This window comes from Cricetulus griseus, chromosome 5 (assembly GCF_003668045.3).
Source record: "Cricetulus griseus strain 17A/GY chromosome 5, alternate assembly CriGri-PICRH-1.0, whole genome shotgun sequence".
Taxonomy (NCBI): Eukaryota; Metazoa; Chordata; class Mammalia; order Rodentia; family Cricetidae; genus Cricetulus; species Cricetulus griseus.
The window spans coordinates 41361200-41433288 of record NC_048598.1 but is presented as its reverse complement, the minus strand read 5'-3'; the positions used below and the strand labels follow the sequence as shown (position 1 = coordinate 41433288).

At 41.2% G+C, this 72089-nt stretch overlaps 1 protein-coding gene and 1 long non-coding RNA gene across 3 annotated transcripts; one reads left to right on the top strand and one right to left on the bottom strand.

Annotated features, from left to right (window-relative positions):
• Window positions 1–15542: 15542 nt before the first annotated feature.
• Window positions 15543–23188, top strand: Ptgs2 (prostaglandin-endoperoxide synthase 2). 2 transcript variants are annotated; one of them, XM_035445254.1, is made up of 11 exons: window positions 15543–15646; window positions 15946–16121; window positions 16893–17009; window positions 17132–17275; window positions 17815–17958; window positions 18482–18663; window positions 19595–19678; window positions 19800–20046; window positions 20219–20505; window positions 20882–21029; window positions 21292–21701. In XM_035445254.1, exons 2-11 carry the CDS (start codon window positions 16070–16072, stop codon window positions 21699–21701), a joined length of 1815 nt encoding a protein of 604 aa, XP_035301145.1. In that variant the 5' UTR covers window positions 15543–15646; window positions 15946–16069. The 2 variants fall into 2 exon arrangements, with proteins under 2 accessions (XP_035301145.1, XP_027273214.1); XM_027417413.2 differs by lacking the exon at window positions 15543–15646 and having other exon boundaries at window positions 16070–16121; window positions 21292–23188.
• A 5950-nt stretch (window positions 23189–29138) lies between these two features.
• On the bottom strand, window positions 29139–29824 carry LOC118237880. The gene is made up of 2 exons (XR_004770129.1): window positions 29656–29824; window positions 29139–29406 (listed from the first exon to the last, which is right to left on the bottom strand). It is a non-coding gene; the product is annotated as an uncharacterized LOC118237880 (long non-coding RNA).
• Window positions 29825–72089: the final 42265 nt, after the last annotated feature.

Below are 72089 nucleotides of genomic sequence, written 5' to 3'. Positions count from 1 at the left end.
TGACAGGTCCAGACCCTTCTCCAATAAGATAAGACCACGTGGAAATACATAGGTTAATAGAAATGGGTTAATAATTAAGATAGAGCTAGCCAATAAGAAACCCTAGCCATCCACCAACATTTTTATAATTAATAAAAATTTTTATGTGTTCATTTGGGGTTGAAGGGTGGTGGGACAAGAATCTCTGCCTACATAGGGCAAAAAAAGGAAGATATTTGAAAGTAGATATTTGAAGAGAATGAAGGTACTCTGAGTTTTTGCCTGTGGGTCTTACTTGGGGCAATGCCATTTCCTGCCTTATAACCTGGATGTCCTTCTACTCATCTGCCTCATTTGGGGCCTGGATGTCTGTGTACTTTAGTATGGCAGTACAGACTGTTGTTCTTTGGTTTAAGTTTAAAAATTAGAAAGGCGAGAGATGGAGATGGAACATGAATCATAGAGAGTACATTAACCAGTTTATTACAGGCAGGAGAGGGAGAGCATGACAGGGAGAGAGAGAAAGAGGGTAAGAGTAAGAGACATGAAGGTGAAAGAGTGTGTGTAACAGTAAGAGGAGGGGAGCAAAGAGAGGAAGGGGAGAAGAGGAAGAGAGGAAGAGGAAGAGAGAGCTACCACGTGGAGGTACTCAATTAAAAGGGAGAGTTCGTGCATTCGTACTGAGACGAGTGACGTAGCGATGACGTGGCCACACCACTGTGCATGCCCTGCCCACTGTCAGGGAGAGGTACTTTGCACCTTTGAGTAGACTAGCTCTCATGGAAACCTGGGCTGACCAGGGTACTTACTGCCTGAGTGTATTCTGCCAGGAAAGCGGGAGAGGACAGCACTAATGCCTAAGCCTTTCACAGATGGCCAGTTACCACTCTATGAGGCAAGGCTCAGGCAAGTGGCATGGCCCTCAACATCGAGCAGGGCATGGCGGAGTACCTGAAGGATGTGGGCCTGTTGACAGCCACCATCCAGGTGCTCATTTGTTTCTCCCTTTACATTTGGTCCTTCCGGCTTCTGGTTCCAGGCTGAGCCCTTTACCTCCTGTCGGTGACTGTCCTGGATCTCCAGTTCACAGTGGCAGTAGAGTCCCAGCACCAAAGAAGGAGGAGAAAAAAGTCAACAGGAGCTGTGGCAGATGAAGAGGTAATACCCATCATTATTGTGGTCTCAGGCTGTTGGGTGATGGTTGGCATTATTAGGCTGTGTGACCTCATGCCGGGAACAAGTGAACTGGATTCAAGGGTCAAAAGCAGCCTAAAGTATCCTATTACTGAGTAAATTGTTTAGAATGTGGTTTAAAAAATAAAATAAAATTTAAAATATGATAACAGAGGAGCAGAAATGAAAAGATGAGTAAAATCTGCATAGCAAAATACAATGGTTTTCAGGCGCAGTGAAGGGTTGTGCCTGAAAGAACACACGTAGAAGTAGAGGCACACAGTATTTAGATTTCTCCGTACACTGCAAGGCAGTCCTCAGGAGTTCCTTATCTTTACAGTGATGTTGAACAAAGAGGAAACTGAGGCACCATGAACTTCCTTGTCCAAGGTCATAAGCGTGCTTCAGGTTAAATGCTGTCTTCTGTAAACCACACTCACCTAAACCTGGGTTCTTGATAGAAACAGAATTGAAATATTTTACGTAAAACCAAATTAAGGAAAATAAATGCAATGGCACGCCCCTGTAATCCCAGCACTTGGGAGGCTGAGGCAGGGGAATCAGGATTTCAAGCCCGTCTTGACTAACCAGACCCCATCATCAAACAAAACAACAAACAAATTAAGGTATGCTGGTAAGAAACCCCTGGTGTTCCATTTCACATATGAGAATTAGACATTCTTAGCAACTAAATTTCTTAATTTGTTTTACATTCATTATTTATTTGTGTGCATGGCTATGGGGGTGAGGGGATGTGCACTTGTGGAAGTTGCTTTTCAGCTTCCCCCAGGTGGGTTCCAGAATCAAACTCCAGTCACCAGGTTGGTGGAAAACACCTTCACCATCCCTATGGCCCATTGTTAGTGTGAACTAGAACTCACCCCTTGACACTTGGATGTATAGACTAATGTATTTATTTTTACTCATTTGCAAATGTTAATGTAGGCTACTGAACTATATAGTTAAGCTACCTCATAGAAGTATTTATAAGACTGAAACTATCTTGGCTAAAACCGGTCTCTGGGCCAGCCCTAAATTCCTATACAATGTGATCGTGACTTACAGTCTGACCCTTTAACTTTTATCTCTCCACGTCTGTAAGCAAGACTTGAATGTTGCAGACTTCCGGCACTGCCTTTCTGTAGATGTCACAACTGCATTTTTTTTTTTCCCTTAAAAAATCCAGCTGGAGGTTGGGCTGTTTCTGGCTAATCTGTTTGGGACAGTTCTGCCAGCAGTTAATACAGATTCCATCTGACTTATTCAGGCCTCTTGGGAATTTTTCTTTTTGGGTACCCAATAACATCATTTAATTACCCCCTAGTTTAATTTGTCTTTTGATTATGTTTATTGTGTGCACAAAAAGTATGGAAGTGTTTAACATTCCCCTTACACCTCACTCAGGAAGATGAGACCCTGTCCAACTTCCACATCCTACAAATCTCCAGGGTCTTTACAGTGGACATATATTCCGTCAATTACTTTTGTTGAGACAGGTTGCTTTAATGAGGGTTTCCTGTAACCTAGACTCGCCTTGAACTTACTTTGTAGCTGAGGATATCCTTAAACTTCTGATCTTGCCTCCAACTCTCAAGTGCTGGGATTACAGATAAATGCCACCCAGTGGGATTGTTTGTGTGTGTAGCATTTTTTTAGATGTGTTAAACAAGAAATTGATAGTGAGACAAGTTCCAAGGGAAATGGTTAAGGACTCCGTCTGAAGAGTACTGTCAAAGATTTTGAACATTCCATGTCTTATATCCCCCAGCACAAGATGTCAGCCAAAGTTCCAGCCACCACAAGATAACTACAACAGCTTCTGCAACAACTACCAGTGGCATTTAGGGGGAAAAAAAAGACATTTTAATAATGTTGACGCATTGGGTTTGAAACTACTGTATGATAAAATGAATACATTCTATTTTTATAGTTGATTTCACAGAAAATAGACCACATCCACTCAACAAATATTTACTGTGACCCAAATACCAGGCATTTGGAACATAACACTAAGCAAAGCCGGCTAAAATCCTTTCTTCATGGAATTTATTATGTCTGTAGGAAAGAGAGATGGGAAACATATATACCCAGGAACAAAGGAGAAATGCAGTTAAATCTGTCCCATTCCATGCTGATAAACACTAACCATGGCTTGGCATGGGTCACAAGATTATTCATCCCCATAAAGAACAGTGAAAGGTCTCAGTGTGTAGATCAGGCAGACCTCAGACTCAGAGAGATCCACTTGCCTCTGCCTCCCAAGCTCTGGGATTAAAGGTGTTAATTTTGACTGGCAATATTTTTGACTCGTTTTTTTTTTCTTTTTTTTTTTTTTTTTTTTTTGGTGAAGAGGATAAGTTGAGTTTTTAGTGTGGTGATATGAAAAGACCCAGGGGGGACAATCAGACTGTGGCAATTCATGTGAGAGGACAGACATGGCTGGGTTCCTGGAGTCATGAGAGGATTGTGGGACAGGTGGGCTGCTTATCAAAAAAGGGAGAAGGTGACTTCACTGGTAAGTTCTTTGTGGATGTGCAAAGCAGACTGGGAGGGACAAATTCCTCAACTGTTTGCCCTTAGGTAGAGTGAGGGTCTAGTGGAAAAGGAAATAGACTTCCTATCTGGACTCAAAGCAAGAGTATCTGTGCTATTTAAAAACCACTGCATTCAAGCTTGAAGATTTTCTCCAGCGATTATGAAGAGCCAGCCAACAAGCACGCAATGCCTTTAGCAAAGGCTGCTTCCTTACAGCAATACAGATGCAGAGGGGGATAGATAACAAAGAACAGCCAAACTCAGAAGCCATTATTTAAAGGTTAATTTTATTAAAGTTAATTTTAAAACAAAGCTATTTGGAGTCTAGAAATAAAGAGTGTCTATATAGTCCCATTACCCACATGCCCACAATAGCTTCCACTGAGTTATACTAGTATTGCAGTCAATGAACACACACATTAGTTCTCAAATCCATAGTGCACACTAGGGTTTACTCTACAGTTGAAGGTACCATTTGACACATGTGTGATGGCATCTCCCCACCAACTTGGTGAAATCCTGTAGTATACTGCCTCTTCATATTGGTGTCTGAAGTTCTCAGAAAAAGAAAGCACACTGTAGTTCTAGATTCGACAAGGTTGAATGGAGATTAGAACTTCCCAAGTCTAAGCAGAATTCTGCAGTCAGAATCCTGCAAGTTATTTGTTTGAGCTACTTTCAGTCCCTTTAATAGCCATTCATTATCCACACCAGTGGAGACAACTCCCTAGCATCCTTTTGAGTATCACGTAAAACCCTTTAAAATGTTTTCTTGGCAGACCACCAGATTCCACCAACCCAAAAGCTAAGACTGACATCAGATAACATCTAAAACTCATAACTAGAATTGGCCTTGCTTTGCTTTAAGCCCCCTACTTTTGCCCCTCAAAATATGACTTTCTTTTTTCTGGAAGTAAGTTTCATGTAACTGTCCCTATAGAACAGGATATTAAGAATCCCTGTTCCTTTAGGGCCAGGTGACTCATATTGGGCTCAGAATAAACCATCTTCTTTCCCCTTTGAGATAAGCGCTATTTTACATCCGCATTCACTTACTAATATGCATTTGAATTCCTCATTCTCTTTCCATAGATAGAGACCTCATTTCCTATTAGATCTGAATAATACCTCAGTACCATAGTCTATTGGTTGTGTTTCTCAAAAATATCTTGGCTGTTGAATTGGGGTGGGAAGTAGCAGGTGTAGCACAGAATTGTCAAAAAGCAAGATGAAAGCAGTTATCATAATGGGCAGCATAGACAAAGCAATGTCCATAGTGGCCTGACTATAATGATCAGCACAGGCCAAGTGATTTTTATGGTGGCATGACTTGTATAGACTTTTGGGAAATGGCTAATCAATCATGGTGTTTTCAGGCATGAAACAGATGAGAAGCCTACTGCATTTTTGCTTAATCTGTATAAGAGGAAAAAATCTCAAACAAATGAAAGAAAGGCTCCATTGGACTGTGGCAAAAAGGAATCTCACCCCAGGAATCAATTTCAAGACTAGAGTCAGTTTGTATACCCAGAACCCTTTGAATGAAGGGCAGGTTCATCCTGCAGATGTGGGCAGGTTCCCCTAAGCAAGGACCTTGGTAAAATACCTAAGAGATATTACTGTTAACCCTTCGCCAGCCCTTCCCCAGGGAGACATTTTACAAGAGTAACTGTACACTGGGTGAAAAAATCCAATCAGACTTTCTGGGATCTGCTGGATAATGATTCTGAATTGACACTGATTTCAGGAGACCCAAAGAAACTTGTGGCCCTCTAGTTAGAATAGGGGCTTCTGAAGAAGGTCACGGTTAATAAATTAATAAAGGTTTGGATGATGTCTGCCTCGGAGTAGGTTCAGTGGGTCCCTGACCTCGTCCAGTGGTTACTTCCCCAGTCCAGAGTATATAATTGGGATAGGTATATTTAGAAGTTGGCAGAATTCTCACATTGTTTCCTTGACTTGGAGTGAGGGTTATTATGGTTGGAAAGGCCAAATGGAAGCCTTTAGAGTTGTTGCTGCCAGAGAAAATAGTGAAAACATTATTGAATCCCTGGAGGAGATACAGAATAGGTAGCAGAGGAAAAGTATATATAAATACCTAAGGTCATGTGACCAATTGCAGAAACAAGGGTTATAATTGGCACGAGTGTTTCTGTCATATTTTGTTTAGAATGTTGTTTGTACAGATGCTTCTATTTTCTTTCCTTGTTGTTTTTATTTCATAATATAGCATGAATTAAGGGGTTGGGATTGGTTTATGGTAGGATACTGGGTAGGCAAAATGGAAGCAAGCTAGATGCAAGCTGGGTCTGGCCCCCAGGTAAGCATTCCCTTCCCTACAGAGGTAAACACTTTATATAATGTCCAAATTTGCTTCAAAGTTAATACAGAAAAAGAAACAGATGTAGAGTATACATATTATGGGTGAAACTGAATTGGACTTTGAGCTATGAGATAAATAAACAGATGACTAATTGTTTAAAAAGACAATATCAGTGGTTATCCTATTTTAGTTTTGAGATACTTCAAGAATACAACCTATTCTAAAACTTATAATGTCTTTTCAGTTAGTTGTACATGGTATAGTTACATTGTTAGGCTTAATTATGCCCTGGTTAAATATAAAATGTGTTTGCAATTGTACATGGGCTAGCTATATTGTGTTAGGCATAATTATGGCATAATTATTATTTTCATGTGGCAATTAAGCATGACATAAAGATACGATTGTGTGTCAAGCTGACAAGGGGTAGACTTGCTCTGGCTATACTTGGTTTTCAACTTGTTTATATCTGGAATTAACGAAAACATAAGTGACATGGTATAATTGCAAGGAATTTTTATTCTGAATTAAATCATTTGAAGTAGGAGGACCCACTTTTAATCCAGATCTTTTGAAGTGGGAAGATACACCTTTAATCTGGGCCACACCTTTTGGTGGTAGTCTATATAAAAGGACATGGAAGAAGGAAGCTCTCTCTCAGCCTGCTTATGGTTACTCTGGCCTACTTCTTTGGGATTCCTGCATATACTGAACACCAGCCAAGACATTCAGTTTTGTAGACTCAACAACTGCTGAATTCTTGGGCTTCCCATATATTCCCAGAATATATATATATATACATATATATATATATATATATATGTATATATATATATATATATATATATTTCTGTTCTGTTCCTCTAGAGAATCCTGACTAGTACAATACTCTTACAATGTCAACTAGGACTATTATGGTTTGACATATTGTATTTAATACTGTAAGCAAACTGTTGTCTGTTCATTTACTGTAACATCATTTGTTTAAGATTATATTTATGATCCAGCAAGATGGCTAATTGGGTAAAGGTGTTGGCTTCATAAGCCTGGAAATCTGTGTTCCATTACCAGAACCACATAAAGCTGGAAGAAAAGAACTGACTCCACAGTGTTCTCCTCTGACCTCCACGCTTGCACTCCATGGTGAACTCATCCTTCACAATAGCCACAAATAATATAAAATGTCTTGGGGTAACTCCAACCAAGAAAGCCTTGTATAATAAGAACTTGAAGTCTTTGAAGAAAGAAATTGAAGAAGATATCAGAAGATGGAAAGATCTCCTATGCTCATGGATCTGTAAAATCATCATCCCACCAAAAACAATCTACAATTCAGCAAAATTTCAGCACAATTCTTTACAGATCTTGAAAGGATAATATCCAAATTCAGATGGAAAAACAAAAACCCCAGGATAGTTAAAACAATTCTATACAATAAAAGAACTCCTGGAGGTCTCCCCAACCCTTATTTCAAGCTGTACTACAGAGCTATAGTTATAAAAACTTCATGGCATTGGCATAAAACCAGACAGGTTGATCAGAAGAATCAAAGTTAAGGCCCAAACATCAATCTACAGACATAAGGACACCTGTTTTTGTTTTTTTTGTTTGCTTGTTTGTTTTTAATGATTCCATAAATACACTGGAAATAAGATAGCATCTTCAACAAATGGTGCTGGTCAAACTAGATGTCAGCATGTAAAACAATGCAAGTAGACCCATTATGCTTCACAAAATTCAAGTCTAAGTGGATCAAAAATCTCATCCTAAAACCAGGTACACTGAACCTAATAGAAGAAAAGGTAGGGAATAGCCTAGAACACATAGGCACAGGAGACAACTTCCTTAACAGAACACCAATAACACAGACACTAAGATTGACAATAAATGGGACCTCATGAAACTGGAAAGCTTCTGTAAGGCAAAGACACTGTCAATAGGACAGAATGGAAGCCTACAGAATAGGAAAGGCTCTAACTCCACATCTGGTAGAGGGCTGATTTCCAAAGTACATTAAGAACTTAAGAAACTGGGCATCAACAAACCAAATAATCCAATTTTTTAAAAGATGGAATACAGATCTAAACAGAGAATTCTCAACAGAAGAATCTCAAATGGCTGGGAAACATTCAAAGAAATGTTCAATATCCTTAGCTATCAGGGCAATGCACATCAAAACAGATGAGATTCCATCTTCTACCTGTCAGAATGGCTAAACTCAAAAACACAAGGGACAGCTCATGCTGGTGAGGGTGTGGAGTAAGAGGACCACTCCTCCATTTCTGGTGGGAGTGCTAACTTGTACAGCCACTATGGAAGTCAATATGGAAATTCCTCAGAAAGTTAGAAACACCTACCTAAACAGCTATACCATTCTTGGACATATTCCCAAAGGATACTCCATCCTACCACAAGGGCATTTGCTCAAACTTGTTCATAGTGGCTTTATCCATAATAGACGGAAACTAGAAACAACCTAGATGTTCTTCAACTGAAGAATGGATAAACAAAATGTGGTACATTTACAATGACATCATGAAATTTTCAGGCAAATTGGTGGAATTAGAAAAAAAAATCATTCTGAGCGAGGTAACCCAGACCCAGAAAGATGAACCTGATATGTACTCACTCATAAGTGGACACTGGCTGTTAAGTACAATCCACAGACCCAGGAAGGCTAAGTGACAAGGGGAACTAAAAGTGGGATAAAAGGATCTCCCTGGGAAGGGGAAACAGAATAGGCTTTGTGTCTGGACAGGGGGCAGGTGGGCATGGGAACCAAAGGGATCAGGTGGAGGTGAGAGAGTTGGAAGGAGAGTTGACTGGGAGAGATGACCAGAATGGAGAAGCATTTGGGAGCCAATGTGGAAATCTAGCACAGTGGAAACTCCCTGGAATCTTCAAGAGTGACCCTATCGACAATAATGGCAATAATGGGGATATGAAGCATGAACCAGCCATCTTCTATAACCAGGCAAGGTTTCCAGGAGTGGGACTGGGATCCAACCAAGCCACAGTCTGCTCTGCCTCCAAGATATGCTGAAGTCATGGTGGAGCAGAATTTGTTGGGGTAGCCAACCAATGAAATGGCCATCTCCTGTAACCAGGCAAGACTTCCAGTGGAGGGATTGGGGCACCAACCTAGCCACATAGCCTTCGACCTACAATCTGTCCTGCCTACAAAATGTGCTGTGGGTAAAGGTGGCAAAGAAATTATGGGAGTGGCCAACCAGTGACTAGGACAGCTTGAGACCCTGGCCATGAGAGGAAGCCCATGCCTTCCACTGCCTGCAGTGCCAGAATCCAAAGCCCAGAGACCTAGGATAAAACCAAACATGACTGGGAGGAAAAATGAAAAACTTCAACAATATGATTACTGATATTGTGCTATACTCATAGATCAGTGCCTAGACCAATTGTCATTGGAGATGCATCACCCAGCATCTTATGAGAACAGATGCAGATCCACAGCCAAACACTAGGCAGATCCAGGAGAACTTCATAGAAGAGGAGGGGGAAGGATTGAAGGAACCAGCGGGTCGAGGACACCATGAGAACATAGCCCACAGAATCAACTAAGCCAGGGTCACAGGGGCTCATTGAAACTGAGGCAACAAACAAGGATCCTGTATGGGTGGAGTTGGGTCCTCTGCATATACCTTATGGTTGTATAGCTGGGTGTTCTTGTGGGACTGCCAACAATGGGAGTGGGGGGAGGGGGTGTCTCTGGCTCTTGTCTGAACTTGGGACCCTCTTCCTCCTATTGGGTTGCCATGTCCAGCCTTGACATGAGATATGAGCCTTGACATGAGTAGTCGTATTGCAACTGTGTTCAGTTGATATCCCTGGGAGGCATGCTCTTTTATTTTTTTAAGGGAAACAGAAGATGAGTGGATATGGGGAGAGGGGAGGTATGGAGAGGACTGGGAAGAGTGGAAGGAGAGGAAACTGCAGCCAGGATGTAATGTATAAGAGAAGAATAAAAGAAATATATATATATATATCTTCTATATGTTATATGAAAACATTATTAAATAAAAAAGATATAAAAATTCCACTTGGTCACAATATATAATCAATTATATTTGCAATTGCTTGACTTGAATTTTTAATGTTTGTGTTTAAAGTTTATTCATTTAATGCATATCGGTGTTTTGACTGCATTTTGTTTCTTCCTGTGTTTTGTTTGTGTACCATGTGAATGCCTGGTGTCCTCAGAGATGAGAAGAGGATGCCAAAGCCCTGGAGCTGGAGTTACAGATAGCTGTAAGAGGTCATATAGGTACTGGAAACCAAAGTTAGGTCATCTGGAAGACCAGTCAGTGCTCTTAACCATCATTTAAGCCATCTCCCTGTGTTTAATTGTCTTGCTTGAATATTAATGCTGTAGTTGTCTTTGTAATGTCTTTGTTGACTTCAGTGTGAAGGTCACAACTAGCCTTATAGACTGAGCTAGTAGCACCTCTATTTCCACTTTTTAACAGAGATTATTCTTCAAGTGTTTGGCAGAGTTCACCAGCAAGCCCGTGAAGCCCTGATTCTTTCTGTTTGGCAGGGCTATTATTGATTCAGCAACTGTTCTCTTCTTACATGATGTTTTATAGAATTTACTTTCAAAAAGTTGGTACATGGGGCTACAGAAATGGCTCAGTGTTTTAAAAAGTACTGACTGCTCTCCCAGTGGTCCCTAGTTCAATTCCCTGCACACACACAGAATGTCTCACAACCTTCTGTAACTCCAGTTCTAGGGCATATGATGCCTTCTTCTGGTCTCCACCGGCAGTAATCTTGCACATAGAACACAGGGATACACATTAAACAAATAAATAAACTGTATGTGTGTGTCTGCCTGCTGTCTGTCTGTCTGTCTGTCTGTCTCTCTCTCTCTCTCTCTCTCTCTCTCTCTCTGTGTGTGTGTGTGTGTGTGTGTGTGTGTGTGTGTGTGTGTGTGTGTGTGTATGTGTGTGTGTGTGTATGTGTGTGTGTGTCAAAGGAAAGTTGGTACAGAGGCTAGGAAGGTGGCTCAGTGGATAAGAACACTTGATTTGCAAACATGGGAACCTAAATCTGAATCTCCAGCACCTACATTTAAAAAAAAAAAAAGCTGGAATGGAGGGCTACAAGTATCAGTAACTGGCTGGCAGAGAAAGGAGGACCCAAGAACTCATTGGCCAGGCAGCCTAGCCCTAAAAGCATGTTTTTGTTTTGTTTTGTTTTTTCAGTAAAATACCCTATTTCAAGGAAACAAGGGGAAGAGCAATAGAGGAAGGCATTGATATCCTGCTCTGACCTCCAAAAGAGGAAGACAAATGTAACGTGCTCTGATGTCCAAATGCATTCAGGAGGCATCTGCACACTCATCTTTGGGCACTACATCCATATACCATATACCATATACTCAGAGGAAGGGAGGCCAGGGAAAGAATAGATTGGTACATTTCCATTCAAAGCATAAAGGCTGTCAATATAATTTTTAATATTGCTGTTGATTGTTTGAGACAAGGTCTTGCCATATAACCTTGGCTGGCCTGAACTCCCTATACAGACAAGGCTGGCCTCTAACTTGCAGCAACCCTCCGTCTCAGACTCTCTTGTTTATAGTATACTTTTATTATTTTCCTAATGTCCATGTTTTCTGACAGCTTCCTCTTCCTGAGGTCTTTGTGATTAGGTTCCTTTCTGGTATTTTTTTTTCTTAGTTGGGTTGGCTAGAGACATCAATTTTATCGGCCTTTTGAAATATGTTGAGTCTCTCTATTAATTTCCTGGCTTTACTCTTATTGATATTCTTTCAGATTTCTGTTGTTTCTGTTCTTTGGACTTAACTGCTCCTTTTTTCTATTCTGATAAAGTTTTGATTTTCAGTCTTCTTTTTTCACCTGCGCATTTAGCGCTAGAACTTTCAGTGTTGCTTTTCCTGAATTTTAAACATTTCAAGTTGTACTTTCACTTGACTCAAAATATTTTTTAATATCCTTTGAGCTTCCACTCTGAAGCCTACGTTATTAAAATGTATCTTGTGATCTGCAACTACTTGGGGATTTTCCAGATATTAGTGATTCATTTTGCTTTTTTCTTCCCCCTCACCCTCCTTTTTCTTTACTTTTTTAAAGGCGGGGTCTCATAGTTAAGACCCAAACTCTCTATGTAGTCAAGAATGACCTTGAAGTCCTCATCCTCCTGTCTCTACCTCCTAAATACTGGGATAATAGGCATGCATTATTTTGCCTGTTTTATTGTTCTTGGTGATTCATATTTTAATTTAATTTATCCTTAGCCTGAGATACACATTGTATGATTACTATTTTTAAGTGTGTTAAGGTGTTTATAGCCTAGAATGTGGTTTATTTTATTGAATGTTCCATGTAACTTAGAAGAATGTTTATATTGCTATCCTTCACAAAACTGCCTTAGATGTTAATAATGTCTAGTTGATTTATAGTTCTTCTGACTTCGGCTATCTCCTTTATATTATCTGCCAAACAAACCTGTCGATTTCTGATAAAGGAGTACTTCAGTGCCCAGCATGTCTTTCTCCCTGCAGTTTTATTCATTTTGGCCTCATGTATATCGATGTCCTTTTTTTTTAGTGTATATAAGGATTATTATACCTTCTTGAAGAATATCCTATCCTATCAAATTTACTATCCTATCAAATATAATACTCTTGTAGTGGCATCTTGTTCCACCAGTAGACTTGGGGTGGTGTCCTAATCCTAAGGGCGTGGCTTCAGGTGTGCCAATGTGACCCCATATAAGGAAGAGGAGGAGCTGGTTCGCTGTTTTGGGCTGTGGTTGGAGCATCTGGAAGGGCAGAACCTGTATTTTCAGGAGTGGGAAGACCTTGGCAGTTATTTACCATCATTTGTGTGAGTGCTCCCCTCATATATACCTGTTAATCACTCATCTGGGTTTTGTGGACTTCCTTAAACCCACCACCATACTCTTCCTTATTCCTCCTAATTTTTCCTTGCTTTAGAGAGTACTCAATATAAAAATAAAAGGAACTATTTTATATTTTCTTGATTAATATTAAGATGATGTATCTTCCCTTTTTGCTTTCAATCTATATAATTCTTTGACTTATTATGAGTAGGCTACTGCTTGAATTAAGAAGTATGTCATTTATTAGCCAGGTGGTGGTGGTGCATGTCTTTAGTATCAGCATTTGGGAGGCAGAGACAGTCAAATCTCTGAGTTTGAGACCATCCTGGTCTACAGAGTGAGTTCCAGGACGACCAGGGCTACACAGAGAGACCCTATCTCAAACAACAACAACAAAAATGTCACTTATTTTCAGTACATGCATGAACTTTAAATCTAACATGAACACTGTGTGTGTGATTATATAAAAACATTATACCAGCATCTTAAGGGGGGGAATGTTGCTGAAAATTCAAGTAGCAGAAGAGGGCAGTAAAACTCAACAGATTTCTCTGGAAGAAGTAAATATACTTTCTTATTTTCCTTTAGAGTTTCCCCCCAAAAAATTCAGACACTAACAAAATATATTTTGTATAACAGACACATACATGTACCCAAATGTACAGATAAACACTAAATTTCTGCACAATTAACAGCTATAGCTGCCATACAATAAAAAATTTTACTGAAGTACATCATTACCACTGTTCTTTGCTATAGAAAACAGGCTAAACCTTCTTGATTTGGGGACATTTTATATCCTCCTGTAATCAGTATTCAAAATGTACCTATGTATTTCATTCTAGCGTACCAGATGTGTTTAAAGCAAACAATTACAAAATATTTTCCCTTGCATCCTTATTTGGACTTCCTTTCAAGATTGCTCTTATCCTCAAGGTCCAAGTTTCTTCCTGAATTCTTGTGTGACTCAATAGCTACACAGATCTCTCTTTACCTTTTATTTGAAATTACAGACTAAATCAACTAATTGAAACATACAGCTTTTTAAATCAAATTTCCGCTATGATTGTGTTCCAATGTCTTTACATTTCAAATAGTCTTAATGTGACTATTCTCTATCCTGTTTTCTCCTCACTTTTGAATTCATAATCTTTTTTTATTTTTTAGGGACAGCATTTCTCTGTGTAGAACTGGCTACCCTGAAACTTGCTCTGTAGACCAGGCAGGCCTCAGGATCATCCTCACTGTGGCTCCTGAGTGCTGGGAATAAAGGCCAGCACCACCGTGCACTGCTTTTTCCCATGTCATAATCTTCTTAAGAGCATCAGAATATACTTCTCTACATAGCAGCTATACAACTAACATCAGAAGAGGATGGGATTGTTCGAAATCATTTCAAGATTACACTGTGAGATTTGACTACACTGTCAAGAGTTAGAATTGAACTCGGTAGTTCTAATAAACTTAGCTTTAGCACATGCAATCCACTCAAAAGAAAACAGAAACCAAGAACTACTTAAAGGAACTACCTAAAATGAAAATGATCTGTGCATTTAGTTGAAATTTCACACAGGAATCGGTGTAAAAGGTTGGGAGTGCCAGAAATGGAGTGATTAAACATGACTAGAACAAAGGGCTGGATGAGATGGAATTTTAGTCACTATGTCTCATGTAGAATCAAATTAGCACACACATGAAGCAAATAGTTGAAAAAAATTCCATGAGTATTTTTAATTTCTCCAAGACTTCCTCAGATTGAGATATTTGGTATAGTTTTCTAATTGTTGTTTTCGTGGGTTTTTCCCTCATTGCTTTTCCTTTCTCTCTATAAATTTTTGTTTGGTTTGTTTGAGCCTAGGTCTTGTGTTGCCCAGTCTGCCTCAAACCATTTTCCTGAGGAAATAGTTTAATTTCAGACTCCATCCATGCTAAGAACAACAAAATTTTAATTGATTTCTTTAGTTTCCTAACTTCCTTATTTTTGCTTGTTTTTCACTATTCCATCCTCATATATCCTTTCCTGGCCACCACCAAACAGCAGAATGACATTCAAAACTGTCAAAAATCACCTTTCTATGCAATTAATTTCTTAACAATGTTTCAGAATGAATTGGGGTTTGAAGGTTAGCCAGAATAAGGCCAGTTATAGAAACATAGGTATTATCTTTTGACCCATGGCCATAACACACCTTCTTGGAAAAAAAAAAAAATGTGGACAGAAAAAGTCAAAAAAGTACATGTTTAAAAAAAAGAAGAAGAAAGAAAGAATTCCTTTTTAGTGATATATCCTGTAAAAAGAGTTGTTGATCGAAATAATAAAAGCACAGCAGCAGGGAGAGGAAAAAATACCTTATAGCAATGCCGTGGGCACTTAGCATTCCTATGAAGTGAAGCTCAGACTCTGTCCCTTGGAAACACCGGTGCTATGGGCGGGCTACGACCTAGGAGCCTGGGTGCTGTTCTGTGACAGACTTCACCCTACCCCCACCAGTACGGTGTGACCCTGACAGCAGACCCCTCACTTCATCAAAAATAGAATAAATTAAATAAATAAATAAAAAAAAAAAAAACGGTGGCTGTGTGTGCGCTCTGGGCAGCACGCACGTCAGACCGCCCCAGCGGGGGGCGGCGCGGGGATTCCCTGCGTTCCCACTTCGGATCTGGGAGAGGAACGTGACATCCCAGCGCTCCTTGGTCCCCGCCAGGAGCACTGGATGCGGGACAGGGAGGAAGCCGGGGACCCCAAAGAGAGTGAGCGTGGGCGCGGGCACAGGAACCGCTCGGGGCGCCAGGAGGGATGCGGGAGGGCGGCGCAGTTCTCTTGGCACCACCTGGGGCAGCCGAGGGCAGCTTCCCGGCTTCCCTCGTCTCCGTTTGCGTGGGTAAGAGCCCTGCCCCCACCCGCCTTGCGCAACTCTCCGAAGCGGAGGGGGTGGGGAAAGGCTATTGGGGGTAGGGGAAAGACTGGGCGGAAAGAACCAGTCACCGCAGCGTCACGTGGGGGAGGGGGGCCACTTTTTCAGGCATAAAAGCAAGGTTCTCCCCGTTAGCAGCCAGTTGTCAAACTGCGAGCGGAGAGCTCCAGGAGTGTCAGAAGACTGCCCACGAAGGAACTCAGCGCTGCGTCCCGCCAGCTCAACCACCTCCGCCACCACCGCCGCCGCCACCTCCGAGATGCTCTTCCGAGCTGTGCTGCTCTGTGCCGCTCTGGCGCTCACCCATGCAGGTAAGTGGCCCCGCACCCAAAGGTGCTGAAGGACTTCCAGCGCAGACCTCCTTTTTCTAGTGCGGGGACTGCGCAGTGGCAAACAGCCTGGACCACTTGGGTCAGGAGGAACGCAAGGATGGCTTGCTTTTGTCACTGGCTCTCAGGTTATGGGCCAATTACTTAGGGGAGCAGAGAGCTACTCTCATTTGCTTTAAAAAGCCAATAGCCAATAGTTTTCGGGTTGTCTTCATGGTAAGATATGATCTATACATGTGAATTGCAGGTGTGGGGCGACTGATTAGAAATGACTACTCTAAATACCCGCCAGTGCTTTTCTGCCCCCAAGAAAATCCAGAATACATTTTTAAAAAGATATTCAAAACGTTAAAAGTAAACTGTTTGACTTTGGTTTTCTTCACACTAAATTTTGACTAATGTACTAGATCGATCCATTTTAATTTCGAAAGTGCTACTTAACCGTTCTAATCTGAACATTTAAGAAGTTATTGTGAAAATGTTAATAATGTGAGCTATGATGTTAGGTCCTCTGCTTCTCTTGCTTAGAAAAAAGAAACTGCTAAGTCTATATTACAGCCATTTGATAAGACAGACTTAATTAAAATAGTCTCTCCCCCCAACTCCCCCTCCCGACTACCTGTGTATTTCTAACTTACCATTGTAAACTTGACCTATAGTAACACAATTAAATCTTTAAGTTAAGATGAGGATGACCAAGAGTGACTTACAGGCTGTCTTATTTTTATTCTTATGTTTTTTTTCTTAATGTAGCAAATCCTTGCTGTTCCAACCCCTGTCAAAACCGAGGTGAATGTATGAGCATAGGATTTGACCAGTATAAATGTGATTGTACCCGGACAGGATTCTACGGGGAAAACTGCACTATACGTAAGTTTCTCCTGGGGTTTCCTCCTTTGGAATGGGGCCACATGCAGTTACCATCATTTTGTACATTAGTGCCATGTGGGAAGTGTCTACTAATTTCTCCCTCCTGCTCTTTCTCTCTCCAGCTGAGTTTCTGACGAGGATTAAGTTGCTGCTGAAGCCCACCCCAAACACAGTACACTACATCCTGACACACTTCAAGGGAGTCTGGAACATTGTCAATAACATTCCCTTCCTTCGAAGTTCAATCATGAGATATGTGTTGACATGTAAGTACAAACCTCCCTTGCTTCTAGCATTCTCTGGCAAAAATATGCACTAGAAACCCAACACAAAGAAATATTCCCAACCTTTTCAAAATGGCTTGATATATACCTTTTCAACCCTCCATACTCCCCTTCCAAATGCCCACAACACTGACAAGTGATCCTGTAGCCAGGAAATGAACCCAACCTTCATTCCTGTGGAGGAAATATGCTTGTCTTGTTTGTTGAGTACCTATGGCTCCCAGAATTGTTCTGAACATGCAGCACCCTTTAAAGCAAATGGTTGAATGCCCAGCTGCTTCAGTCATTGGGATACAGGAACAGGGAGTAGGTGGTACCTGAAAACTCAAAGACTACTGGAGCATAAGGTCCTGTGTAAGGCTTGAGCTTATTGAAGACACATTTTCAGTTGCCTTTTAAAGCAGGGTATCTTTGTCTGAATTAAAGCCCATCTCTGTGCCTTCTATGTCGTACAATGATAAATAACATTCACTTGTTCTTTTCATATCAGGGACAATAAATTTTTTTCTTTAAAATTCCAGCCAGATCACATTTGATTGACAGTCCACCAACTTACAATGTGCACTATGGTTATAAAAGCTGGGAAGCCTTCTCCAATCTCTCCTACTATACCAGAGCCCTTCCTCCTGTGGCTGATGACTGCCCGACTCCCATGGGTGTGAAAGGTGAGTGGGAAGAAATAGAGCTGTAACAATTGCAGTGATGGTTGGGTGTGCACTTAGAAAGGGCACCTTAGTTTTTCATTCATTTAAAACTGTAACTTATATGGCTATCCACAGAGGATTTTTAAAGTGCCTATTCCATAAAAGTAAATCTTCACTTTGATATAATGTCTTATCATTATTATGTTGTGCTAAATAGAATTGGCATTGGTTAAAATAGGTAAAACTGTTCAATAAGTTGTTCCCCCAAAATTCTTGTACTCTTGGCAAGGTAACTCATTGCCTGTAATCTCAGCATTAGATGGACTTCAGGCAAAGGTTCATCAGTAAGCTCCAGGCCAACCTGGCATAGAGAGGGAGTTTGAGTCAGCATGGGGTATAAGCATAAGACTGTGCATCAAAGCAAAACAACTCCATTGGTGAGACTATGTTTAGAAGTGACGAATGCTCTCATGAATTAGACAGCCATCTGTTTGCTTCAACAAATATGTGAATGGGTTTTTACTTTTGAGTTTTTATGTTTCAGGAAATAAGGAGCTTCCTGATTCAAAAGAAGTTCTGGAAAAAGTTCTTCTAAGGAGAAAGTTCATCCCTGATCCCCAAGGCTCAAATATGATGTTTGCATTCTTTGCCCAGCACTTCACTCATCAGTTTTTCAAGACAGATCAGAAACGAGGACCTGGCTTCACCCGAGGACTGGGCCATGGGGTAAGACAGGCTTAACTCAGAATTAACGAAAATCCTTAGGAAAAGCTGACATCTTGCCATGCCAAACAAATCACACCCATTTTTTTATACAAATGTCATGTCTACTAAAGCCATAATAGAGTGTTCCATTTTCATTCACTAGTTGAGTAAAAATAAACAGACATACACAGAGATATTTTAATGTAAGCTATCCTTACATATTTAGTTTAAAATTTTGATCTACAAAAAATGCTACATCTTCTAAAACTTAATTAATTAATTATTGGTAACACTGGGAAGTGGCCTTAGGACTTGGTGATTGTTAAGCACTGTGCTCTATCATTGAGGTAGAGGCCCAACCCTCCAAAAAATAGCTGCACCCTGACTATGCTGCTTAAAATAATATAAAAATAACTATCATGGTTATAATGAGGCATGTACTGTATTTAATATAAAGTACTAATACCATTCAACATAAAGAGACTTACAGGAGTGAGTTGAGGGGAGACGGGGGGGGGGGTAGGAAAAGAGAATGGGAGGAGAGGAGGGAGGGATGTAAAATAAACTAATAAAAAAAGAGGAGTACAGGCTTGTAGCGCTGGAAGACATTATTTTAGTATTTTGTGACTATGAAGAAGTCATTTGTTGGACTTGATAACTCAGTGTTTAAGAACACTTAGCGCTTTTGCTGAGGAGCCAGCTTAAGTTCCCAACACCCACTTGGTAGTTAAACCATCTATCTCTAGAACCATCAGTTCTAGGGGATTTAATGCCTCCTTCTGACCTGGTTGGGCGCCTGGCATATACCTGATGTATATACATACATATAGGCAAGCACTCATACATATAAAAATAATCACTTGTTGAATTTTAAAGAAAGCTAAGTCATCAAAATTTAATAACAAATGATAGTAAGGCATCAATAAATTGAAATTTCTCCATAATTTTCTAGGTGGATTTAAACCACATTTACGGTGAAACTCTAGACAGGCAACATAAACTGCGCCTTTTCAAGGATGGAAAATTGAAATATCAGGTATTTTCCTTGCATTTTTAGGAATTGTCACCTGCCATTTACATTTACATTTTGAAACTGCTGCTTGTGTGTGTGTGTGTGTATTTGTTTTGACTCTGCTATTTTTACTGTTGTGGCTTAGGTCATTGGTGGAGAGGTGTATCCTCCTACAGTCAAAGACACCGAGGCGGAGATGATGTACCCTCCTCACACCCCTGAGCACCTACGGTTTGCTGTGGGGCAGGAGGTCTTTGGGCTGGTGCCTGGTCTGATGATGTATGCTACCATCTGGCTTCGGGAGCACAACAGAGTGTGTGATGTGCTTAAACAGGAGCATCCTGAGTGGGACGATGAGCAGCTATTCCAGACGAGCAGGCTCATTCTGATAGGTGAGTAAGAGAAAACCAGTAAGACCATCTCCCCAAGGAGAAAGAAAAACTCATTCACATGTTACGGTTGCTATGTTTGGACGCTCTGTTGTGAATAGCGAGAATGAACATGACTGGTAGCATGCCTACTGTTTGATGGCAAGGGAAACAAACTCTCTGTGTTGTCCAACAGGAGAGACTATCAAGATTGTGATAGAAGACTATGTGCAGCACCTGAGTGGCTACCACTTCAAACTCAAGTTCGACCCGGAGCTGCTTTTCAACCAGCAGTTCCAGTATCAGAACCGCATTGCAGCTGAATTCAACACACTGTACCACTGGCACCCCTTGCTACCCGACACCTTTCAAATCGAGGACCAGGAGTACAACTTTAAACAGTTCCTCTACAACAACTCCATCCTCATCGAGCATGGACTCACCCAGTTTGTTGAATCATTCACCAGACAGATTGCTGGCCGGGTAAGCATTATTCCTGAAAAGCAAGAGCAAGGGGGTCAGTTACTTTAGGATTTCTGTCATAGAGATAATTTTTCCTTTTACTGTAAGGATAACTAGATGTTTTATCTTGAAACACGAAGCCTGGGTGGTTTTTGAAAGGCTATAGTTTTAGTCTACAGCTATCAAGCAAATTACAAAAACGTTATCTTAAAACTAGTACTTTAAAAAGCTTGCAATCATCTGACAGATTATAAAAGTAAATATGCAGACTTGTCTGTCAGCTTATTTTTTTGTAATTGTAAAAGACAAGTTCATTACAGGCTACAGGTGTTGACATCAAGACATAGGACAACAGGAATATGCCTAAGAATCACATTTTATTATGCCCTTTCCTCAGGTTGCTGGGGGTAGGAATGTTCCAGTTGCAGTAAAAGCAGTGGCCAAGGCCTCCATTGACCAGAGCAGAGAGATGAAATACCAGTCCCTCAATGAGTATCGCAAACGCTTCTCCCTGAAGCCTTATACATCATTTGAAGAACTTACAGGTAAGAGATTGATTCTAAAATTCTTAAAAGGATCAAGGATTAAATGGGAAAAGAGAAAGTGAGAGAGAATTTGATAAGGGATGAACCTCCTCCTCTTCCTTCTCCTTCTTTCTCCTTTTTAAGGACTCAGTTTATTGAGAAGGAGGGGTGGGAATGGGAGTGAGCTAGTGAGCAGGGGGAAAGCCTATGCCTGAAAGCCAGAACTATTTTCTTCTTTTCCTAGTTTGACATTGCCTATATCTCTGTCTTCTTTACCTTCCAGGAGAGAAGGAAATGGCTGCAGAGTTGAAAGCCCTCTACAGTGACATCGATGCCATGGAGCTGTACCCTGCCCTGCTGGTGGAAAAGCCTCGTCCAGATGCTATCTTTGGGGAGACCATGGTAGAACTCGGAGCACCATTCTCCCTGAAAGGACTTATGGGTAATCCCATCTGTTCTCCTCAATACTGGAAGCCAAGCACTTTTGGAGGAGAAGTGGGTTTTAAGATCATCAACACTGCCTCAATTCAGTCTCTCATCTGTAATAATGTGCAGGGCTGCCCTTTCACCTCCTTCAATGTGCAAGATCCACAGCCTACCAAAGCAGCCACCATCAATGCAAGTGCCTCCCATTCCAGACTAGACGACATCAACCCCACAGTGCTAATCAAAGGGCGTTCAACTGAACTGTAGAAGTCTATTGGTTATATTTATTTATTTATATAAACAATTTAATTTAATTATTTAATATTTATACCGAATGCTCTTTTCACTTAACATCTTCTATAACAGAAGGCCATGTGTCCTGAGCAATGTTAGATTTGTGAAGATTCCTGTGTTTGTACTTTGGGTATGTGTTGCCCTCAAGTGAAAGAGAAAAACAGCTTTCACTCTTTTACATAAACCAGTGGAAATGAATTTTGATAATTTTTTTACTTGAATTTCAGCTCATGGTATATCTTTATAAGAGCAAAGGAAAGATGTTTGACTACTTAAATGCTGTTACAAGATGACAGATGCTGCAAGTGTCTACACTGTTGACTATGACTGTATCTTCCTTGCTACATACATTAGGAGCAGCTAATATGGAGATTTAAAGAAGTCTTGCTTATCTTATCTCATCAAACAAAAGGGTCCAAGTCCAGTTTTCAATGAACATTTTTGGCAGATACTGTCAATGAGTTCATTTAAAAAGCAGTCTTGAAATGAATGGTTTGAAATTTCTAAATTGAGAGCTTGAATCCCCTTTGAATGCTCTCACTTTCTTAAGCTGTTAATTTTGGACCCATACCAATAAATCAGCTATCATAAACATAAATCTCTAAAACTAGTAGAAATTACATTATGATTACTGGTTAAAAAAAAAAAACTATGTCAGGGATTTTCTTTTCTCAGTAGGAGTGGAATGCTACTTACTGTGATTGGTAAGACCTTCCTTGTAATTCAAGATGCCAGTACAGGAAGGGGGTGGAGCTCTTGCTGTTCTAGCTTAAGAGTATGATCTTTAAAGAGTTGGGTTACATGAGTAGTACCAAGCAAATCTTCAACAACGAAAGATTTACAAATAAAATAACCAAGGACAAAGAAGGATTCCCAATTAAAGATCACATTTGGGGTTATGCTTCTGAAAGAGATGTTTTGATCCTTGTGTGATGCTGGCATGGTACTCAAGAGGTTTTTGCTCTGAGGTCAATGACTTAGCAAGCTGGACTTAACCCGTTTTTCTCTTGCACAGTATGATGTAACAGTCTGTCTCACAATGTCAAACGTGTAAGTGGCTCTGTGAGCTTCTTCCAAGTGTTGAAATTTATTCCTGCTCATGTTACCTGAAGTGCAGTGGGCCCTGTGCACTGTGTGAGTCCAGCTTGCTGCTCCTCTTATTTCTTTTTCTTGTCCCTATTTACTATGAGAAACTGCTGATCAATTTTTTTCTTTGCTGTTTTCCAGATTTTGGATTTTTCTTTGCTGTTTTCCAGGCTTTTAATATCAGGTCTATTCTCTCTTTAGCCTCTATTAACATTTTCTCTACTTGAAATTTTACATTCAGGAAGACCTCAGCTCAGGACTACTAGGTACTCCCGTTTGGAGGAGTAAGTTCATTTTAGGTGAAAGGCAGGATTTTTTTTTTTTTACTTATAATTAATTATACTGAAGGACCCTATCAAGATATGAGTGCCTTATACTGAAATGTAGGGGGTTTGTGACAAGAAAGTTGCATTCTTGTTGTGAAGCATGGCTTTCTTACAAACAAAGTCAGTTAGTGAGTAGTTCTGGGCAATAGTAGTAAACATAAAAAAATACTGAAGATAATTCTACATCTCATTATCAGCTGAGGTACTGTATATTACTGAATTTATTGAGGATAATTATGTCTTTTAGACATTATTGTTATAAACTATGTTTAAGCCTACAAGTGTTTGTTTTTGCATTGTGTCAAAAATCAATGTACACTTTTTTGTGATTACCTCTCTGAATTCCTGTGTAAACAATCAAACAAAATTATGAGATTCATGTTCTTAGATAAATTTTAAGAAAACTAGTCTGCTATATTGAGAAGTTTAAAGATGGAATTTACCCATATAGCAGACTTCAGAGAACATTGTTTCATGAAACATGTTATAAAGACTGACATCTTAAACATTTTGAAGGCCCTGTAGGTGCTTTGTTAATTAGTTAAAACTTACCTTATTAAGAAATTGTCTTCAAAGCACTATAGGCATTAGTATTCACAGATCAAGAACTGATTACAGATAATATTTATGTAAATAACTGAAAAATGTGTCTTATTAAGAGAAAGGAGAGATTTATTTTTAAAAATTACAAAATATTTTAAAGATTACACGATTAAAATAATTAGGATGGAAAAATAATTAACTTTAGGAAAAACTGTATATTTTTTCTTAAATCAAGCCAACTTGATTGTTGTAAACATGAACCTGCTGACAGAACCTGAAAATTCAGGTTAAGTGTGTGTCTGTTACAGTGCCTGAGAGAAATGTGTATTTAAATTAACTTATGTAAAAAAAGAAGTCTTAGAACAAATGCTTGTTTATTTTTATACTATTTAAGAATTGAAAACTTCTGAAAATAAAATTTGATTGTTTCCTTACATTTTTGCAGGCATTGATTTCTGAGTGATGATCCTTAAACCATTATTTTGTGCTCTTTTATCTATGATAGGAAAGAAAAGTAACGTTAGTGTAGAGTGATTGCCTGGCATTTAGGAAGCCCTGGGTTCTATTTTCCATACTGAAGAAGAAAAATCAAGGCTGCCCCTTAATGAAATGACTCTGGCTTTGGTCCCATGAACTCATCTGAGAGTCACTACTTAGTATCTCAGTTGCTGAAGAACTGTTAAAAGATATGTTTTATGCTATAGGAGACACCAGCAGGCTTGCTTTCATTGCCTAATCTAGAAATGAATACAATATACAAAAGGCAGAACAGGCAAGGTGAGATGGCTCAGTGTGTAAAGGTGTTTGCCCCCAACCCTGATGACCTGAATTTGATCCCTGAAGTCCACATGGTGGTAGGAGACAACTGACTCTCATGAGTTGTTCTCTGACCTACACACACACACACACACACACACACACACACGCACGCACGCACGCACGCACGCACGCACGCACGCACGCACGCACACACATACACGCATTGTAGCACACAGTTTGCTGTTCTCTGGGTCTTTCTCATTTGCAAAGAGTACCCCTGTTCCTCTGCTGTATCTGTACGTTGACATACTATATATGACTTTCATGTTAATTGCACTGAAATTCTTAAGTTCAAACAATAATCACTCACAGGTTTTATATTTCCAGAATTCAGTTTTAATCAGCAATTAACAACATCCACTCAAATTTACAAATGTAATCATTTATTTTTTCATCTCTGCCTAAACAACACATGCACCATATAGTCCAAACAATAATTGTCTAAAGTTAATTAGATAATTACCATCTTCTAGTTTTAAGGAAAACCCTTTTCTTCTCTCTCACACTTGCTCTAGTGGCAATCCTGTTGATGGCATTCCACAAATAAATAAGAATTATGTCACTTACCTCCCCAGCCCTGCCAATATCAACCTAGTCAGTCCCTCTTTAATCTTCCTTTTGTCTAAAACACTCTTCTTATGGTGATGAGAGTATGTGTTTTCAAAAATCAACCTAACCATGGCTCTCCTACGTCTGAAATCATCCAGCGACTTCTTACTATGCAATGAATATGAGCTTCTTATCCCCTTATATATTGGAACCTCAATCACCCATCCTCTGCCTATCTATCTGAACTCATCCACTGTGCATCCTTTACTTGTATTTCATTTTCTGTTGTTGTGGCAGAATGCTTGAGACTGGCTAATTTGCTCCTGGCCCTGGAAGCTAGGGTCCAAGGCTGTGATGCTTCTGGTAGAGTGCTTCTGCCCCATATGCATCAACTGATGCAGGAAGACTGGGCAAACAGGCTGTGCAACAAGGAGGGTTGTGGCTAAGTCTCCCTAACTCATGGAGTGGGGAGGTACATTAATCCCTTTTGATGATAGAGCCCCGGTGATCCAGAGGCCTCATAAGCACTCAACCACCTTGCAATAATGTTTATAGCCAGTTATATTTCAACATGAGTTTTGATAACAAGCAACATCTATCTGAACCACAGGAATACCCATGTTTCCTATACCTGTTATATCACCTTCTCCCCCCCCCATTTTTTAATTTAAATTAGATTTAAATTAAAACAAACAAGATTGTTTTACATGTCAACCCCAGTTCTCTCTCCCTCTCCTCCTCCCCTGCCCCCCCCCACTAACACCCTACCTATCCCACACACACCCCAGGGTGACCCTTTCCGCCCCCTCCCCCCAGGGGGAGGCCTTCCATAGGGGATCTTCTGAGACTGTCATATCCTTTGGGATAGGGCCTAGGCCCTCCCCTGTGTGTCTAGGCTGAGGGAGTATCCCTCTATGTGGAATGGGCTCCCAAAGTCTATTCCTACACTAGGGATAAGTACTGATCTACTACCAGAGGCCCCATAGATATCCGAGGTCTCCTCACTGACAGCCACATTCATGGGGTTATATCAGCTTCTTATGGTTTGTTTATTAGCAATAATTATTAAGATGTTGTCTCTCTTCAGATTTTTGTTTTTTGAAGATTTTCATGTGACTCTGCCTTTTCATACTTCAATCTCAGCTCAAATTTCCCATCCTCAGGAAGGCTACTTGGTGTTCTACATAACATTCATTGCTGTCTTGTCTGATGTTACTTTGTTTTGTGTCTTTCCTGTGTTCTCCCTCTAGACATTTATGCCCATGAAGAAAACAACCTTGTTTGAGTTGTTCATAGCTTTCAGAATTCTAAATGGGTTTAAAAGCCATTAAAAAAATACATGAAAGACAAATAGAGACTTTATTAAAAACAGATTGTGTAGTGATTCTTAAAGAAATAGTAATATCTTTGCAAGCCCAGATATCCTCTCTGGAAAGGTCTGCCATTTTCTTCTATAACAAAAAAAAAATGCATTAACATAATACTTTCTGACTAACATGTGTGAAAGTGGTAAACTCTGAGTAAGCTCGGTGGGTGGTGCCGTCAGTTTCTTGGGTTTGATATTGTACTATAATTATAAAGATGTCAGTATTCTGGGAGGTGTGAAATTCAGTTTCTCTCTACTCACGTCTTTGTAACTTCCTGTGAAGGCAGTTGGTTTGTTTTTTTTTCAATATTGTAAGTAGCTTTGTTTGTTTGTTTAAGAAGGGGTCTTTTGGTATAGCCTTGGCTTGCCTGGTACTCATGTAGCCCAGGCTGGCCTCAGAATCACAGAAATCCTCATGGCTTAACCTGTCCCTCCTGATCGCAGGGATTACCACTATGTCCATTTTTATTTTCAGGGGAGGGGGTATTTATTTATTTATTTAAAATATTTTTATTGTTTTGTTTATGTGTTTGTATGTGTATCTCTATGAGCAAATGCCAAAAAGGTGCAGATGTCCATGGAGGCCAGAACAGGGTATCAGATCGCTTGGAACTGGAGTTATATATACCATCTAACATGGATGCTAAGAAGTAAACGCAGGTGCTCTGAAAGAGTGAAAAGCACTCTTAACCACACAGCCGTCTTTCCAGACACATTTTCTAATTTTTTTTTAATATGTGTGAGTGCTTTGCTAGCCTGTATGTCTTATAAACACCGAGCCATTTGTCCAGCCCCTCTTTTATGTTTTGCTTTGTTTTGTTTGAGGAAGGGTCTTACTATGATCCCCTGCCAGATAGACTGCAACTCCCAGTGTCCATCAGGTTGGGCTCTGATGTGTTCTGTTCCTCCTGCCTCTGTGTTAAAGCACTGGGGTTACAGGTATCCACCACCAATACAAAGGGGTCTTTTCTAATATTTATTTTTAATATTTTTAATTATGTGTATATGTGTGCTTGTCTACATGAGTGTATGTGCCCCAGATTTGTTAGACCCCCTGGAACTGGAGTTACAGGCAGTCATGGGTGCAGAGAACTGAGTTCAGATCCTCTGTAGGAGCAGTACATGCTCTTAACCACTGAGCCATCTCTCCAGCCCTGAAGGCTTTTCTTTTGTTTTGTTTTTTAGATTTATTTTATTCCATTTGTGTGTGTGTAGTTGTATATGCACATGTGTGTACAGATGTAGGTATATATGCATACGTGTGTGCAGGTGCCCTCAAAGGCCAAAAGAAAGTGTCAGCTCCCTGTAGCTGGCAAAACAACCACATATGGGAATTCAGATCTGAGCTCCAGTCCTCATGATTGAGCAGCAAGCACCCTTAACTGCTGAACCATGTCTTCAGCCCACTGAAGCAAAGTGAATTCAAATATACTGTTAAGGACTCAGAGTTAGTTTCTTCCTCCTCCTCTTCCTCTCTCTTTTTGGAATGGGATATCATGGAACCAGGCTGGCCTCAATCCACTCTGTAGACAGGATCATCTTGAAATTCTGATCTACCTGTCTTCATCTCCTGAGTGCTGGGATTACAGGCACGCATCATTTTGAATGGTTTATTGAATAGCAAGGATCAAACCCAGTGCTTACGCATGCCTGGCTAGAGACCTACCAACTGAGCTACATTGCCCAGTGTCTCTTTCTTTTTAAGTTAGCATACAAAGCAAGGAGTTTCACTATTGTATTTTCACACATGTGTTGCTATACTTTGTTTTAGCTCATTTCCTCCTATACTTCCTTCTCCCATTCCTATCCATCTCTCTTTCTAGTCCCTTCCTCCCCCCATAAACAATTCTTTCTTTTGCTGTCAGGTCTCGAAGACCCATGGCTCCTCTCTGGCCCTGCTTAAAGATCTTTTCCTGCCTCTCCTGGAAAGACTGACTTTTGCAGAACTCAGCCAAAGAGCAAAGATACAGGAAAAGGAATGAGCTTAAGATAAATAGTGAAAGTTCTGTAAGTTACTCTGCTATTATCTACAAAATAAGAATAACTTTAGTAATTAGTAATTTAGACCCACCCCTCATTAAACTCAATCAGAAGCCAGGAGAGATCAGATTGGTTTTTCATATAGTTACCATTACTCTTTTAATTTTACTTTTTATATTAATTTTTTGTGTTTGCCTTTAATTCCTCTCTCTCTCTCTCTCTCTCTCTCTCTCTCTCTCTCTCTCTCTCTCTCTCTGTGTGTTTGTGTGTGTGTGTGTGTGTGTGTGTGTGTGTGTGTGTGTGTGTGTGTGTGTGTGTGAGAGAGAGAGAGAGAGAGAGAGAGAGAGAGAGAGAGAGAGAGATGTAACTTGCCAGAGCAGATTCTCTTTCTCTTTCCCTTGTATCATATGGATTCTAGAAATTGGATACAGGTTGTCAGCTTGGTGACAAGTACCCATATCTGGTTTCTTAATTAGGGCTTATTGCTGTGAAAAGACACCATGACCACAGCAATTCTTATAAAGGAAAACATTTCATTGGGGCTGGTTTACAGTTTCAGAGGTTTAGTCCATTATCGTCTTGGGAAGAAACTTGCCCTGGCACAGGCCGCAATGGTGTTGAAGAAAATAAGAGTTCTGCATCAGCATCAGCAGGCAGCAGGAAGACAGAGACATTGGGCCTGGCTTTACCATCTAAAACCCCATAGCCCACCCCAGTGACACACTTTCTCTAACAAGGCCATACCTCCTAACAGTGAGCCTGTGGGTGCCATTTTTATTCAAACCACCACACCCTCAGAGCCACCTTAACAGATCTTGTGGTTGGTCATGTAAGATAGGTTTTTGGTAGCACAGGCTGTCCTGAAACTCATTATGTAGCTAGGCTGGCCTTGACTTCAAATCTTCCTGCTTCATCCTCCCAAGTGCTCGGATTCAAGTTGTGAGTTACCATACCCAGGCAATACTTTCAACCAAGTACAACTCATTGCAGAGTTCCATGTGCATTTACTCTGAAAAAGAAATGCTCAAATTACATAAAAGCCAAATCCCCAAGGGGAAAAAAAAACCTCAAGAAATAGATCATTATTTCACAAAATAAAGAACACAGAACAAGCCATCTCTCGTTCACATTCCAGTTGATTTCTTAGATTATCACAAATGAAAGCAGTCGGTGTTTGGCTACCCTTACACACTGGCCTCCGCCCCTCTATCTCTGGACCTCCCGTCACGTGGCCTCTGTGGGGATGGAGTTCCCTTACCTTTCATGTTCCCTATTGTTCCTGGTAGGTGATGTGGTAGCATTATTGCGTGACTTTTCCCTGGCTATTGACCAAAACACTGTTCATGATGACGACATTCACAAACATGGGGTGGGACACTGCATGCTCTCGAGGGAGTGCCGTGCACTGACTTAGTATTCTGAAAGAAGCTAAGAAAGGGGGCCAATGGGTAAACACTCTGGCTCCTTAAGCAGAAAAAAAAAAGGTGGCGATGATGAATGGTACAAGAATGTTCCTTTCGCCCACACCCTGAAACCTCCCCGGTAAAATGCAAAATTTCTCTAACATTAGCATGCTATATTTTATTTAGGCTTGATTTATCTATATTAATAATACTCTCAACTGCTGAGCTTTTTGAAATGCTCATCAATTTGGAGGAAACTCTGCTTGAAAGACAGAGCTTGAACAATCCTGTCTGGTGCAGGTGGTGCTAGCAGGGTCAGGAGACTTGGGGGGGTTGGGGGTTAAAGCCAGCCTGTACTCTGACTCAAAAAAAGCATGCTTGTATCAAAATTCCAATTTGGGGGAGTTTTGATCCAGATCAATTGACATGTTTTTTTTTCTCATTTTAATTACTCTTCATTCACATACAAAGTGATAACATTTCATTAATATTCTTAAAATGAATTATTATAAATAGGTTAGTTTAGAGCAGGATTTTTATTTATGTTTAGCAATTTGAAGTACTGTTTGAAATCACCAGAGAGTAATGTAATAATGAAGCAATCATGGGTCTCTGGGCCAGTTCAGACACCATAAATCAAACACATTCCCTGTCAGTAACACTCAGATTATCAAGGCATGGCAGTGCACTAGGCACCCAGCTCTTCCGTTTGCCCTAGCTCTATCCATTTCCAGCCTTGTAGCAAATAAAACACATACATTCCTCGGCTTTAAAAGGTAAAATAGGGAATGGGGATGTAACTCAGTTAGTGGTGTCTGCCTGGCACACAGGGAGCCCTAGGTTACATCCTCAACATAGCCTGAGGTGCAGACCTGTAATCCAAGACCCACTCCAAGTGGAAGGAGCCTCAGAGTTCTGTTCAAGGGCGTCCTCAGCTACATAGCTCATTCAGGGCCAGTGTAGGGTAGAAGATGTGCCAAAAAACAAACAAACAAAACCAAAAAAGGCAAACAAAAAAATCCAAAACAACAACAACAACAAAACCCACAAGTTCTTTTCCTGTGGTTAGAGAAATGAGTTTTGGTCCAGAAGTACAGACAACTTTCAAAAATCTTTGTTTCAATTCAGTTTCTTAAGTGACTTGACTGTTTCTCTAATATTAGATCACACCAAAAAAAAAAAAAAAAAGTAAATAATAGCAGAGTGCAAATGGTGATGTTGACTATAATCCTAAGGACTTTATTCAGTTAAAGGCAGCTGTTTATTTAATTTTTCTCTTTCAAACTTTACTAAAGGCAAATTAATGTTTTTTAAGAAAAAAAATTACTATTTCATGTGTATTCGAGAACATGATACTGCACTTGTGCAAGACAGAGGACAGACAACTTGTAGAAGTTGGTCCTCAACCTAGGCCCTCTGCATATGTGTGACAGTTGTATAGCTTTGTCTGTTTGTGGGAGTCCTGGCAATGGGGGCAGGGTTATCCCTGGTGCTTTGGTTGGCTCGTGGGAACCTATTCCTCATGCCCAGGGGGAGGTGTGTGGTCTTATGGCAGCTTGATATGCTATGCTTTGCTGATGCCCATGAGAAGGTTGGAAGGTTGCCCCTTTCTTAGTGAATATGGAGGAGGGGTGGATACAGGAGGCGGGTGTGTGGAGGGGAGATGAGGGGAAGGAGTGGGAAGAGAGGTGGGCAGGGAGGCTTCAGCTTCAATATAAAATCAATAAATAAATTAAATTATAAATAAATAAATAAGTTGTTGGTCCTCCCTTCCCAACCCAGGACTAGGTCCCAGGGATCAAACTCAGGTCATCAGGCTGCCAGCAGGTGCCTTTATTACCTACTCACAAAGCCATTCCACCAGGCTTGCTTTTGCTTTTCTTTTCTTTTTTCTTTCTTTCTTTCTTTCTTCCTCTCTTTCTTTCTTTCTTTCTTTCTTTCCTTTTACTTTTGAGATAGGATCTCTTTATGTGGCCCTGGATGTCCTTGCCTTTTCAGAGAGTCTCCTGCCTCTGTTTTCTATAATTGATAATACAGGAAAGAGCCTCAACATCCCACCAAACTCTTACTGTTATAGGCTATGCAAATCTGCTAGAAGATACATATCTGGCCAAACGATTCAAATATTGTCATGAAACTTCATGCAGGGACCCTTAATATGGTCCACATTATTCAGCTATGGCAGCATGGTTGCTCAGCACTGAAAGGGGTAACAAGAAAATTATATACAGACAGAGATTAAGAATGTCATAGGAAGAGTTTTCCATCAAAAAGTCACCGAAATATAATTTCAGTGTAAACCCCCATTTTCAAGTCACCTAAAAGGTTCTAGTAAAAATGTGTCAGAGGAATGAAAAACCAAGATCATCTCTAGTTTTCTTCTGCTGCTGGTGTTGGTACCTTGGTGGGTGGGCGGGGGCAGCGGGGGTGGGGGTGGGGGTGGGGGGGGGCTGGGGGGTATTTTGTTTTGTTTTCCTTTTCTTGTTTTTGTCTTTGTCTGTCTTTTTGGTTGTTTGTTGTTTTGAGACATGCCATGTAATCTTGTCTTCTCCAGTCTCTGCCTTCTCCAGTCACAGGCCTGTGCTGCTACACTGGGCCACCATTCTGCCTCAGTCTGTTTTTATTTTATAAAGCTCAAAGTGTTCTAGTTAGATGGACTGGATGCTTATGTCCTCCCAAAATTTATGTGTGAATTCTAATCTGTGTTGTGACTATTTGGACATCTAAGGAAATAATTGACCTAATCAGAAGAGTCCCAGGAGACTCTAGGGAGCACTGGTCCATTCATTCTCTCTCCTAGCCCCCTGTCTAGGAAACACCCAGAGAGAAGCGTGATGAGAACACACAGGGAGAGCACAAAGTTGCTCAACCTGGGGAGAGAGACTGTAATGGATGGGCCTTTGTTAGTGGAATCCCTTGGTATGTAGCATACCCTTGCTGAGCTTTCTAGCTTCAGGGCCTTTACTATTAGTCTGCTCTACCAGGAGGAAGAGGCCTGCAATCAGCTGGGTTAAAGAGCCAAAGAAAGGAAGGAGGTGACATGGTTTTAAATGCCTTTCGAGGTACTGCTATCACACAGTGTTCTAAACACAGTCTTGTGAGTCACTGTGATTCCTGGGCATTTGTGACTAAAAGCTGAAATGCGGGAGTGTTCTTACGTTAGGGCTGGAATAAGATACCCAATATCTTAAAATGTCAGAAAAAATGTCTGATAGCCTGAAAAACCTTTATTATTTTTTTTTTACAGAAAATGCATGAACAAGATGAAATGGATAAGTTTAGCAAACTTTTTTTTTGGAATGACTTCTAGACACACAGATGCGGATCTTAAAATTCTTCCCCCACCCCCACCCCCACCCCCACCCCCAAGCTGGGCCTGATGATTCATGCCCTCAATCTTAGCACTTAGAAAGCAGAAACAGGCAGATCTCTGTGAGTTCTAGGACTACAGAAAGCTTCTCTTTTCCCTCTGTTTGCATTGTGAGATAATACACATGAAAACAATAGATATTTTTAAGTTGTCTAGCTTTCTGAGACCAACAGTAATTATGCCTGAAGTGTATCTGTATGACCTATATTAACCGTACCACTCAAGCTAAATCTCTCTCTCTCTCTTCCTTTCTCCCTCCCTCTCTCTCACATACACAGAAAGAGTGAGTGGGAGGGAAAGAGAAAGAGAGAGAGAGAGAGAGAGAGAGAGAGAGAGAGTCACACAGTAGCCCATAATGGCCTAGAACAGGAAATCCTCTAGCTTTAGCCCCCTAAGTGTTGAGATTTTAAACACAGACTATTATTGCCATTGCTTTGTTTTGTTTGGTTTGGTTTGGTTTTGAGACAGAGTCCTACTATGTGATAACCCTCACTGTCTTGGAACTCACTATATAGATCACAATGCCTGCTTCTGACTCCTGAATACTAGGACTAAAGGCATGTGCCACCAGGACTCGTGACTCTTTTTGCTTTTGTATAGGGTAAGACATGGATGATTTTGTATCTGATTTCATAAAAGAATATAATTTTCACAATGATAATTGCAAATAGAGTCATAAATATAAATTATATGGCTGGTTCTCTAGTTAGAACTACAAACTGATTTTTTTTTGAAAGTCATAAAAGGAGTTAGGCATAGTAGCATATTCTTATAAGCCCAGCACTTGGAACTGAATCAGGACTGCACAAATTCTGTACAGTCAGACAGTACAACTCTTATTGACTCCTAGTTTAGTTGAGGAATGAACAAAATGTTAACCATGGATGCAAATACAAGTTTTCTCACACAAGCACAATGTATTTACTTTAACACAATACCATGAGATATTATCAGCTCTCTAGGATTCTGGCTGATACGGTAAGTATAAAGTCCAAGCCAGCAACAGCTGAGCATTTTAGCTGTGAGTCTGTATTTACTTTATAACACTTTTTGGTGGCTTTCTTTCCTTGCTGTATAATTTTTGCATTATTGTGTTGTTATGAAGCAAAGGCGGAGTGGATTCTCCATCTGTGGCAAGGAATCAGCAATAACAGTGTAGAGCTCTGCCTCAAACTCACTCACTATGTAGATAAAGATGACCTGGAGCTCCTGATAATTCCTGCCAGTACCTGCCAAATGCTGGGATTCTGGGTATGCATAGCCAGCTATTTTGTTACTTCTCACTCAGGAAACACAGAATGGATTTTCTTGTTGTTGCCCTGGAAGCTTAAGTGGGAGGCACTGAGCCCTCTACACTACTGCAGCATGTATAAGGTGACTTGGTTGTGGAAGGACACGGGGGGGGGGAGGGGGGGGGGAGGGGTGGCAGCTCTGTTCTGTCAGCTGTTAGGCCTTCCTTTTTCTTTCACTCTTCTTGTGATCAACAGCCATGCTATATCTCTGCATGCAGGCATAAAGGTAAGAGCTCTAAGAATAATCATTCTGAGATTGGAGCTGTAGCTCAGTTGGTACAAGGCTTGTCTACCATGCACAAAGCACTGAGGTTGATCCTTAATATTTCATAAACCAGTTATGGTGGCCCATGTCTATAATTCCAGCTTTTGGGAAGTAAAACCAAGAGGACCAGAAGTTCAAGGTTGTTCTCAGCCATACAGTGAGTTCGAGACCAATTTGTCCTCACATTTTGAGAAAGTACAAGTAATGAACAAAGATATTACTATTAGGGCTGGGATATGGCTCAGTGGTAGAGCACTACCCCAGAATGCACAGACCTCTGGGTTTTATCCTGGCACGTGCACACACACACACACACACACACAGAGAGAGAGAGAGAGAGAGAGAGAGAGAGAGAGAGAAAGAGAGAGAGAGAGAGAGAGAGAATTCAGGTGTTATTAACAAAGGCTATTTCCTAATATCTACTTTGTTTTATAGAACTTGAGGTCCAGGACCATATTCTCTAAAGGACAAAAATGATGTTACGTTATTGAGGAGACAGCAGAGTACCATGTCTAATCTGCAGAGGCTAAACTTTGCTATTGAAATAAATGTCCAGCAACTCAACCCTGGGTGGAAGAATCAGAAGAATCATGAGTTCAAGGTCAGCCTAGGCTTCCTCTTAAGATGCTGTCCATAGAAGATTGTAATTTAAAAAAAAAAAAAAAAGATTGTGTGTGTGTGTGTGTGTATGTGTGCGTGCGCGCACGCGCGCGCGCGTGCACGCATGCATGCATGCATGTAACATGTTACTTATATGAAAAACAGTCTCCACAGTCATTCACATAAGGCACAAGAAGTCAGCAGATCCGAAAGACTACCGTGAGCCTAGTGTTTCCTTGGTTTTGAGCAGTTAATCTAATTCACTTAAACCATGTGGACTCCCAGATCCCATCAGAGAAGTTAGTATCTGTACAAGCTTGAGTGAAGGCTGGAGAGATGGTTCAATGGTCAAGAGCACTGGCTGCTCTTCCAGAGGATCTGGGTTCAATTCCCAAGGTCCATATGGTGGCTCATGTCTAACTCCAGTCCCCAAGGATCTAACACCCTCTTCTGGCCATTTCAGTTAACAGGCATATAAGAGAAAGCCTGAATGAATATAAGAAGGCTGTGGGGTCCAGAAAACAACTGGATTTCAGAACTGGAGGGAAATATTTTTTGTTACTTTTGTGCAGTTATAAAAGGAAAAGAAATCCTGTCCTGGGATCTTTAGTAATTGTTGACTGGCACTGATCACAATCCAAGCCACCCAAGGAGAGCCAAGAGTATGTTTGTTTTTACAGGAACTCTTTTTAGGAGGTGGCAGGGGTGTGAGCAATTAAGGTAAAGAGTAGGAGTGAAAATGTTTATAAAGGATCATAAATAAAATGAATTCTGAAGTAACTCACTCTAAATGAGTTTGATTAATCCTAACGGGGCTTTCTTGCCTTCCAAGCAAACTTTACTAAACCAGGAAATGTGTCAGCAAGACCTGGCATAGACATGACAATGGATGGTGTGTAAATAATTGTAAGCCTTCTCCTGTAAGTCAGCAGGAGATTGCTCAAACTTCCCTAAGGTTAAAAGGTTGTTTGTCACATCTCAGAGGCTCTCCCCACAGGGTCCTCTTCTCCCACCTTAAATTTATTGATCCAATTAGTTGTCTATATGACTTAAGTCATAGAAATATTAAGGAAGTCAGCTTAATAAGAAAGTGGAGTGGATCAGAGCGAGACCTGGCCTCAAAGGAATAGACGGAGCTTTAGAAAAGGACACTAGGAACAGGAGGAAAAGGAGAGGAACAAAACAGATTATAAAAAAAAAAAAAACTGGAGAAACTTAAGAAGTCAATCTTTAACAGAGAGATAATGAAGAAAAACAGAACAACAAAGACTTAAGGACATTTTGTTGAATTTAAATTTCTTTTGAATTAAAAATGTCACATAGTGAAAAATGTTAACACATTTCAGCCTTAAAAAATCAAAACAAAAATAAACCATGATGTTACAGACTGTTGGGATAAAGAAGAGAACCCAACTGTTTCCAGAGCAAAGATGGGGAGAGAGATATCAAAAGAATGAAAACCCACTCTCAGGAGCAGCAGGAGAATTTAGGGAAGCATGCATCTAGACTCTGAGAAAGCACTTCCTGTCAATATGGAAATAGTCTACAGCTCATCAAGTTCTCAACTGTAAGCCTGTAACAGCTTTTTCAGGTTGGACAAGAATTAAATCTGAAAGAAAGCTCAAGAAACCTTTGAGGGGATTGCTACAGAAACATAATGACATAAAACAAAAGCAAAGAGTTCTCCTGTTAAACCATTTGTTCCATAGAGCGGAGTGAAGGATTTTCATGTTGATGATGAGGATGAAAGCCCCCAAAAGAGTGACTCAGCAAATCCCATCCAGGATGACTAAATTGAAACAAGTCACCTGATACCTTGAAAATGAGGCCTCCAGATTAAAAAAAAAGGAATATCTCGTGGTGTGTGTGTGTGTGTGTGTGTGTGTGTAATTGAGGAATAATTGCATGATAGAGATTTAGAAAGATAATATTAATGTTTATTAATATTTAGTTTATTAATAATGTTTTAACATTAATAATTTATTAGACCCATTAGAATGTTTGTCAGGAATTATAGCTCTTGAAGGAACCAGCTTCCCTTTCGGCAGCCATAATGGTCGAACATGTGCTTCTATGACCTTGCCCTAGACACTAGAAAGTCAGATGCCTGTCTCGTGACAAGGAGCCAATCAGAAGTTAGCTGGTGGCGCTATGCTTTACAACCCTGGGTGTGCTTTATGGACAAGCGCACAGCAATGACATAGAGAGCATAGCAACCACCCTGGGAGGGCCTATGGGCCATAACAACCAGTTGACCAACAGGGCAAGCCCTCCAAGCCTGGAGGCACACCAATCATGAGCCTGTGCATACCCCTGGACACTCCCCTTACGCTGCCCTATAAGATCTTTTGGGAGCCCCTAGGAGCCGTCTTTTCTGGCCATCCGCCATGGCGGGTGGATGAAAGACCCGAGCTAACATAGGGTTAGCTCGTTAAATTACAATAAAGCCTCGTGCAGTTTGCAGCAAGCTCTCGAATCCGCCTGGTGATTGGGGTGACCGCGAACGTGGCCTGGGACCCCAGATACTTGAGTTTTCGGGGGTCTAACACTCTAAAATACTAAACAAATGAAAACATAATTCTAGCTTTAGAGAAAAGTTGGGTTAAATATAAAAGCTATTTACTCTTTCCACATTACTTAGTTCCTGCATGTATAAAATGATAATGTGAGTACTTTATTTAAAACAAAAATCTTGGTTAAGACAGGTTGATAGGATGTACAGCATAAGCATAAAATCAATTGGATAATCAAATTTTGTGCACTTTTCAGAAACATTCTATTAAATTTTGAAGCGTTAACTCAATCTTTCTACTGAAGGATGGAGAAGCATGATGATACCATCACAGAAGTAATGCCAAAGGAGGACTGGGGACACCAAGGCTGTTTCTTTGTGGACAGTGAAGGTTTGATTTGCAGTCATGTTTACAGATTTGGGCCACATGTGGGAAAGCATGACTCTGAGGATCATGTCTTCAACCCTCATCAGCCAGTTGTCTACACAGATAGTCCCAACTCAATGGCGATTATCTTTCTGTCATTGTCTATCAACAATGGTTTTGTTACCAACTATTCACCCCACACTAGAAATATGGAGTTACTTTGTCAGTTTCTTCTTACCAATTCCCAACCTTTCCTGGTTTCTTCTGGTACTGATATCTAAATATTTATAGGTTTTTACTTGTTCCTACTTGCCTAGGCAGTCTTTTCTAATTCAGATTCTGAATTACAGACAGGCATAGCATATGTCTTTGACCTTAGAGGTGGAGGAAGGAAGACTGGAGTTCATGATCACCTCAGGTACATAACAAGTTTAAGTTCAACATGGACTTAGGAGTGAGATTTTATAAGACAAACAAAAACTAAAACAATAAAAACCCCTTAATCCTCTTTCTACATGTTCTTTCAATTCTATCTTCGCTTAGGCACTGAAGAGATCTTACAAAATTTACATCTCTACCAATCAATAGTTATAGTACTTCGTACATATATGTGTGTGTGTGTGTGTGTGTGTGTGTGAGAGAGAGAGAGAGAGAGAGAGAGAGAGACTTTAGAAAATGGAAATGTTTAATGATGCTAATATAAATGCTAAAGGATTCAAAGGGGGCTGGACAAATGACTCAGTGGTTAAGAGCACTTGCTGCTCTTCTAGAGGACCTGGGCTTAATTCCCAAAACACCGTGACAGCTCACAACAAGCTGTAACTCCAGTTCCAGGCAATCTGATGGCCTTTTCTGACCTCTGCAGGCACCAGGCACTATGTATGTATGTATGTATGTATATGTATATGTATTTGCAAAACATTCATACACATAGAATGAAAAGACTAAAATAAAATACTAAAACGAACTCTAATTTGGGAATTAAGATCAATTTTTTGTAAAACATTATGGTTGTATTACTCCACCCAAAATCAAGCAGTAATTTATTAATACTCATTACCATTCATCAAGGTTGCTAGGTGTCTGCTAAGGCATGTGCACATGGTTTCATATAGTTTACATTCCAACGGGGAGAGACAGACACGTCCTAAATGAATAATAGATGTTGCTAAGTGCTTTACAGAGACCATCATAGATATTTGTGTAGGAAATTTTCTTTATAGAGAACAATGTAGTCCTGAAAGGTTGGATGACAATTTGAGCAGCAGAAACCTGAAAGGAATGAGAATTATGTGGTCACTTAAAAGAAATGTGTGCCAGTACAAATCAAAATGGAGCTGAGGGTGTAGCTTAATTGGTAGAGGACTTGCCTGGCATTCATGTGGCCCTAGGTGGGATCCCCAGTACCTCATAAACCCAGCATGTCTATATATGCCTTTAATCCCAGTAATTGGGAAGTCGAGACAGGAAGACTTAAAGGAAGGGAAGGAGGGAGGAAGGAAGGAAGAAAGGAAGGAAGGAAGGAAGGAAGGAAGGAAGGAAGGAAGGAAGGAAAGCAAGCAAATGCCCTGAAATATTAGCAGACATCAAGGTGAGTTGCCAACATGGACTTGAACAGAGACACATGGGCAGCCTCAGAAGCAGGAACAATTGATTAACAGAATGTGTACTTCTGGTTGGGAGACATCTCAGTCAGTGAAGTGCTTGTCGTACAGCAAGGAGGGCCTGACTTTGATCTCCAGGTCCCAGGTGAAAAGGCAGATCATGGTGGTGCCTGCTGTAATCCCAGTGCTGGGAAGGTGGACATGTGCAGGTCACAAGGGTTGGCTGCTAGTCGGTCTCGCCTGCTTGGTGTGTTCTAGACCAGATAAGAGAGACTGTGTCTGAGAAGCAAAGTGTACAGTTCATCCAACAGTGCCAATGAAAGACCCCCATGGGGTGAAACCCCCGGGTGTCCACTTGGGAATGCAGCAACCCCAGTCACCAGGCGGAGGCAATAACTTGATGCAAACAGAAAGAAATTTTATTCAGCAACCGGCTTGCTGGGGCCCAGCACATTACTCACGCAGGAGCAGAGGTGCTGGACCCCGAGCTGGGGTCTAGGGGCTTCTTAAAGGCAAAAACTGCAAACGGATGGGGTCTGGGGTGAGCGAGGGTAACAGTTCTGATTGGCCCGTTCCAGGTAGCCAACCGCAATCTCCGGGCTTATGGGTCGTTCAGGGCAGTTACATCTCTATCTCTGGGAACGTTTGCCAGGGTGGAATTCCTCAACCTTAACGGTCCTTTCCTGTTAAGGTCATAAATTCAGGTTCTCACGTATGTGCAAAGAAAATATCTTAGGCTGGGGTCCCTCAGGATCTCATTGCATGGTGGGCAAATGAGATACCACCCAGCCAAAAAGAGAAGCTTTAAAAAGGGACAGACCATAAGGTTGGAGGCCACAAATTACAGAGTTTCCATGGTTACTTAAGGTCATACAAAGTACAGAGTTAGTAACTACATTTTAAGGGAGATACATTTGACTGAGATAAGACAGGGCATGGGTTTGCAGGGTTACAGAGTTACAGGGTCTGTCAGTTATCCCCAGGGCTGGGGGATATTTATGACCAGCAATTAGCAAAGGAATGTTGACAGGGGTTGTGGACAGTTACCTCTCCTTCTCTGAGACCAGGGGATCAGGCACTAGTCATGGCATTCCTGATTTAAGGAGTTAAATTTCCCTTTATCATTAGAGGTTCCCTTTTCAGGGCCTAAGTTTTTAAACTTTTATTAATTTGAATTTTTGGTCCCTCACCACCAGCTGAGGACAACGTGTTCAAACAAACCTAAGGGGAACATTTTACATCCAACTACAAAAAAGGGCTTTTTCGTGAATACTCTACCTGTTATTATACATAGTTCTAGATACAATTTCATGTATGAAATACCATTAGCATCTTAAATCTCCACTCATGTTGTATGTTCTAGTGTTGTAAAGAATTATGGGTCGCCTTCAGACGCTCCTGAGTGCTTCCGCTCCTGTTCTGTATCCAGTGTGTAAGCCTCCTGAACCCCACTTTTATGCTGCTTTCCTGCTTCAGAAATTCATGGAGTGTTTGAGCATCAACCAAGAGTCCAGTTGATTAGAATAAGCGAGCAACACAAAGGTAGTTAAGATGAGCTAGTAGAGGAAGCTGATGCTATAACATCGAGAGCAGCACAGGACTCGTGGATGAATGGATTCTTCCTAAAAGTCATGGGAATTCTCCAGAGACTTTAGATAGAGGTATGACAAAGACCAGTTTGATTCTTACACATTTTAGTCTGGTGTCTCTTTCATCCTGTTTTTCAAAGGTCTTTTTGTTGTTTTTTCATTGCGTTTGTCTGGGTCTGCCCTGAGATTCCTGATCCTACGGTCTCCATTTTCTCAGTGCTGGGATTACAGGTATGCACGTCATACTCTCGGCATTGTGAAAAGATCTCAACATTTGTGGATTTTACCAGGGGAGATTGGGAAAAAGAAGGATGGCGGAAGTCTTCAGGCCGGGATGTGGTCTATTCTCTGTCAATGCCCAAATATGCCTTGGGTTAAAGGCCAATTTTATTTAGTAAACTGTATTGCTGACAGAAAGATTCTACTCCCATAGCTACCTTAGGGCTAAATGTAATATACACATGGGCTTATGCAAAATGAGCATGCATTTCCTCTTTCCACCCCTGCTGTGGGTTATATTACAAAGCATTCCTGAGATGACTAACAAGGAAGACTGCTAGGCCCAAATTATTAATTTTTCCCCATTGCAGACTGACTTTCTCTTGTGGAAGGAAAGATAATTGATGGTATTTCCTGATTACATGCTTGCAACTCCAGGACCAAAAAAAGAATGCACTGCTCTGGTTTTAATAACAGTTTCAAAAGGAAAGCTCTGGTAGGCCTCGCTGGGATCATATGCTCATGTTGGCTCCATTACTGAAACTATAGGAATGGATGAGTCACCCTGACAGGCTAGGTTCCGATGGGCACCCAGCCCAGCCCTGGGGTGAGGTGCTGTGCCCACCTTCTTTGACATCCTTTTCTTCTTACTCCTTTTATTTTCAATTACTTCTTTTTTTTTTTGAGATTACAATTACATCATCTTCCCCTACCCTTTTATCCCTCCAAACCCTCCCATACATCTCTCCTTGCTCTCTTTCATACTCATGGCCTCTTTTTTTATTATTATTAATTATTGTTACCTATTCCCTCTCTCTCTCTCTCTCTCTCTCTCTCTCTCTCTCTCTCTCTCTCTCTCTCTCACACACACACACACACACACACACTCCTTAATATGTAAGTACAACCTGCTCAGACAGTATAATGTTACCTGTGTGCAAGTTTTCAATCCTTTTCTAATTCCACTCTTCTCTTTGTGGGTTAGTTGATTTTTGGAGATGGGATCTGGCCCTACAGGCCAGGCTGGCCTGGAATTTGTGATCTCTTGCTTCAGCTCCCAGTTACTGGGATTACAGACTTGTACCACCACAAATAGTGTTTATTCTACCCTAATTCAGAGTGGATACTGTTTGTAAAAGCTTGGCTCATTTGTTTCAAAGTTCACTAAGCTTTCTTCTGAGTTTAGCAAATAGGATACTAATGAAGCCTAAGGAAAAATACAAGTAAAACATGTGACAGAGGGAAGCTAGGATGATATTTGGGGGAGTTGATGGATAACACCCTTCTTTTCTTTCTTCAACTTTGTTTACATAGAGAGAATCAAGAAAACGGAAATACCTTTTAAACCAGTCAGATCATGTTTGCTCAAAATGCTAGAGATTTGCAATGCCACACCAAAGAAAAGCAAAGTCATTATAGGTCTTCTCTGCTCTGAAGTCACTGTCCCCATGTGCTCCACATAGTCCTTCCCCATCCATGCTTTGCCCTGGTTTCCTCTGGCTCACATCTCCTGAGCACAAGGGCTTTACTACTCTTTAGACTTTGATTCTTGGTCTTTGTTTTTCCCACTTTTTTTCTCACACATGGCTTGCTCCCCACTCAGGGAAGGAAATAGCATAGTCTCAGTCCTGATTGAGTTGAGAGACAAGACAAGAAGCTGAGCAGTGAATGAATAAACAAACATGACATAGTTATGAAGCACAATTAGCACCGTGGTGGAAAATGTCTGTGATCTAGGGAAACAAAGGAAGAAGGAGTAAATGCTGAATAGTAGGTGAAGGCCATACAAGGAAGTATCACTTAGGATGGGCACAGTATGCAAATAGCACAGTCACAAAAACAGGTCATACCAAGACCCTTTATCCAGCCTACTGGAGATGGAGCAATAATGAAGTCACCTGAGATTCAGAAGGCTGGTGGTCAGTGCAAGGTTAGTCATGGCACATCACTGATAGATGTGAATTCAGGAATGGTAGAAACTAGTTCAAATGATACCACTCCAGTAGAGTGAGAGCAGAACCAAGAGCAAGGCAGACTCAGTGGTCTTCTGAGAGCCAAGCTCTGGGTGCCTGATAAGTCCTGCTCTCTGGGGAGAGCTGTTATCACCCTGCATCAGGATGCAAAAATGCACAGCCAAATCAGGTCTAATCTCAGAGGCTAACTAAGCAGGTTGAAAAGAAATAAGAATGATATTATTTTAGGCAGAATCATTATTCTCAAATTAGTTTTCAAAATATTTTGTTCAATAATCGGGGATTCATAGAAGATTGCAAGACAGTATATAGGTCCCTGAGAACTGTCTGTCTGCCTCCTTGCAGTAGTGGCCTCTTATGTAAACACACACACACACACACACACACACACACACACACACATATATATGTATGTATATATTATTGAAACCTAGATAGTGGAATTGGTACAATGTTACAAATTCAACTACAGATCTTTGACATTTTCTCCAATTACTTTTAAAAAACATGCCACACAAAAACTTCCAATTTAAAAAGCTTGAGTAGAGAAGCATATTATACAGTGTTTCTGTACTTTCTCTTCAATTTTTCCAAAAGTTGATATTGCTCAAAAAATTATTAAAACAAAAACAACAAATCTACAAAAACAAAACCATCACTTTTTTTTTTTTTTTTTGGTTTTTCGAGACAGGGTTTCTCTGTGTAGCTTTGGAGTCTATCCTGGCACTCGCTCTGGAGACCAGGCTGGCCTCGAACTCACAGAGATCCGACTGCCTCTGCCTCCCGAGTACTGGGATTAAAGGTGTGCACCACCAACGCCTGGCTAAACTATCACTTTTTATAAAGCTAAGTACTTAACAAGCCTGACTCAAGGCATCAGGGTACACCTAAGATGGTTATAGCACAGCGCTCCATGGCCAGGATGCATAATAACTTGCCCGTGATGGTGTCATGTTGATCACTGAACTGATGATTCTGGATGAGCTGGGAGAAAGGACCTTTACAGATTCATGTCCTGTTTTGGTCGGCCATTAGAAGGATGGCAGGAAGCTTCTATTCAATTGTCTCAGGTGCTTTCAGATTAAACTAATATGCTGGTTCTGGGAAGATGGCTCTCAGGGTAAAGGCACTTGCTGTCAAGTCTGTAAACCTGGGCTGATCCCCAGGGATCCAGATGGTAAAAGGAGAGAACCTACAAGTTGTACTTTGGCCTTCCACACATGCACTGTGACACACACACACACACACACACACACACACACACACACACACACACACTGTGTAATAACGAATTTTAGACTAATACCTTGACAATGCTTAAGATGGTGTGGTGGTAACACATTTCAGAATAGCACATTCTGACATTCTGGTCTCCTCCTACAATGTGTTACTGTTTTTCTCCAGTTATGCATATTTGGTTTTTTTTATTTTATACCATCAAATTGATAATGAAGATCAACCATCTCACTTTCACCTGAGCAAAAAGCAGCTATGGTATATGAGAACCGGGTCCCAAAGGTGTGAGGGGCTAAGACATTAAAGAAAGATGCAGATAGGTCCAAGGTTGCACAAATTGTAATTTATGAGGGATTTACGAAAGAATTGTGTCTTGGGCACAGGAAGATAGGAGGATCCTTATATATCAAAGCACGAAACAAGGGTTTGCATGTTAAGCTAGACAAAAATAGACTGTATCCAGCTAAAATCCAACTGCTCTTTCTCCTTTTGTATTGTATCCTCTCTTTCTAAATAAAAGCAAACCAACAAAACCTATTAACAGCGTTAGAGAAAACAATGCCCCAAACATTAAAAGCCAGCACAATATGCCCAAATGACCAGGTTTTTGTTAGTTTGATTCATTTTTGGTGGTGGTGGAAGGGTGCTAGGAATTGAACCCAGGGCTTCATAGACTCATGGTGCACACTCTCCCACTCAACTACATGCTCCTCGGGTGACTGTCTTAATCAGCTGCTATGTCCTAGAGGCTTTAGATGTATGCCTGAGTCACACAGAGGGCAAACGCATGTTTAAAACCATGATAGCTAGAGTCAGGTCAAGATGGATCCCTGCAGCTTAATCCTAAACATAGTTAAGTTTCGGGTGTCTTCCAGGAGAGAGAGACAGAGATGCTGGGCATGAGGCAAGATCCACTCAAGGTGTTTCTTACATAACAGAAAGGAAGGCGGGTGAAGGGGAAATGATGTGCAAATAAGCAGAACATCACCTTTCCTGAGGTTCTGAAACAGGAAAGATGATGTCATAGTTGTTACATAACCTTCCTTCTTCCTACAAGTTACCAGGAGCTATCAGTCACTGTTATGTCAGGACCACGCCCCTCTGCACATGCACTCTGTGCTTGGAAATGACCATTCTATGACTGACCTTACAAGCCTAAATATGGAAATAAGACAAAATGGCAATGTTTATGCTAGAAGAAATTCAGAAGAGTGTGTTCTGTTGATCTTTCGTTGGTGATGTGGTTTAAGGCAAGACCTCATGTGTCCCAGGATGCCTCCAGCCTCATTGTGTAATAGAGAATGACCTTGACCTTCCAATTCTCCTTCCTCTACTGCCTAAGTATTGGGATTGCAGGTATCTGTCACCATCCCAGACTAGGGTCTCACTCTGTATTAGGGGTAGCCTAGTAATTGGTATGTAGACCAGAATGGCCTTGACCTCATAATAATCCTCTAGCCTCACTCTCTTGAATGCTGGAATTACAGGTATTAATCACCATGTCACGCTTTGATTATCCCTTAAAGGCTTCACTCAGCAACACCTTTGCATTGGGACATTTCAGTATGTTTTGATAGAGAAAGACTTCTTTCAAGCCATAGCACCCACTATACCTCAGTTGCTCAGGCCTGTCACTATTGTCTTTGATAGCAATCAAATTGTTAAATTAAACATCACAGTCTATGGCCACATCCTCTCTTCTTTCCCCCTGCTTGTTCACTGCCTCCAGTGGGTCACTCTTCAATTTTGCTGGGCTTTCCAGTCACGTAACAGTTCCACTGTCTCTCTTCCTTAGCATTATTTTGTTATCGTGTGTGTGTGTGTGTGTGTGTGTGTGTGTGTGTGTGTGTGTGTGGTGTTGTTGTTGTTGTTGTTGTTGTTGTTTGTTTTGTTTTTGAGGCAAGTTTCTCTGTGTAGCTTTGGAGCCTGTCCTTGCTCTATAGACCAGTCTGGCCTCAAACTCACAGAGATCCACCTGCCTCTGCCTCACAATGCTGGGATTAAAGGCATGAGCCATCACCACACGGCTGTTTTTTCAAAAATAAATAAGATGTTCTTTCTCTCAATAAATGTCATTTCAAACCCTTAGGTCTTCTAACTCCCACTTTCATCTTACTTACTGAAAAAAATAAAAGAAACTATCATATACTCAACTCAAAACTTTCTTCATACTTTTCCTACAATTTCTTGACATACATCACTTGAAGATTTATTTTATTTAGCTTTTTATTTATGTGCATTGTTTGTCTGTGTGTCTATATGGCATGGAGAAGGCCAAAAGAGGGTATCAACTCCCAGAGAGCTTGAGTTACAGACAATCATGAAACTCCTGATGTGGGTGCTGGGAACCAAATTCAGATTCTCTGGAAAAGTCAGCAAGTGCCCTTAGCTACTAAATCATCTCTACAGCCCCTCATACATTAGGATCTGCTTGGAACAGCCCATAGAAAAGAAAGCTGGCACTCCTACAATCCATGGTTAGTAAATCAAAAGGAGCTTGCAATGTTTCCTGCCACCCCACTGGCTTTCACCGGTGAATGGACCCTCTCCCTTTCAAAATCTTTGTTCAAAGCTTCTGTCTTCCCAAATTTTTGCCCTTACCTGCTTTCTTTCTCTTGTTCTCTAGAGATGTCTTCTTTCCAATGTAACAGAGAAAGTAGAGACTATCAGAGAAGAATGGTAACAGGTTCTTCCTGTCACCCTAGAACATCTCCCTGATGATAAGTACATTATAGTCTCCATGCCCCTTCCAGGACATCCATAGCACCATGGGCCAGAATGACCACTCTGTTTCTGTTTCTTTTCTGTTGATGGTGGAAGGGTTCTAGCAATTGAATCTAGGGCTTCCTGCAAGCTTGTGCGTGCTCGACCACTGAGCCGAACACCCCATTCCTCCTGTTTCTCAACTCAACTGGATTCCCACACTTTTGATGCCGTATCGTTAATTGTTTCTTCTTTTCCTGGTGTCTACCCCTTCCTCTCTAGGTAATTCTCCTTATCACTTAGGTGTGTGTGTCCAGCTTGTAACCAAGTCCCTTTAACCTTACCTCTCACTTCATTCAGCGTTCTCCCTCCTCCTTTCTCTAGCTATGATTTGAATGTGCTCCCCCAAGATCACGTGGAGGGAATGTCTAACTGCAGGTGATGGGAGGTGGTTAGGTAATGAGTCCTTTTGCTCCTAACTGACACAATTTCCTCTTGGAGGGAAGGGGGATGCTCAGAATACTCAAGCCAAGGAAACTTAGGAAGTTCCAGAAAGTTAGAAGATTCATGCAGTTTCTCACTGAGGTTATGAAGATCAGTAATCAGTTTTGGGGGTGATAAGCCCTCCACTTTTATGAGGAGACTGGGTAACCCGAAGAACTCATTATTGCACTAAGTTAGACTTGGGAAGAATCATTTCTTGGTCTGCTATCAGTGCCCAGTGTAGGATGAATAGACATTTGTTCGTGTCTTCCCAATAAGAGCCACATAGCACAAGGGACTTGCCCTCATGAATGGATTGGTGCCTGTTATTAAAGGGCTTGGCCTGAGAGTTCAATTTCAGGTTCTCTTATAGTCTCCATTCTTCTGTCTGCCACAGGAAGGATGTAGGGAGATGAACCTTGCTACTTGATAACACCAAGATCCTGGATTTCAGAGCCTCCAGAACCATACCTGCATTCGTCTGTGTTCGTTAGCAAATATCCACTCCCAGGTGTTCTATTGTAGCAATAAAAATAGACAAGAACAGCATAAAAAAATCACAAAGCTATTAACTATAATGAGCGTAGTTTGTGTCCCTTCCCTTCCACTGGCAAAACCCTCCCTCCCTATGTTTTTTTTTTAATAAAAGACTACTTTTAACTACAACGGTTGGCCTATAGCCCTCATTTGGCATATTATAGTCATTCTCTGAACTCGATAATTAGTGGTTAGTCCTACAGCCTACACAACTAAGAGTCTAGTCTTGTGCCTACACTGGGCATTTCAGTGAAAAATGGATTGATTCAGGAAACTTCATGAGGGTATTGGAAGGCTAAAAGAGCAGGAAGAAAATTAATTTCCCTCTGATGCCTAGAAGCAAAAGCAAAGGGCTGACATTAGAGGCTCATAGACTGACACTCTGAACTGTGGAAGTATCAGGATCAAGGCATGAATTACAGATGAGACTTGGATAGGCAGCAGCAGGGGCAAATCATGCAACATAGTAACTATTATTCCAGCCTCACTGTGGGATAAAGGTTGGCAGTTGCTGGGTTTAACAATTTAACTAACACAGTCTAAATGGATGCAGAAGAATATAAAAAGAAAAAGAAAAAAGAAAAAAAAACAGCTGGGAGCTGAAGCCACATGTCTCTTTATCCCTGTACTAAAGTGATGAGTGAAACAAGAACTAAACAAACAGGAGACAAAATTTTTTGTCCTTGCTTATTCTCATTGACAGAACTTAGTAAGAAGTTAGATGGCCAAAGAGTTTGAGAAATGTGGTTGGCTGAGTCCTAGGCTCAGAACTAGAGAATAGTTAACACACTGTGTCAATAAGTAAAAATGTGGTGTAGGACCCACACTGGCTTTAGCTTGGAAATGTAAACTACTAGGAACCACTTTTTCCTACCAACTCATAATGGCATGAGGATTGCTCTTGGGTGCTGGCAACCATATACCAGACACACAGAAAAGCCCTAAACAACTAAAAGATATAAAAAAGAATCTCGAGAGTCCTAGAATCAACACTGCCCAACTCCCAAGTCTCTGAAGTTCTTGGAGAAAGCCAATCAGGTCTCCAATCATATCCACTAAGAAGCAGATTGTGCTAAGACTACATTTTATACTTAAAATATTCTTTTTTAGAAGAAGGTCTCGTATATCCCAAACTGGCCCTGATAACCGGTCCTCCTGCCTCCACTTTCTCAGTGCTGGACTTAACAGCTATTCTCTACCACGCTAGGTCTAGGCAATGCAGTGGAGCAAACCCAGGGCCTCAAACATGATTCCAGAGTACTCCACCAACTGAGTTACAGTAGCAGAGAGTGCGCTTTTAACAGTAACGGTTATGGTTTGATTATGCCAATTAGTGTGCTTGTTTAATGTAAGTTACTCTGGCATCCTTTCTTTCCTGGACAAGGAAAAGCCAGAGAAATAGGCAGATTTATTCTTGCCAGGAGAAAAAAAGATCAAAATGATGTTCCAGAAGTCCAAGGAGCAGCGGGCTTCAAAAGTGGGCAGAAGTCGGGTGATAGTGGCCCACACCTTTGATCCCATCACTCAGGAGGAAGAGGCAGCGGATCTCAGAGGTCGAGACCAGCCTGGTCTACAGAGTGAATTCCAGGAAAGCCCCAATAGCTCTGAAAATCATCTTCATGCTGTATGGTAATTTATTCAGTCATTGCTGGGAGATTTATAGATGCAAGAAATGTTTCACAGGGATAAGGACGGTTTTCTTTTCTTTTCTTTTCTTTTTTCTCAATTGCCATGGGCATGGTGTCTCTTCACAGCAATAAAAATACTAAGAAAAAAGGCACTTAGACTCTCAAAAAGACATGGCCAAAGCAAAATATCTTTAAATGAAAATATTTTGAACTGTAAAAATACAGAGAAAAGAAAGAATATTGAAATCTGTGGGAGAGAACCATTAAGGTTTACTAAGAAAAATTACATTGAGGTTATTTACCTGTTTTCTGTACTTCTGACTCAGTGGTTATTAATTTCTTTGGTGTACATTTGTTTCGAGAAGCCTTTATTTCTCCATTTGAAATTTTTCTGATTATGGTATTCTTTTTTTCCATATATATTTTTTAAATTTTTTCCCAAGAAATTATTTTTTGTTCAAATTAGAAACAAGCCTGCTTCACATGTCAATCCCTTCTCCCTCTCCCTCCCCTTCTTCCCCCCCAACCCCTCACCCCATTCCCCCTGCTCCCCAGGGAGGGTAAAGCCCTCCATGGGGGATCCCCAAAGTCTGCCATATCATCCTGGGCAGGGCCTAGGTCCTCCCCCATGTGTAAGGGCAGTTTTCTAATTCACCAAACAACTCACCTTTTAAGGTATTGGAAAAAATATCACGTTGTTTCAAGACAAACTGGTTCAGATACTTTGCCCTGGAGGAGGTATCGTTTACCTAATAGATAACAGCACTTACAGCTGGGCTCCCTCAATTTCCAGCCAAGTTATCTGCTCACACGAGTCTTCTGTGCTTGCGCCAGCTCCTAGGCTTCTCATGGCAGCAGTTGGATAGACTAGCTGCTGTGCCCATTCCAAGCCAGATCCATTAAGGGACAGCCCTCGGGGTGCAGATAATGTTTACTGTTGTACAGCCCTGCATGGCAACAGGATTTGGTGTCTCCCTTCTTTTAAATGCTTCTTCCCAGGAGAAGGTACTCCCAGCACACTTCACTTGGGTATCTTAGTAGCCAATGGTACCCATGTGCTTGTTTCCAAAATACTGCCTGTTGCAACTTGCGGAACTTGGAAGCAGGCATATAAATTCATTATGGAAAAATCTAATGAAAAAAGGTCTCCCTTTCCTGCAGGCACCAAAGTATAGTGCCCTGCCCTTCCCAGCCATTCACTGAGTTTGCACAGGCAAGGCAAATACCCACACTCACACATCATCCCTATAGACCAAGAAGTGGCTGGTATTATGTAACCTAAGGGAATATTATGTTAGGAAACAGGGAGGGAAATCCTATGTGGCTGACTCTAAGAATTCCTTTGGGAGAACTGGGTGATGCTGGAACCTGCCACTGAGGATGAGACTCTGCCTAGAAACAGTGAAAACCAAACAAGCGTGCAAACAAAATCCTCATTGGCAGATGGTTACATTAACTGTCATCGAAAGTGAGTGACTGTGTAAATACTAACTGCAAATCTGAAATCTATACTTATTTATGAAGAATGTGATAAGGGTGGTATTTTCAAAACTAGACCTAGGAAAGCGGGCTGGTAAAGTGGCTCAGCAGGTAAAGTGTTTGCTACACAATGGGTTCAATTCCCCAGAACCCAATGAAAGATGGAGGGAGAGAACCAACTCCTCAAAATTGTCATCTGATCCCTACAAGCATACCAAAGCAATGTGTCCAATGTACATATCGCCCACAGAGAGTAATCAGTAAGAATAAATAAAATAAAAAACCAGAAGATGTCATCCCCCTCCCAAAAAAACCAAACAAACAAAAAATAAAACAACCAAGGGACATCTTTGTTGTTGTTTTTCTGGTAATATGGACTATATGGCATACTCTTGTCCTCATGGTTCTATGGCTCCTGGCCATGCCGCTGAAGGTTTACCAGTGCACCAAAACTTTTATCCTGTCAGCCCAGTGATGAGCTGCAGCTCAGAGTTCGTCATCCAGAAGGGTGCCCTCTTTTTGCCCATGCCCCTTAAAATAGTTACATTGCTCTGTTTGTGCCCTGATAGTAAGGGGAAGAACCCCAGTGTAGCATCTCTTGTACCCTATATGTTAGGAAACTCTAAGATAAGCATCAAGTTCAACTATGTAAACACACAGACAGTTCTCACTTTCTCTTCTCTCCTTGTTCTTCCTGGTTTTTACACTCCATCTTCAGCATCCTCTGTGCAGAGGAAGCATGTGCTTTGGGGGAGAGCATAATAAAACTCTGTGTTGTTGCCATTAGAAAACTTGAAATATGAAATGAAGCCATGCAAGCATTATTGTGGTTCATTGAAAAATAAAAGGAGTGGCCACTCTAAGACTTGTAGACTTTCATGAAAATAGTGAAGAGACAAGGCTAATTATATATTTTCCAGTATCCTTGACAATTACTTCTCCGCCCAGACATTTACTGTGTTGGGCAATGATGTATTAAGTCTGTAATATCCAGTTGATAGATCCATAACATCACTGAACAAAACAGTCGATATACAGTGTTAACTTGCAGTGGAGGGATGAGGAGCATGTGAGTATCTAAGATGAGAAACTGAAACCCATAACTCAAAGTTTATTTTAAAATAACCTCTTATTTCTATTATAGCTTGTTCCATTTTTGAAGATGCACCAGTTTTCTGTAAATAGCATTTTAATATATTTTTAAGACAGAGTTTCATCTAGTTTAGGCTGCTCTTGAGCTCATTATATAGCTCTGAATGACTTTGAAATGATCCTCCTGCCCACATCTCCCCAGTGTTGGGATTACTGGTATAAACCAACAGTTTCAGCTGGTGCTGGGGATCTAGCTCAGAGCTTTCTGCATGTTAAGCAATCACCCAACCAACTGAGCTATATCCATAGCCCTTGATTTTTCATTTGTAGAAAGTGATCGTTAGAAATAGCTCTGCTGGGCAAACGGATGGAACTAGAAGAAACCATCCTGAGTGAGGTAACCCAGTCACAAAAAGACAAACATGGTATGTACTCACTCATATATGGATTTTAGACATAGAGCAAAGGATTACAGCCTACAATCCACACTTGCAGAGAAGCTAAGAAACAAGAAGGGCCCTAAGAGAGACATATATGGTCCCCCAGGAGAAGGGGAAAGGGACAAGATCTCCTGAGCTAATTGGGAGCATGGTGGGGAGGGGAGAGGGAGTTAGGAGAAACAGAAGGGGAGAGGAGGAGGGTAAGGAGGACATGAGGGAGCAGGGAAGTTGAGTCGTTGAGTCGGGGGAATAATAGAGGAGAGCAAGAAAAGAGACACCATAATAGAGGGGGCCATTCATTATAGGTTTTAAGAGAAATCTGGCACTAAGGAAATGCCAGAGATCTATAAGGATGACCCCAACTAACAATCTAAGCAATAGTGGAGAGGCTACCTTAAATGCCCTTCCCCTATAATGAGATTGATGACTACCTTGTATGCCATCCTAGAGCCTTCATCCAGTAGCTGATGGAAGCAGAAGCAGACACCCATAGCTAAACACTGAGATGAACTCCTGGAATCCAGTTGCAGAGAGGGAAGAGTGATGAGCAAAGGTGTCAAGACCAGGATGGAGAAACCCACACAAACAGCTGACCTGAACAAGGGGGAGCTCATAGACCCCAGGCTGATAGCTGGGAAACCAGCATAGGACTGACCAAGACCCCCTGAATGTGGGTGTCAGTTAGGAGGCCTAGGCATTCTGTGGGGCCTCTAGCAGTGGATCAGTATTTATCCCTATTGTATGAATGGACTTTGGGAGCCCAATCCACATAGAGGGATACTCTCCCAGCCTAGACACATGGGGAAGGGTCTAGGCCCTGCTCCAAATGATATGACAGACTTTAAAGATTCCCCAATGGAAGGCCTTACCCTCCCTGGGGAGCAGAAAGGGGATGGGATAGGGGGCTAGTTGGGGGTCAGGGAAGGGAGAGGGAACTGGAATTGACATGTAAAACAAACTTGTTTCTAATTTAAATTTTAAAAAAGGAAAAAAGAAGTAGCTCTGCTGTGGCCCAGAATATAAAAATCTACCTTATTGTATTTTATTTTTGACTTATGTTTATGTGGATGGGGCCAGGTAGTATGGGTACATGGATGCGGGTGCCTGAAGAGGCCAGAGGCATCTGATTAGCTTGGAGCTGAAGTTACAAGTGGTTGTAAGGCTCCCACTCCCAATGAGGATTCTCAGAACCCAAATTATGTTCTCTACAAGAGTGCCCCCCAACTGCTGAGCCTTCCCTTTGCCTCCTACTTTGTGAACAATTTACAGATTTCTGGATGTATCAGCTACATTTCAATTTTTTTCTTTCAAACAGATTTTGTTTCAAGAGCATTTTCATTGACACAATTGCTAGAGTGCTTGCCTTGTATGCACGAAGCCTTGTGTTAGATCTCCAGCACCACATATAATTGGGCATGGTCATGAATATCTTGTAACCACGATACTAGAGAGGTGCAGACAGGAGAATAAGAAGTTTAAGATCATCTTCAATTATATATTGAGTTCAAGATAAACCTGAACCACAATAAGACCCCATCTCAAAAAAAAAAAAAGTATTCTCAGATTTGCAGCACAATTGAAGAAAAGTACAAAGATTTTCAATGGGTAGTTTATCTAACCTCTACCATTATCAACATCTTCATAAGACAGGTATATTTGTTTAAAATGCACACATATCTATTTAGTACAAAATTTTCCAAATGTACAGAATTCTCAATACAGAATGTAGGTCCTTCTGTAATAGATGCCCATGACATAATGATAAGTCAGTAAGTCCATTGAGAATTGTCTTAGTTCCCTGTCTTACTGCTAAGACAAAAAATAAAAACCCACTGACCAGAGCAACTGAAGGAAGGCTTTATATCAGCTCACAGTTTGAGGGTACAGTCCACCAAGGGGAGGAACTTGAAGCTTCTGGTTACAGTACATCCATAGTCAGGAGACAGAGGAGGAGGGAGACTTTCTCCTTTTTATTCAGTTAAGGACTCCAATCTATGGGCCAGTACCACCGGCAGTCAATTAACCTCAACCGGATACTCCTCCACAGACTGGCCCTGGGATTTATCTCTATAGTGACTATAAATCCTGTCTAGTTGACAATCAAAATTAACCATCACACATGCTCAGACAGTTTTAAACTAGCCTCATACCCTAAAAGGGAGATAAAGCTGACTTAAGTTCATGCCATTTATCCTCCAGAGATATAACCAACTAGGAAGATAATTGTTATACAATAACATCGCTAGCACAATGCAGGTGAAGTATTATGGAAGTGGAGAAGGGGAGAGAGTCAGTCACCAGGGGAAGGGGGTGTGGGAAGGAATCACGGGATGGTGGAAAAGTTGCCTGTGAGCATGACTAAGAGAGCCAGGTGGAAGAGCAGGGTATATGACGTGAGGCAGGTGGAGGGAAGAGCTGCACATCCATGGAGGCACAGCTGATAATGGCATGGTTGGGGACTTGGCTAATCTTTCTTCATAGAAATTATAAAAGAAAACCTTTAAAGTTAGGTTATGGCAGTTAACAGAAGAATGAGATTTAAAAATAAAAATCCACAAAATCCACAGTTGTCAAGAGGGGTACAAGTAAGCCATGGTAGGGAGTTTGAAATTGACTGATGATTCTGGAGGGACACTAGTGGTAGTTAATTTGAAGAGTAAAATTTATGTGTCCTGTGTGTATGCATGCGCATGTGTGTTATGCAGATGGTGTATGTTTATGCATAGAAGCCATAGAAGGTATATTGCTCCATCATTTTCCACCTTATTGCTTTGAGAAAGGATCTTTCACTGAGTAGACTGGTGGCCAGAAAGACCCAGTGATCCCTCTGTCTGAGCCACACAATGCTGAGTTTACAGGCATTTGCATGACCACACCCAAGAGTATATTTTGAAACAGACATGAGGTAAGTAAAAAGCAATATTGTGAAAATTAGTGTGTTGTCAAATCTTGGCAATAAAAACAAAAGAAGGGAATGTTAGGGAATAAAATCTCATCATGGCAGATAAGCTATCGAGGCAGTCAAAGAGGAGGAACATGAATTCTTTCTTCAATAGTAATGGATGAACTAGAGACCGAGGAAAGATCAACTTTGTGGGTGAAGCATTCAAATTCAACATCTTACCTATTAAGATGCTACTTGAACAAGATGAACCAATTCCATTGTCCTTAGGTAAAAGAAAAAGTCTCTGTGACCAAGAAAGAGATAATGAGCAAAGCAAAGATGTTCGAGCCATTGTCATTGAGTTGGCAGTCTAGGTACAGGATTGGAAAAGGAATCCCAGAGAAATGTAAACTGAAGAGAAGTGAATCACTGCCATTGCACAATAGCTGAGTCATTCTTGAGTCTGTCTACTGACGAGTAGCGAAAACTGCGCAGTGTGGGGAGCTTGGTGCTCAATGATAGAACAGTCAGTGGAGAGTTGGTCTGACACGTGCTGGATGCTGTGGGTTCAGTTCTCAGCTCTGGCTGTGTGGAAGGCTGGTGACACAGGTAGTAAAATAATCTACCATGTACATGAATAGCCAAGGGGAATTGATTACAGGATGCTTCTAGGGAGCTGCCGAAGAGTTCTCAGAGAGGCAGCCATGCTGCTGGAATGGTGGAAGTCCCTTCAAGGCAACTGAGAGGGAAAGCTTTCTTGGTCTTGCCGTTGTGGAATTTTTGTGTAGGCCCCTATCTAAGGAGGCTAGTGGTCCACTCGTTATTTTGTTGAGCAGTAAATTTTATAGTGTAAGTTGATCTCTTAAGACTGGTCATTTGTGTAAGATGCCATGGATAATTATGGGTTAGTGGAGCTGATGTCTGTGGGAGACATCGTGCATTAAGTTCCAAATGGATGAAGTGTGATTATTAAAACCGGGAATTTCACTTTGATTTTTCTGTGGTTTTGTCCTTCCAAGCACCAAAAAACAAAACAAAAATCTATGCAAGTCTAACTTGAATTGTCCACAAAGGCAGCCAGTGGCCACCTTTGGCCTTTTTTTTTCTTCTGAAATTTTGCTATTCTTTTTGCTCCCTTCCCTTACAGTGCTTACCCTGTCTCCTCCTAACCATCCTGCACATGGCTTTTATATCAGTCTTTCCTTTCTTTTGCTGTGCAAATTTTTTAAAAAAATAATGCATGAGTGTTCTGCCTACATGTATGTCTGTATATCGTGTGTGTGTGTGTGTGTGTGTGTGTGTGTGTGTGTGTGTGTGTGTGTGTGTGTGTAGTGCTGGGCCATCTTTCCAACCTCTCAGTCCTAACAGATGCTTTTCACCTCTAACCATCTTACTCTCTTCATCCACACACACCTCTCAAAAATGCCTGTGTTTCTGACATTTCACAGAAAGGGCAGTGACAAGCTTTCAAACTGGGAAAAATCTAAACTCAACCCTCAGCTCCTGTAAAAAGCATTGTATTGAATTCTCTTGAACTGATATGTTAAAATGATAGTCTACCAGTTGTTACATATGGTTGAACTTAATTGTGATATGAGCCTATGCAAGTCAACTTGCCTTCTCAGAATCTCTCATTCCCTCCCTCCCTTCATCCCTCCCTACCTCCTTTCCTCCCTCCCTTCCTTCCTTCCTTCCCTCCTTCCCTCCTTCCCTCTCTCTCCCCCTCTTAGCTGGCCTTGATTTTTGGCAGTTCTCATGCCTCAGCCTTGCCAGTACTGCAATAACAGGTGTGTGTCAATCTAATCTGATGAGTACCCTAATAAAGAGAGGAAATTTGGACATAAGTACACACACACACACACACACACACACACACACACACACACACACCGGGGAGGGCAGAGACAAAGACAGATATTATGTCAGTGAGAAGCTGAGTTATAATGCCACAAGCCAAGACACTACCAGCCACTAGTCTGAAACATTTCTGTCTCTATTACCTTTAGAGGAACCATTAGCAAGTGGCATTCAATTTCATGCCTTGACAGCCACACCTTAGAACAATGATACAAAAGGTGTCCTCTCCAGCTCTTGTTGGCCAAGGCTTTCAAAGTCACTGTTTTTCTGCAGTGCTATGTAGGCATGGTGTTTTTATCAACATTCCAGGGATATGTATATTGTGTCCTGTCTCAGCATTTATGGTAACTTCTCACTTGTGGTTTTCTGGTATTTGGAGCAGAACCACAGGATCATACATCATTCCTTGGTGGCAGCCTTGTCAGATTTTTTTCTTCCTGGAAACTGAATCCTAAATTTCTATGTGGATAGTTTTTGGAGGAGGAATCTTTGAGGAATAGCTTTGGATGAGGTTGTGAGAGTAGAGCTCCCATGATGAAAGTAGTTACTTTATAAGAAAAAGAAAGTCTTGAACTGACACATTTGCTTACTTTTGCTATGAGATGCTCTCCACCATGTTTAAATAGATGAAATATGATAGGAGCATAGCCTCATGTCTAAGGATTATAGTTATCATCTTTTTTTCTAACTACCGTGAGCATGTAACTACAACTGACAGTCTAAGGGATGTGAGGAAGTAATGTGTGAAACCTACTACTTTTCTATTTCCCACTGATCATATTTAGAACAGACAATCTTAGAATGTTACATGGAAGCCACATCAGTAAAACCTGGGTTTCTGATGACTTCACAGTACAAAATGACTCACATGCTATGAACTGCCAGCCTTCAAACCTATATGAGACAAATCAACTGAACTTGTTTAAGTCACTAACTTAGCTATATTGTAGCAGTATGTGTAGTCTTTGACTACATTGTGCTTGCCCAAGTAATATCTCTCCCTTGCCATGCTCCATCTCATCCAATTTAAGGACCCTCTACTACTGCCTTTGAAATATTTTTGAACATTGATGTTAACATGTGTATCCAGGCATGGCAGCACATTTCTGTAGTACACCACTAAGCAGGCTGTACCAAGAAGATTGTGTGTTTGCTGCCAACCAGATCTATGTAATAAGACCCTGTATCATCATACACACACACACACACACACACACACACACACACACACACACACAAACACACACACACGAGGGATCTATTTTCTATTGTTCACAGCTAGAAAATGTGTTGTTAAAAAAAGTTAAGGTGAGAGGGGGACACTCAGGCAAAGCTCAAACGGTCTCACATTTCTCCCTTGGGTACCAGCTAGGCAATAATAGGTCACACAGGCACATGGCACCCCTCAAGAAGGGACTCTGGACACCAAAGCTCACAGTTAACTACAAACACTTAGGATAGGCTATGCAGATTGAAACGACATACCAGGTAGACTAGAACCACTGTTTTGAGACTCAACGGCAAGCCAGTTGTTCAAGACTCCTAAAAGGGTTTGAAATAATTAATCAATTAAGTTCTGTATTTATAAAGTAATAACTGGATTGAAGTGAGACTTCCTGACTTAACAGTCTCCTGACTCCCTGTATCAAATATTTGTTTTGTTTGGTATCATATATGTTACATAGGGAATTACAGTAAAGAGTTTTAGAATTCAAAGAGTAGTAATAACTACCTGAAGAAGTCCTGGCTTTGTTGATGACAGGCTTAGAGGTAGATCTGGGAAGGGCCTCGAGTGTGCTGCAGCAGAACACAAGCAGCCCTGGATTCTGTCACTGAGGGCACAGAGAAGTAGTGTAAACAGGCTGCCTGAAGGATGGCAAGGTTGCCCTAAAATAGCAATAGCACACCAGCCTCACAGAGCATCCCCAAAAGGGCAGGCAGTACCGTGTCCCTAACTGGGTAGGATTAAAAATAGAATCATATCATAACTATAAAGAAGTGGCATTTTCACCAGGGAGATACCACTCAGACATAGCAGCTACAAAGTCATTCCAGAACAATGGCATAAGCCATGGGAGAAGACTGGTGACCAGAAGTCACCACTGAAAACAACCACATCTGAGTCAGGAGACCTGGAATCACAGAAGTGGGCATGACTGGTATTCTCCTAATGTGTGTTTCTGTTTGAACATCTCCATGTCGCTATGAGATGGACTAAGAAAGAATGTTCTGTTGAGAAGCCACAAAGCCAAGTCAGACGAGCAGGTCAAAGAACTGCAGAAGTTCAGTTGGAAATACAGGCGCAGAATCAAGAGAAACATTAAGAATTTCACAAAGGTGACTCTAGAGGACAGAAGAGAGGAAAAAGGGGGTTCAGTGGAGAGGGTGAGAGCTGTTGCCTTCCCACACATAGACCTTAAGTGGGGTCATAATGAAAAGAGTGCAATATTATTTTCTTGAGTTGTTGAATTTACTTTTGACTATATAAAATCTAGATATGAGTTAGATGTAATCAATGCCATTTATGTAATGACAAAGTGAAGTAGTAGATATCTTTATTTTTAATGATTTTGACTAAATTACCATTGCTAGTCAGTTATCAGGGTCACCTCTGCATTACCCAGATAAAAGTCACAAGGAAGAGGGAAGGGCTTTTCCAGTGTTGGCAGGTTACTATTGCTGTGATGAACACCGTGACCAAAAGCAAGTTGGAGGAAAGAGTTGCTTTGGCTTCTACTCCTACATTGTAGTCCTTCACTGAGTGAAGTCAGTTCAGGAACTCAAGCAGGGCAGGAACCTTGAGGCAGCAGCCGATGGAGAGGCCATGGAGGGATTCTGCTTATTGGCTTGCTCCTCATGGCTTGCTCAGCCTGCTTTCTTTTTTGTTTTGTTTTTTTTTTTCAGATTTTTAAAAGTTTAAATTAGAAACAAACTTGTTTTACATGTGAATTCCAGTTCCCTCTCCCTCCCCTCCTCTCTTGCCCCCCAACCAACTCCCTATCCCATCCCCTTTCTGCTCCCCAGGGAAGGTAAGGTCTTCCATGGGGGATCTTCAATGTCTGTCACATCACTTGAAGCAGGGCCTAGGCCCTCCCCCTTGTGTCTAGGGTGAGAGAGTATCCCTCTGTGTGGAATGGGCTCCCTAAGTCCATTCCTATATACTAGGGATAAATACTGATCCACTGCCAGAGTCCGCATAGATTGCCCAGGCCTCCTAACTGACACCCATGGTCAAGGGGTCTGAATCAGTCCTTTGCTGGTTTCCCAGCTATCAGTCTGGGGTCCATGAGCTCCCCCTTGTTCAGGTCAGCTGTTTGTGTGGGTTTCTCCATCCTGGTCTTGACCCCTTTGCTCATCACTCCTCCCTCTCTGCAACTGAATTCCAGGAGTTCAGTTTAGTATTTAGCCGTGAGTGTCTGGTTCTGCTTCCATCAGCTACTAGATGAAGGCTCTAGGATGGCATATAAGGTAGTCATCAATCTCATTATCTCAGCCTGCTTTCTTTCTTTCTTTCTTTCTTTCTTTCTTTCTTTCTTTTGTTTTGTTTTTCGAGACAGGGTTTTTCTGTGTAGCTTTGGAGCCTATCCTGGCACTCGCTCTGTAGGCCAGGCTGGCCTTGAACACATAGAGATCCACCTGCCTCTGCCTCCCAAGTGCTGGGATTAAAGGCACGTGCCACCAGTACCTGGCTCAGCCTGCTTTCTTATAGAGCCCATAACCACCATCGAAGGGACAGCACCATCCACATTGGGCTGGGTCCTCCTCATCAATCACTAATTAAGAAAATGCTCCACAACTGGATCTTATGGAGGTATTTTCCAAATTGAGGTTCCTTTGGAGTTTCAGATAACTCTAGTTTGGGTGACGTTTACAGAAAATTAATACAGCAGCCTTGGGCTGAACTAGCCAAAGGCTTATTACTCCAAGCCCTGGCAGGCCAGGGAAGGCCTGTTGCTCTAAGCTATAGAAGCCAATTGGTGGTAATAGGTTTTAATATGGAGGCATATTGCTCTGTACTTTAACAATCAATGACCCAAACATTTGGCATCTATTGAAACCTTTGGCCAGTAGCAGGAAGAAGCAGAGACAGGCTGTTCCTGCTAGTATTATAGTTCTTGGGTGGGATTCAAGTGTTGGAACCCTCTGTTCCTCTAGTAGCTAATCTTACAGCTCATGGGCCTAGGGTTCTGGACCCTCAAAGCTGGGAAACTCTCTGCAATTGTTTAGTAAATGTGGCTACATTGCCTTTTCCCTGGTTCACATCAGCCTGTAGCTAGATATTTCACTGACACCATCCCTCATTTGTGCTGCCTGTTTCTTGTTCTCTCTGCCCCCAGCTACTCTCTGGAACTCTTCAGCTATCCCATTACTACAGCTACTGCCATTAGGGTGGTAGCAGCTGATGGGCACTTTCCACAGCTACTCTTCATGTCACCAGCTCATCCCAAGTGTGCCAGTGATAAAGGAACAAAGCACACAAGAATAGACCTCTTGAGAGAGGCTTTTTACTGGACCTCATGCTGTAACACATAGTTGTCTCCTGGCTGGTTCAAACAAAGAGCTGCATATACTGTTTATATAGCCAGGGTGGGAACTGTGTGTGGCAAGTGTGTCTGTGCCAATTATGGCCCAGCCTATCATGAAAAGGAAAGACTGCATTTGTAGCAACAACACTCCTGCTGAGCTATCAGGGCAGTGCTCGGGCTCTGGAGAAAACAGCTACACTGAGGCTTGTGATGGCAAAAGGTCTGCCACATAAAGTGTCGGAAACAGTCCTGGCTGACATACTAGCCCAGGGAGTTAGCACCAGTTATGGTTGCCCTGTATCTTCTGCAAGATGTCTGTGGGGTGTTCAGAGCATCTAGGCTGCCATGAAGGCAAGCCAGATGGATGCCAAAGAGGGCCTGATCTGCTGACAGTCCTGCGTTCAAGGCAGCCAGTTACTAGGGCAGGTTCTAATAAGAACCAATTAGGCAATTAGGCTAGTTCAGTCCCCAAGGGTTTAGCTTATTTAAGAGACAAGTAAATATTCAACCGTGAGCTTACAGGAAATGTTGACCATTAGTGCTAACAGTGCTTTAGGTCTTTAACACTTAGCAAATATACTTGAGGAGAGTGTTGAGTCATTTTATGCATCTCTCTACTACTATTCAATATAATTTACCAGTCCTCACATCTAATCTTGAAAGCCTGACTTTCTACTAAACTTTAAATCTCAAGCTAACTCTCTGTCAATGGCCTCAGAGAAGCAAGAACAAAATTCAGAACTATTTTTTTATTCTTTAATTAGTACTCATATTTACATATGCATCCCTCCATTCCCTTGCCCTCCCATCCTCCCATGTTCCCGCACCAACCCTCCTTAGACCACCCCCCAACTCTTCCCCAGGGATAATGAGCCCTTCCACGGGGACCTTCAAAGTCCATCATATCATTTGGGGGAGGGCCTAGGCCCTCCTGGCTGTATCTGGGCTGCAATAGTATCCCTCCATAAGGAATGGGCTCCCAAAGTCCATTTGTGCTCTAGGGTTGAAGACTGGCTCCACTGTTAGAGGTCCAATAGACTGTCTTGGCCTCCTAACTGGCATCCACATTCAGAGGGCTTGGTTTGGTCCAATGCTGCTTCCCCAGCTTTATGACTAGGATCTCTATGCTCTCACTAGGTCAGGTCCACTGTTTCTGCAGGTTTCTCCAGCCCTGTCTTGGCTCCTTTGCTCATCCCTCCTCCCTCTCTACAACTGGATTCCAGCAGTATAGTTCAGTGCTTAGCTGTGGGTGACTGTTTCTGCTTCGAACAGCTACTAGATGAAGGCTCTAGGAATAGTAACCAAGGTAGGCGTCAATCTCATTATAGGGGAAAGGCATCAATGGCATCCTCTCCAACACTGCCTGGCTTCTTAGTTGAGGTCCTCCCTGTGAATCCCCTAACATTTTCCCTGTGCCAGACCTCTCTCCAAACCTGTACTGTCTCCCTCTGTCAAGGCATCTCCTTTCTTGCCCTTCTCTATTCCTCCCATTCTCAGTCCTCTTGTTCTCCTCCCTCCCCTTCTTCCCTTCCCACCTCCTTCCTCTCCCCCTCCCACTTTGCTCAGGGGTTCTTGTCCCCCTACCCTTCTTCATGTGACTATACAATCTTCTCTTGGGGTCCTCCTTGTTTCCTAGCTCCACTGGCAGTGTGGATTGTAGACTGGTAATCCTTTGCTCTATGTCTAAAAATAAAAAATGAGTGAATACATACCATGTTTATCTTTTTGTGATTGGGTTACCTCACTCAGGATGGTTTCTTTTAGTTCCATCCATTTGCCTGTGAATTTCAAGATTCCATTGTTTTTGTTTTTGTTTTTGTTTTCTGCTGAGTAGTACTCCATTGTGTAAATGTACCACATTTTCTCAATCCATTCTTCAGTTGAGGGGCATCTAGGTTGTTTCCAGGTTCTGGCTATTACAAATAATGCTGCTATGAACATAGTTGAACATATGTCCTTATTATATGAGCGTGAACTCTTTGGGTATATGCCCAAGAGAGGAATTGCTGGATCTTGAGGTAGACTGACACCCATTTTCCTGAGAAACTGCCATACTGATTTCCAAAGTAGTTGTACAAGTTTGCACTCCCACCAGCAATGGAGGAGAGTTCCTCTTTCTCCACATCCTCTCCAGCATAGTTTGTCATTGGTGTTTTTGATTTTAGCCATTCTGGCAGGAGCAAGATGGTATCTCAGAGTGGTTTTGAGCTGTATTTCCCTGATGGCTAAGGATGTTGAGCACTTTCTCAAGTGTCTTTCAGCCATTTTGGATTCCTCTGTTGAGAATTCTCTATTTAGTTCTGCACTAATTTAGTTTAATTGCATTGCTTGGTGTTTTGGTGACTAGCTTCTTGAGTTCATTGTATATTTTGGTGATCATCCCTCTGTCAGATGTGGGGTTGGTGAAGATCTTTTCCCATTCTGTGGGCTGGCGTTTTGTCTTGCTGACTGTGTCCTTTGAATTCCGAACTATTTTATTAGGGTCAATAATTCCAAATTATGGGCAAAAACGCTTTTGGTAATGGAGTGAGAAAATCAGAAGGAAATAAGAGAATGTAAAGATTTTGATGTTGTAATCTCAATAAACTGAAAAGATTTTTACATTAGACTTTCCTGTTATATTTTGATGACCTTATAAGAAGATAAACACAACTTAAAAATTATCCTGCAGCATATACACAAACATCTTCATCACATCTAAGCATATAGATGAATTACATCTTTAAGACACAGGTTAACTTTGTGAAATGAAGTAAGGCTTGAGAATGGGGTAGAGTCAGAATTGGGTACAGATGAAAAAGGATTAGGGATGGGAGGAGTGACCCTTCATGGATCAGGAATGGTTATGAATGGGCTCAGAGGAAGCTAACATGTGTGTAAATGCAGACCAAAACTACCACTCATGTGATTCAGCCAAAAAAAGTCTCATATCCAAAGAACAGCAGGGAAATGCACTCAGGCAGAGGCAGAGGATCTCTGTGAGTTCAACATTATCCTGGTCTACATAGAGAGTTCCAGGACACCCATGGCTACCAGAGATACCCTGCGTTTAAATAAATCTGGTTTTTATTTACGCTGTCCCCAACATGCTAAAGGGGCAACCACAAGATCTATAACTTATTTCAATTCAAGTCTTCCCCAGTTCTCCAATTCCCTAAAAATTCCAGAAATGTATCACTTTCTCCCTAGGATGAAAATGCTCTCTTATGGGCATGTTCACAGGTCTCCTAAGCTCCCAGATGACATCTGTCATCTCTGTCCATAGCTCTCTGGTAACATACTGTATACCTCAATGTTGCCAGCCCTAAAGAGTTTAGTCTATCTTCTCTTTTCATGTCTTTTCTCAAATGATGATCTAAAAAAGTTAATGACATTTATTTAGTCTACTCCCACACTCCCTTGTTGCACAGAAGGCTCAAATGGAGACCTCCCTTAGTAAGCAGTGGAAAGCCTAAGAATGTTCATCTACTAATTTTTGCAAAGTCGTCTGTACGTTGCACAATACTGTTTCAGTGAGGCAAGGTCTCCTTGCAGTCCAGGCTGGTCTCAAACTCAATCTTCCTGCCTCAATCTCCTTGGTGGGTATCACCATAAAACATATATTATTGTTGTTGTTATCATTATTATTATTCAAGGCAGGGTTTCTCTGTGTACCCTGACTGTACTGGATCTTGCTCTGTAGACCAGACTAGCTTCAAACTCAGAGATTCAGTGGGCTCTGTCTTTGCTGTGATGGAATTAAAGGCCTGGCGGCACTGGATCATGATACTTTAAAGATATCATTTAAAAAATTAGTTGTGAAATAAATATGAAAATGAATACATCATGGAAACATGGGTAATGGCCATGCTGATGTGTCACTATTTAAGAGGAAAATATAAAAATCAAAATCCATTAGAAAAAAGTGAACTCTTTATACCAGATTGTGAAACAAGCAAGCCTCAGTCATCAAGACACCAGACTAGTGGCAGAGAAAGGACTTTAGGGATGTTTAACCATGTTAGACATTATTAACCTTGTATCCAGAATGTGTTAAGGTGATCAATATCAAGCACATTCTGAATGCTTTACTCCCTTGTCTAAGTACTCATGGATAATAATAATAATACTCCAAATCCATTGCCAAATTCTAATTAATCAGCTTTACTGAGGCGACAACCAGTAAAAAAGCCTCAATCTTTATGGCTTACAATGACAAGCATTAAAATGTCCTCATGTTATCTTTAGTACTTTTGGGTCATTTGCCATAGCTCTGTGCCATGGGATGTAGTGTTAAGGAGAAGTTTTTACTTAGGACATGCATTCTCTTTTCAGGAATTTAGTGATACATGCAATAACTCTTGAGTCTTCTGCTACTTGCTTATATTTCTTAGTCAAAGCAAGCCCATGTCACAGACTGGGAATATCAACTCAACCTGCAGCAGACATAGCAAACTGTGTGGTAACAGATAACTGATCATTCTTGTTTTATTTGAAATTTGAGATTATGATATAATCACATCATTTCCACCTTCCCTTTCCTCCCTCCAAACACTGCCATATACTCCTCCTTGCTCTTTCAAATTCATGACCTCTTTTTTCATTAATTTTTGTTACATGTATATACAATATAATAATACAAAATACGCATATGTTATATGCATTAAGCAAAACCTGTTCAGTCTGTATAACATTACTTGACCATTTGGTAATCGATAACCAATTGGTGTGCTCTTCTCTGGATAAGACTATTTCTCTCAATCTCAGCCTTCCTTAGCTGGCTAGAGTTCTTTGTATAGGGTTGAGGCCTCATAGTCCTTTCCTGTCTGCTTTGGCTTGTCTATTGTGCTCGTTGTTCAGCTCATGTTTAGACAATCATGTTGGCCACAAAAGTGAGTGAAACTGTCTGACATACATTCTTTGTTCCACAAACCTTCAGAAGCTACTAAGAGGTTTCTGTGAAAGAAAATGTACACTCAGGTTCCTATTTAAGATTGGCTTCAAAATTTGGCAGAAAAATGGTTGCATAACAGCTTTATGGTTCCTATTTTCTTCAGCAATTCTGGGTTTTCTTGATTAGCCATTTTATCTGTCTCCAATTTGTTCCTTTGGTTATAGTTTCTTTTATCTTCAGCTTCTGTCAGCCTGTCTGTCTGTCTCTCTGTATGTGCGCACACACACACATGATCTTTTTATTTTCAGTGAGTAAATATGCTCAGTAAGTCCATAAATAAGCTGAAGTTAAGCCCCTCCCTCTTTTCCATATGCCGGGTTTTTATGGAAGAATCATGTACAGTTGCCTTTAGTAAATACTGAGACTCTTCATGTCCTTTCATTCACCAGAGTCCACTTGGAAAAGTCACAGGTGACATGTTCCTAATCCCACTTGCACATTGGTCAATGTCAGCATCTGTGATGACATCATCTTTAAGTCTTCTATCTCCTCCCTTGGCACATAGCCAAATTCTATTTAGAGGTCCCTAGTGTGCTCTCATGCCCTTCTTTCTTTCACTTTGCAGAGGGCTGTGGCTCTCTTTGTGTTGTCCCCTGTTACCACCGCGCCTTCCTTCTGTTTATGCAGGCTGTGCTGTCTCATCTGTAACATGAATGCATTTCAAGCTTTCAACCCCCAGACTTTGAAACTTGGGACTTTCTGCTGGCCATTTCCCTAAATATTTCATTTTTTTTTTTTACTTATATCTCAAGAATGTCTTTGTTCCTTCTCTCCCAAAGACCTTTCCTCTTTTTACAGTCTAACTTTTGTTAGATTTGAGTACTCTATTTAAGTATCTTCTCTCTAGGAAGCTCTCTCCTATTGAGTTTACAGCCTCCTTTAGGAAGCCCTGTGCACAGCTCTTCCATACATACTCCTTTCACTATCCTGCTCCCGTTAGATACAGGGAAGTGGCAATGTTTATTTGCATGTACTTAGCAACAGTATCATTCACAGCATATAGCAGGTATTTAGAAGTGCTTTAGAGTGATTAAATGAATTAAGACTGAGTGAATTAATGAGAGCTGACTGGGTTTCTTTAAAACAGACAAAAGTATTAGGGGTAGAAGCAGAGAGAGTTGAGGATTCCTGTGTGTATTTTCTTTATTCCAGAAAATTCCAAAGTTTCCATGATTCCTACAAAGGGAGATGATACTGGTATCGGGAATGTAAGAGCATTAATTCTTCAAAGCCCCCCAAAACTCACTATGGAAATAGGTAAGTTTAATCTAGAATAACAAATAAGAATTTTTAAATTGTGATGTCATGTTTTAAATTGGGTTCTTATTTTTATTTTATGTACTTGAATGTTTTGCTGGCTTTTGTACCGTGTGAATGTTTGCCACCCCAAAGGCCGGTAGATGGCATGATTCCCTGGGTCTGGAGTTAAGGAGGACCATAAGCCAAGATATGTGTGCTGAGATTTAAAGCTAGGCCCGCTAGCTAGAGCAATACCTTCTCCTATGTCATTTGTATCATCATCTAGCAGTAGTTTATTCTAAATCATGTAAATAATTTTTCAGCCAAATATTACATATAATTTTATTGTCTATGTTTTCATTTATATTTTCCTTTATTTGTTTGTGTTTGACACAGTCTTAGTATGTAACCTTGTCTGGCCTGCAATTTGCTATGTAGACCATTCTGGCCTGGAACTCACAGAGATCCACCTGGATCTGCCTTCCAAATACTTGGGATTATGGGTATTGACCACCACACCTGCCTCATTTGTCCTAATCACAACATTGTTGCCAAGAGAAACTCTTTTCATTACTGGGGCTACATCAAACAGAGAATTAGGACCGCTAGAGATCTGTATCAGTCAAGAGTTTTGTTTTGGTTTTCAGGACTTGACCTTACCAAAGAACCAGTATCCCTAATTCTGGTGTCTCCATTTTGTGTTAGAATTTAGAACCAATGAGGGAGAGTTGGGAAGAAAAGTCAAGGAAACCAGGACTAAGCAGGAACCATACACACAAGCTGGCACCTGCAAGGATGGAGTGAGCCTTGTGTCAATTCTTATTGGCCTCTGTCCTTACTGATGTGGTTGTCCTGGAGAAGCCAGAGTGCTTCACCATGGAGCCAAACAAACACACCTGTCCATGGAGACAGGAAAGCCATAAGACATCCAGGTGAAAGGTAAGGGGGATTATAAGCCTAGCCATTGCCTCACATAAATTATGTGAGGCAGCATGTATGTGACGACTGTGGGAGCTTCAGAATAATTGCTGCATCATCTATGCCCTTTCAACTATTACACAAAAATGGATGGTATAGCTCACTCTAGCCAGAAACATGCAGAAAAGGTAAACCTGGATCTACATTGAGCCTAGTGAACATACTGGAAGCCAGCCATCATATCACTTTGAGAAAATTACACCCACTTGGAAGACCAGTTCCAGGAACTCCCTCAGCTCTTAAAACCCATGGATGCTTCTGTGCATACTAGAACGTAGTGTACTATTTTTTTTTTGTAATCCATACATCTTCTAAACCTTGATATCACTGGGTTACAGACTGGCTACATCCTATTGTTTGGGTAAATATGACAGGGTAAAGGAGACTGTACAGGTTCAGCACAGAGTCAGTTTTTAAACATTTTTATTCATGGTTGATTGGCTCTGAGAATTCAGTAATGGAGGATAAGACAGGGCTTCTGTAGAAATACTAATGAGGATTACATTGTATTGATGATTTTCTGTACACTATATTCTCCAGGCACAGACTCATTGAATTAACACAGACTGATGCTACAATGTCAATTACTGTTCACGTTTTCTAATCACTGGATCTCTAGGCAACTCACCTACCATCACATAGCCTGTAAGTAGCAGCAGAGGCAGGATTCAAAGGACGGGGACCAGCTGGAGAGCCGATTCCCAAAATACTAGACTGCCACCTCCCTCTGAGACACTGAAAAAAAGCTGAGGAATGGACCTGTGCCTGAAGTGTGAAAGAGCCTGTGCCACGGTTGTGAACATTGATTCTATTGCTCACCTGGGTTAGTTTTGCTTTAATTTACTTTTTTAGGGATTTAAATAAAAAATAATGCTGTATAAAAGCTATCATGACTTTGAATATGCCTCTAATCCCAGCGCTTGAGAGGCAAAGGTAGGTGGATCTCTGTGAGTTTCAGGCTACACATAGTGAGAGACCTTGTTCTGTTTCACACCCCTGTGCGCCCCCCCACACACACACACAACAAAAACTATCAGGAATTTAAGATATGTTCAGTTAGCAGAGTGCTTGAGCCATAGTCACAAAGGCCTAGGTCTGAGCCTAAGCTCTGCATAAAAACTTATCTATGATGCTGCCAGCAATCCTAGCTCTGGGGACAGGATTGGGGGAGAATTGGAATTTCACAGCCATCCATCTTGGCTCCATAGAGAGTTCAAGGCCAGTCAGGACTACACAAGACCCTGTTTTAAAGACAAAGCAAAACAGCACAACTAAAAATGTTTGTTTAGACAGGCAGGTAGCTCGTGCCTATAACATCAGCACTCTGTAAGCTAAGGCATAAGGGCCAGCATGAGTTCAAAGTTAATTTAAACTATATAATGAGTTCCAGGCTAGCCTGGGCTATAGCCTATCTCAAAACAGAAAAAAAAAAAAAAAAAGGCCATGGAAATTATCAAAGAATAAAATGCGTTAATTTAAAAGAAAGAAAGAACTGTTAATGAATTCATCGTTTGCATTGAGTAGACAGTTTTTATCACAAAAATAATTAAAATCTTCATTGCTCTCAAACTGTCTAAAGCTTTATTCACATTGGAGTAAGCTAGATTGTTTTTAACAGAAAGGGTGGTGGAGCCAGTGTCTCTTAGTCATAACATATTAATTTTGAATTACAGCAGGAACAAATCCATTACCAATAAATCAAGGGATCATCAGTTAGGCCCATGACAAAATGTTTTGTAAAAGGGCTCCCACCCTCTTAAATGAGACGCGCCTGACAATTGTCTCACTCTTAAATTAAATGTGCGTGCAGTTTTTCACATCTATTCATAAAAATCCGGCTTTTCATAACGCCAAGCTTCCTCTTTGTCTCTAGGGACAGGTTTTCAGAATGTCCAAACATGATTTTGGAGACAAAGTCACAGGGATTGGAGATTGTCTGATTGGAAGTCTTCTGAGACCATCGTTGTGAAATCCTATGTGTAATTCATCATTTGAAAGCAAAAACGCACTTGGAGTTTTCTGCAGCAAGGATTCTGTGTCATGCAAGTCCAGAGCCGCTTTCAATCACGTAACCACTTCCCTCTTAGGGGGACCCCTGTGTCTGCCGCACTTTGCATGTTGGGAGGGGCATTGCTCTGTAATGCCTGTGTCAACTGCCAAGCTGTCAGGCTTGCGCCGGGTACCAACACAGGTCAGCAGCGACCTGTTGTGTGCCTGTGAGAGGCTCAATCCTGGACAGCAAATGTGTATGAAAACTTGAAACTACAACTCTGAAGTTAATTTTATATTTATTTTTACTTTTATGGGGTCCTTTCCCCCCAGAATAGCTGGCTAGGAAGATGATCTGCTTGCCCTGGCTATTCCTTACCCTCAGAGGGATGGGTCATGCTGGCCACGCCCACCACAGGTCCAGCCGGTTTATTCTGCCTTGCCTGCTGCTGGGAATCCTCTATTATTTCTTACTGACACAGTCTCTAATGAGT

Bases quoted from the DNA above. Each gene is read 5' to 3' on its own strand.
- Ptgs2 (XM_027417413.2), top strand. From the start codon at position 16,070: ATGCTCTTCCGAGCTGTGCTGCTCTGTGCCGCTCTGGCGCTCACCCAT. The intron at 16,122-16,892 runs GTAAGTGGCCCC...TTCTTAATGTAG, and splicing joins TCTGGCGCTCACCCATGCAG to CAAATCCTTGCTGTTCCAAC. The intron at 20,506-20,881 runs GTAAGCATTATT...CCCTTTCCTCAG, and splicing joins CCAGACAGATTGCTGGCCGG to GTTGCTGGGGGTAGGAATGT.